Source organism: Sprattus sprattus, assembly GCF_963457725.1.
Source record: "Sprattus sprattus genome assembly, chromosome: 1".
Lineage (NCBI taxonomy): Eukaryota > Metazoa > Chordata > Actinopteri > Clupeiformes > Clupeidae > Sprattus > Sprattus sprattus.
In genome coordinates this window covers 37,036,399-37,108,487 of record NC_137920.1, presented here as the reverse complement: position 1 = coordinate 37,108,487, position 72,089 = coordinate 37,036,399, and the positions used below count along the sequence as shown (strand labels likewise).

Here is a 72,089-nt window from a genome sequence, read left to right as displayed (position 1 = left end):
TCAATGGTAGGGGTTATGCTGAAAAACAGGCAAACCCTATCAGGTACATAAACAAGGACAATACTGGTATTTTTCCACTGGATTCTCTGCACCATGAGCACATGTCTGTTCTGGGATGGGAGGGGGTAGTGGGGGTTGTAGAGGCTGCACAGCAGAGGCCATATGTTTAGCATTAGCTGTACTCTGCATGCGAATGGAATACAGTTAAAGGAACGGAACCCTCCCTTCAGCTCGTGAATCAAACGAGAAGTCTCTTCCATACATCTGTTGCACCTTGGCTCCGTCTAGCCCATCCCAGCCCAGTCCATTACCTCAACGTTCTGGTGCTATCGGAGTTATGGTAGCCTATAGCGCACCAGAAGTGGGGCAGTGAGTATGCTGCTCGTGGAGCTTCCAGAGTCAAGACCCTGCATTGTTGTAACAGGACGTAATGGTGATAGACTTCTGTTGTGCCGCGGATCACAATGACCCTCCTGAAGACTTATTGAGGAAGTGGTTTAAAACCAGAGGAGTGGCAGGGATTTTTGTACATTCATTGGTGATAAGTGATTCATTAGTGATTAGTGATTCACTAGTGATTCATTAGTGATTTATTAGTGATTAGTGATACATGAGTGATTGGCTGTCCTTCATTAGTAATTAGTGATTTGTGAGTGATTAGCTGTCCTTCATAAGTAATTAGTGATTCATGAGTGATTGGCTGTCCTTCATTAGTGATTCATGAGTGATTAGTAATTCATTAGTGATAAGTGGTTCATTAGAGATGGGATGTCCTTCATTAGTGATTAGTGACTCATTAGTGATTCATGATTCATTAGCTGTCCTTCATTAGTGATTACTGATTCATTAGAGATTAGTGATTCATGATTCATTAGGGATTAGTGACTCATTAGCTGTCCTTTTCAAACTAACCATGTCAAGCATGCACTAAAACAACAGACAAGCACATCACAGTATGCATCTCCTGGCCTCACTATTTTATTGACTGCTACAGTATTTAAATTCACCCTATGAGATCGAGGTTTAGTAAGGAAAATGAACCTATATATCTGTAGGTGGTAGGAACCTAAATTAAGTCTACAGCATTAAAAAAAGGCTTACAGGCTTAACATGACCAACAGTGCGGTACCACATGCTGCCAATTCAGGACAATAATTTGGCCAAAGAAAACTGACTACAAATTGTAACGGCATAACACATTAATATCTAAAAAGGCCATATGTGTGTTTTTCTCCCTGTAGTTGTAGATATAAGACGAGAAGCAGTTGTTGGTGGATAATTATTTAAAAAGAAAAAGTTATGCTACCATAATAATAGGCGTGACAGGTCTGACTTTTATGTGGTCGTCCTACAGAGAAAATGAGCCTAATCTCTCTCTTTGTGGTCTCTCCAACTGTTCAACCCCCACCACCCACGCAAAGCATTTATTCCAGCTCCATTGTTTCTCCAAAGTTTACACACAATAAACAATTATATGTCTTGCCCAGAGCAGTCTTCGGTGGCCCCGCGCTGTTTTTCCTTGGCTGTAGTTTAAATAAAATGTTAATTTTGACTTGAGGAGGATTTCAAAGCAATGGCCTCAACTTTTCATCTCTTCGAAGCAGCGCGCAACGAGCTCGCCGACACAAAGTCGTGCTGCGATGCAAAAGGGGAGAAAAAAAGAAAAAAGGGAGTTAGAAAAATACTTTTTCCTCTCACTGCACTCTTTCTACTTTCTGTGTTGTTTTTTCCCTCAGTGGAGAATTGTGCAGAATTTTATAGTTCCTCATGTTTTTCTTGTCTAATGGTCCAAACATGCCACAGTCAGCCTTCTCTGCATCTTGAATGACAGCAGACATGCGTCTGGGGTGGCATAACACCTGCCATAGCCATCCATAGAGGTTTGCATCAGTTTTGACACGGCCAGATTTCAGGACTCTAGATTTCATAGTTTAACAAGCTGTTCTTCCCTTGATATTTGGTCATTTGCCATGTGTTCCCAGAGGTTTTTCCCCATCCCAGGCCACTGTACATTCTGTTTTGCCTCTAGCTTCTACACCTGCCCAGAAGTATTGTAATTGCACATCCAACTGGTATGAAATGGACATCCTCCAAGGAACAGCATGTGTCTATTACAAATGGTTAGATGATTTCATTCATTTTATATCAGTGTATGATGTATTAAAAAGCATATTTATAGAGCACTTGCAATCGTTCCCCTTTGAAAAAAGATGGTTGCTTCAGTGTCTGATTAGAAATTAGCATGTATTAGAATTGCATATGAGATTTTTTTGGTAGAGCTCCATAGCAATATATGGAACATATAGCTTTCGTTGAGAGTGGCAAAACAAACAGGATAAAGACAGAATAAGAAGAAATATTTTGGGGGCAGCTTACCTAGTATGTACCAGAAACACCATCCATGAAGGCCTGAGCTATGGCTAATCGTATATATGCACCATTGATGCCTATGCTACGCCTTTAGGTTAGCAGGAGTCACTGGTTTCTTGAGGATTTTCCACAAGAAATTGTAAATGTGTATATGCACTAAATGGATTGGACACAAGGCTTCTCAGGAGTTCCCAGCCCAGTCTTTTTCTTTTTTAAAGGATACCAGCTGCAGAAACTCACATGAAACTCAGTTAGGCTGTGTCAGATTCCAGTAGTCTGGCAGGAAAACTGCATTCCAGCACAGAACACAAGGTGATACATGTAAACAACACTTGGTGTTATTATCCTCTGGCAGCGTGTCTGATTTCTCTCGGTGTGTCATTTAAATGCGTTCGCCTTTTGACAGTCCAGGAGGTGATTACGACTGATGGTGCTTTCCTGCATACAAAAGTGTACAGCTCGAAACCTGTACGATTGGTCTAGGCAATGCATATAACGAGCAGTGTGTAACTCAATCAAGTCTTGACTCAAAGCTGTACATAATGAAATAACATCTTACATTTTTGACCTAATTATGTGCCTGTGACAGTTGATTATATTTTTACGATGTCTAGAAGAGTACAAGTAATACAGGAAGGTTTACCTGGAAGGGCCTCTTACACAATAGTAACCTCCTGAGAACCCACCCATAGACTTGTGTCCTCTGTAGTTGACATCTTTTTAAGGAAATAAAGAGAAATTCGATGACACATTTTTTCTTGGTTCCCAGGAAGATAGGAACCCCCAGTTAAAGTAGATTCCGACCATTCTTCAGTACAATAATAAGCCAAAAGCAGTGCTTTAGCTACCTCATCCATGTCATCTCTGTTCCAGTACCTGTCCTCTTCAGGGTGAATGCCTTTGTGTCTACCAGATCTGATCGGCAGCAGGTCTTCCATGGAGGTGTGACTGAAGGCAGTATTCCAGAAGGATGGCATCCAGACTGGCAGCTGGAGGGTGGGTATAGTACTAAGTGATAGAATATGTATGTATGGGGAACTCACAGGTCAAAATTCACAGGTGCAGGTAGGATTTGAGACGGTTCAAATAATGTGTTTACATCTGAAATATAGCAATAACTAATTTGAAATGATGCGCAGCCTATTATGATTCATAGTCTAAGGGATGTTGCAACACCAGTACACAACACCAAGTCCTATCACCACTGTGCTTTATTCCTCCTCCAAGAATCTTGTTTGTGGTCTAGCATGTTCCATGCCAGCTGGAGTTTACCAAACAAGAATCTGTGGTTTCTATTTCCCTGCGGTCCTCTGACTAGACCACCACACCACACCACCTCCTTAGTGCTCTGTGACCTGGGAGTCACTCCAGTTCAAGAACCCATTCTTGGATGCAAAGTCAGAAACTAAAAATCACACATCTCCCATCCCAGGCTAGAACTCCCATGTTCCTGTCATGATTTTTAAACGGATACTCATTTCCTGGACAGGTTATCAGTGTTACTTACATGTTTGTTGCAGTCGTGTTGCGTCCTACAAGAATCTACGTCATGTTACATCATATTAGAGTCTCGGTCATGTTGTCCCTTGCAACAGATAATGTAATGAGAGGTAATTGTTCTGGACCTCTGGCATAAACAAAGGAAATTTGTATTTTCTTATGTCTTCTGTGGATGACATAACACTTTCCAGCCATTTCTGTCATCTTCCAGTCCTTGTTCCCATGGTGTGTATGACCAGCACTGGCACTAGTGTGCAACCATGAGTGCTATTCAAACTTTTTGAGGGTCACAGTCAAACCATGTTCCTCTCTCTCTCACTCTCTCTCTCTCCCTCTCCCTCTCTCTCTCTCTCCCCCTCTCTCCCTCTCCCTCTCTCTCTCTCCCTCTCCCTCTCCCTCTCCCTCTCTCTCCCTCTCTCTCTCTCTCTCTCCCTCTCTCTTCCTGCACTACATTTCTCTGTCTTTTGTTTTGTTGCCACGGCAGTCTCCACACTAAAAAGGTGGTTTTGGCAGGAGGCATATAACCTTCACGCTCTTTCATGTACCCAGTCATGCTTTGTTTAAATTTCAAAGATCAAAGGCCCCCGAATGCAAATTCCGGCAGACATTACTCCATTTGATGTTTTGTGACACAAATCGTCGTGGTGATTACAGTAGCAGAGGGCATAGCGGTGCAGGGCCGAGGCCAAATAGCTTCCTTGTTGCGTCTGTCAATTAGCAGAGGTGACTCTTGTTTGCAAACAAACAAGCGCCTGAAGGGCCGGCACAATGAGAGTGCTGTTTGTGTTGATAAAGTGATTTGGCTGCGCCGGGGCCACTTTCATCTCGCCGACTCCGGGATGTTTCAGGGCTTAGCCCTCGCCTCAGCCAGCACACTAACACCTCTGTCAAAAAAAAGAGGGGGGGGGGGGGACAAGTGCGGTGTGTCCCATTTGACAGGTTGGGGGTGGCCTGCACTGCCTCATCGATTGGCTGTACTTGATACTTCACAGGGACACGAGAAAGCGCTGGCCGTGTGGTTATGAAGAAATATGAGGGCTGTATGTTTTGATGTTTTATTTTAACACTTCCTTTGAAGAGCTTGGTTCCTATTCTTAAACTATGTGTAGGTATTACTCATGCAACCTGGGCATATTTCATTTTTCTTCCCCCCAAAGCTCGGTGTCCTTGAAGTCTTACATTTTTCAGCATGACTTAGTGTGTATTTGTATGTGGTTTTGAGTAGGTTTGATCACCTGTATGTGTGTGTGTGTGTGCGTGTGTGTGTGTGTGTGTGTCTGTGTGTGTGTGTGTGTGTGTGTGTGTGTGTCTGTGTGTCTGTGTGAATGCATGTGTGTATGCGTGTGTATTCTTTCTCGTCCAGGGGCGTGTACACCCTTATCAGTGCACTTGTTACAGGAGTCATAATGCCGGGGTTTATTTTTATTTGTCAGTTATTGAAAGCCTCAGCTGGTTGAAAGGATAACTTTGCCTGTGGGAAGGACTTGCTCAGAGGACCCAGTTCAGATCTCTCCGCTGCTTTGCATTCTGGAAGCACAAGTGAGGCCCTGATGCTGTGCCTTTGATTGTCTCTTTAATGTTTGTGCTCCCAGAATATATTAACTCAGAGGTTGAGGTGAGTGGCTGCCTGGCTGTGTTGAGGAGGCAGTGGTTTAGCAGGAAGAGGGAAGATGAAGACGTTACAATATAAAATGCGCCAGGGCCCTGGTTTCGGATCGATTCCTCTTCCTCCACTCGAGGCTCTCCCGCCTCTCGCCCAGGAAAGGCTTGAAGTGCTGTCATTCACGTTGCACTCATTCACACGAAAAAACACCTCCCTCTCTAAAAGCAGGCCGTGTTGTTTATTTTTACTGCATTTGAAATTAAACAAAAAATTGGGACCAAAGCGAACTTCTAACACATATTCAGAATCATACCGGCATTTGCCTGCACAAGATAACAGACTGAAGCACAGAATTAAATGTTTTAGGCTGACTTCCAGATGGTTCAGGAAGACCTGAAGTGAGATGTCTTTCTTTTTGCATGATCTTGGCTGGCCAGCATGCTACTATTAGACAGGTTGTTGTATGTGCCAGAGACAGTTTTTTTTTTTAATTTCTGGAAGGGGGTAGAGGGTTATTTTTTCTCCCAGAGCAGAGCAAGTGCTGGAGAAAGCACCAAAGCCTAGCCAAGAATTCACAGAGAGAGAAGAAAAAAAGACGACATGCAGAAAAAGAGAGTCAGAAGTAGAAAGACAAAGAGAAAGGGAACGCAGAGGGAGGAAGAGAGAGAGAGAGAGAGGGAGAGGGAGGAAGAGAAAGTGAGAGAGCAAAGCAGTGAATTTTGTTCCTCGTCTTAGGCCCGGCATATAAGAGTATTAGACCTACTTTAATTACACAGCTCTGTGGAAGGGCTCTCTTTCTCTCGCTCAGCGGTGAGCGCTTTTGCGTTTGTTGTCAGTTCAAGGATTTCTAAAGGATGTGCTGGCATGTGTAGGCCTTGGCAGAGGAAGTGGGGGGCGGGGGGGGGGGGGGTGTATTGAACTGTTATTGTTTGAAAAGCGTGTAAAAGCGGCCCTCGCAACAGCTCTGCCACCGCCGAGAATGAGAGAGAAAAAGAAAGAGAGAGAGAGAGAGAGAGAGAGAGAGATTGGAAGAGGGAAATAAAAAACGTGCAGCGCTTGACGGACGGCTTAACGGGCGAAACCAAAATTCTCCTTTTTGCTCGGGGAGACGTCAGAAGCCTTGCCAGAAAGAGAGAGGGAGCGAGAGAGACAGAAGGGGGGAGAGTTGCACCACAATATCTCTCTCGCCCGCTTGCTTCTCACCCTCTCCTTTTTCTCCTGTGCTTTAAGTCTGTTACTGAATGCAAACATCAAAGGACAAAACACTCAGAATATACATTGTTGTTTGGAGCAACCACACACAACAAAAACAAAAAATGAGAGCAAGACAGAAATGGAGGATTTCAATTTTTTTTCCTTCTTCTCATAGAAACGGAAAACCTCTGAGGGATTGGGATAGGAATTTTCAGATTAACTCCCTTTATCTCTTTATTTCAAAATGTCCTCTTCTGCATCACGCCTGACCAGTTCTTCCTTCCCCCGGTGTGGATAGAGCGTGGTAATCCCGCTCTGACATACTGACGGGCTTTGTGAGACAACAGGGCCTGTTTGCAGGAGGGTTTGCGTGGGTTTTTTGAAGTTGCGCCGGTCCTGTCTGCAGCATTGTCTGTCGAGGGCCCCCCTCTAATCTGATGTAAACTTCCAGTCTTTTCAGCGCACACCTCAAAATGGCACTGTGTACCGTACGTACGCAATGCAAACACAATTCTCTTAACCTGTGCTTTTGGTTTTAACAGGCCTTATCTTTAGAATGAGGACCACCCAGACATCAACATTCACCTGGTGAAAGAGAGAAAGAGAAAGAGAGAGAGAGAGAGAGAGCGCAAGTGAGGGAGAGCAAGGCAGCGAGAGTTTATGTGTATGTGAGTGCATATCTCTGTGTGTTGTCTACTTTCTACAGAGATTTAAGGAAAATATCTTTCAAATATCTGAGGCTTAAAACAATTTCTCCTCGCTCATAGCGGCACAGCTGCAAAGCTCTCAGGTTATTGGTTGAATTAGATGGTGCGGCTGCTTCTGAGTTAAGCACAAGTGTGCCAAAGCCACTGTGTCAACAAAAACCTTGTTCATCGCATCTGATTAAATTACTGTTCATAGCACCGGGTTAGACAAACAGCTCACAAGTGGAAAGAGTATATTCTTAGTACATTGTATTCTACACTTGTTAGATAAACTACACTACTAATACTAACTTGGAGGGTATTGTAGGCTGACAATAATGGACTCCGTTATTGTATTGTGTGTCAGACGGCTCTAATGATTAAAGATGTTCTCTCATCTTATCATGCTGTCTAGCCAATTTAGAAGATTTTGGCCCGACTACAGTGACTCTCAAAGACAAGTCTCTGAAAGGCTATTTCTTTCCATAGGCAGACACAGTGGGTGATCTGACTATACATCACACTGTCAGACAAATTAAATTCCAACATAAAAGAAACTGCATATGGCCTGTGTAAGCATCTGTTGCTGAGAGGGGGAGAGGGGGGGTTGGCCTTGCTCGAGGCCCAGCTTCTGGGGCACGCAGTAGGCAGCATAGCGCTGGCTCTGAGTCATACAGAGCCCCTCATATGGCACACACATACACACGTCGAGACACACACAAACACACACACAAACACACACACAAATACAGACACACACTCATACAGACTCAAACATGCTCACACACAACATGGCGCCTTATCAGGCCCAGCCCTCCGCACTTCAAAGGCACGCAGCGTCGGCAGACCCTTCTGATATCTGTGCCAGCCCAACCACTGCCCACCAACCCCCCCTTCCCCCACCCCCCAACCCACCCCAGTGGACCCCGTCTGGAAACACTGCCTTCTCGTGTGATGGGCATCTCTCCATCTCCCCCATCCCGTAACCCACCCCCGGGTCCGACTCACTGATGACGTTGCCATCGCTCGAACTTTGACCTGAGCCATTGTGGTCTTGGGGGCAGTGACATCAGCAGTGTGAGTGAATGTGTTGATACCTCCTCCACTCATGAACTCGTCAATGGGCAGAATTGTGTGCAGGATCTGAGACCATAATTACACACATTAGCAAAGCAAAGCACTTTGTCAGATGGTGAACTCTGTCAGATGGCGTTGCTACGCCTGTAGATGTTTCTCAGAGGGGACCAGAAACAAAGCTGAATCAGAGAATAGTCCTACTTTTTTATAATGTGTCTTAAAGGGATAGTTCGGGATTTTTGACATGAATCTGTATGGCATCCCAAGTGTCCAGTGTCATGCAATCACGCTGACAGAAACGTCCGTCACAGGAAAACGATGAAAACTGAGAGTCGATTCACCATCATCTTTGTTGCCACAACCTGGATAGTCGCAAGCCTTCACCATTTTTTTACACTCAGCTTTATGTCAATTTTATCAAATGTTGTCTCAGTTTTCATCGTTTTCCTGTGACGGACGTTTCTCTCAGGCAACTTTGGCGAATCAACTTTCGCGAATCAAACAGGTAGGCCCTAGCTGTGAGGTTGCGGTATCGCGCATACTGAAAATAGGGCCAAGTGATAACGAGGTGTGACTTTTTCCACTACCATGTTTTTGGGATGCAAGTATATCACTCTTTTGAACACATAATGTTTTGGGAAGAGAAACGTTTTATTTTGCTGGGTCTAGCAAACCAGCCGGACTACTTTCGGTTTGACCAAAACTGGACGAGAACTCTGCTCACAGGACGCTGCCGGGGGTAAGTCAGAGTGATTGCATGACACTGGACACTGGGGATGCCATACAGATTCATGTCAAAAATCCCGAACTATCCCTTTAAGCATGCGAAAGACAGATTTTATTGCGATGGCATCTGTCAAAGTGTCAGTTATGGTCTCTTGTCTGTCTCTGTGGGAACAGGAAACAGCCTTGTGTCCCTGACGCTCTCCAGCTATTGTATTTTTAGGCACACAAAGCCAGTTCCAAAGGAAAACTTTCCCCTTGTTGATACAAACCTCCCGTTTAAAATGGCCGAGACCCTCTAGGTTTCAAAGATAACACCCGACTCTTTTTCCAATCTGGTCAGTCACAAGGCAGCCTTCAGTAATCCTGTGCTTCTCGACACGACAGGCTAATGGGTCACATATTAAAGCCATTGTGAAGCCATGAGTGAAGTCACATGACATGCCATGCTGACTCCATCTATGTGCACTTTTCGGCCTCCGCATCGCATGTCACAAGTCATGTCACACGTGCAGAGTACAAAGGCGCTTGATGTTATACTTGATGCCTAAAGATATGTCTTATCTTTGGGTGTGTTGTTTTTTTCTGTCTTTACCAACCAGTTTGAGCCACCCAAACTTCTTTGAATGTGTGAACTGGTTCATCGGGTCACCCAATCAACTGCATCAGGACTTAACAGTTTGAGCTAGTCACCCTACATTCATTCATTCATTCATTCATTACCTTTATCCACAAAAAAGATTCTTACCATATAAAATGGGAGAAGAGGCCCATTTCTTATTCACTCTGATGTACTTGAGCATCAACAAATCAAACCTTTTCTGAGGCACAATTTGTGTTAAGTCAGTTTTGACCAACGATTATTACCTCAGTATACTACTCATAAATGACCTGCATAGAGGATCGATTCATAAATGAGAGATAAGTGATTAGCATTTCTGGCGCCACAAAAAAATCTTTGTAAAGACAGCCATCCTACTGTATTTGTCCAAGGTTGACGTTTAAAAGATTTAAGCTTTAAAGAAATCAGACTGCATAGAGATATCAAGATATGCCATTATCAGAGATATCCTCATACCATGAGTATCATCATACCATCAGTAAGTTAATTATAAAAGAACTGCTAAGTGTAAAAACAAAAGTGTTTCATGCGTTGATTTTCTTCCTCTTTGAACTGTCACATAAGGTCGCTGAAGGTGGCATCAGAACTAAAACATAAATTTCATGAAATTGGAATTGAAAATATATCTAGTCAAAGCTGTCAGCTCAGTTTATATACTTAAACCGTGACTACCTTCAAAGCAGGCCTAATGGACAGATTGCCTGCAATATAAAGGTTAAAAAGAACGCCTTTGCTTTGAAGAACAATAAGCCTGTTGCACATGACTCGTTTGACAGGTCTGAACTTCTCGTAAATGTAGTTTGTGCCTAGTAGAAAATTCTTACCACGTTGTTGAACGCTATCAGAACTCTTCAGTTGCGCACATGAACCAGTTAAGTGAATTAGTTGGTCCTAGTCGCTCTTTCATGGGATATACTGATTTATCCTCTGACAGAACAGGGATGGAGGGTGTGTGTGTGGGGGGGGTTGCGCCTAATGGGGCTCGGCCTTACCACAGGAAACTCTTTATTACCTTACGAAGGCCCCGAGGACAATCTCTCTCTCAACCCCTTCTCCCTCTCTCTCTCAGACCCATCTCTCTCTCTCTCTCTCAGACCCATCTTCCTCTCTCTCTCAACCCCTTCTCCCTCTCTCTCTCTCAACCCCTTCTCCCTCTCTCTCTCAGACCCATTTCTCTCTCTCTCTCAGACCCATCTTCCTCTCTCTCTCAACCCCTTCTCCCTCTCTCTCTCTCAACCCCTTCTCCCTCTCTCTCTCAGACCCATCTTCCTCTCTCTCTCAACTCCTTCTCCCTATCTCTCTCTCTCAACCCCTTTTCCCTCTATCTCTTAGCCCCTTCTCCCTCTCTCTCTGTCAACCCCTTCTCCTTCTCTCTCTCTCTCTGATCCCCTTCTCCCTCTCTCTCTGAGTCCTAGTGCATAGGACGGATTGAGGGTTGGAGACATCCCTGTCAATAATGTTCCTCATTCCTCTGACTGCTGGTTCCATAGTCAGCACTCCTAGCGGTGCACATCTCCAGTGTGACGGAGGGAAGTCCTGTTCTGCTCACACCTAAGGGGCTTGATTTGCCACTTCCACAGTGACTGTGATGGCTCCTGTTTGTCACAATGCATTTCCACGGAGACACAAAACAACCCCGTGAAAACAAACCCACAAGCAAAACTTTGACCGCGCCATCGGTTTTGTTTTTGGAGGTTTTGTGAGATGGTTGTGTCTCCTTCATGTCCCAGCTGCAGACCAAGCCATCTCCGAGGCTGTGGACAAAGACAGGAAATTGCTCTTTATTCGGTGATGCTGATTGATGGTTATTGTTGAGTCTCTTGACCAGGCTCCGGCTCACAACAAAGGCAGGGGAACCCGGCTGCCAGCCTGTAGAATGAGCGAGGCTCCCGGCTGATGAGTGACTGGGTAGTGATTGGGAGGAATCTGGATGGGCAGATTGAGCCCCTCTCTCTCTCTCTCTCTCTCTCTCTCTGACACACACACACACACACACACACACACACACACACACACACAGACACACACAAAAACAGATACACACGTATATACACTCACAGACACACACACACAAATACACACACATATATACACATTTATACACTCATGCAAAAATACACTCACACACACACACACACTCAGAAATATACACACAAATACACACAGATATACACACACAGACACTCACACAGACACACACACACACACACATTCACATACACACACACACACACACTCACAAAAATACCCACAGATGCACACGTACAGTATATAGACTCACAGACACACACACACACATTCACATACACACATAAACACTCACAAACATACACATAAATACACACATATATACACTCACAGACACACGCACACACATTCACATACACTCACACAGACACACACACAGACACACACACAAAAACTCATCCTCAACTCGGCAAAGGTTACCCTGACTACGATACCCTCCTTCAGACTTTAAAACCATACCCCTGAAAAAGCTGTTTAGACATCAGCACACCTGATCCAGTTGTCATTTTTAAAAAAGAAGAAAAAAAACAAGGAAAGACGGTGTTCTATTCTACAAGTTGGCACCATCCAAAAAGCGTCACCCGAGCCTTGCCTTTGTAATCCAACCCTTCCTCACCCCAGACACCCCCCCTCACTTCAGGCATGGTGTCTCTGCTTCCTCCTGCAAAGACCTGGAGGGTGTGTCAGCTGTATAACCTAACCTCTCTAGAGCAAAAAGACCTACGTTGAGACATGCTTGGAATTGTAATACTACCACCACCGAGGGGAGGGATATAAGATCTTCTCCCTAAAAGTGACATTAATAGATGGAGGATATAGGTAGCTCAAAGGCTCATTTCAAGAGGGAGGTTTTTTATTTTTCTTAATGAAGTTGAAGTGGGTTTATTTTTTGTAGGGATCAGGCTATGATGCATTTGCTTCCTAAGCCAAAGCAACTTCTTGTAACTAGAGATGCACTTCCGCATGCAAATGTGAATGGGATTGTTTATGGTTTATGGTGCCAGCAGCAGCAGCAGACGGCGATTGCATACCATAATAACCTATGCAAACACATGAATGCTAACGACCTACCAAACTCTCCTACCACTTGTTGGTAAATGAATATCATTTAATGGGGCAAACAGAATCATCTAAAAGAAGAACTCGGCCACTGCATTCCTCTGAAGAGTGTCTCTGTTGTCTTTGTCTTTTCTTCACAGCAAGAGATGGCAATAAAGACTCTTTTCATGAGTGGTACCTTGCTGGTGGAATGACCTACCTAGTGCTATGCCATCAAATGACAGCCATGGGTAGCCTACATTCAAAGAGTTTCACAAAGAGCTTAAAGTCACACTTCTTTAGAACTCATCTGTCATTCTAATGTTACAATTAGTTACAATTGACAATTTTTATATTAGAATAGTTATTATTTTTGTTAATTTTACTATGATATTCAATCATGTTATAAGCATTTTGTTGTATTATGCATAATGCTCTGGCTGATGTTTCTTATTATTGTTGTTTTGTTTTGTAGGTCACTATGGACAAAAGTGTCTACTGATGACCATAGTGAGAGAGCAGTTAAAAAATACTTGCATTTTATAAAGGCTTGAGATTTTGGTGTATTGTTGTGAATTTTGGTATGTGTTCTGTAGAAGGATGAATATGACAGCAATATTATAACATGGAAACAGTGTGCCAGTTGAATTGAGTTGACTATCATTACTCTGATGACCAGCATTACAAATTCAAAACTGATTTAGGCTTAAAACTATCTCTTTTTGCACTCCTGCATTCATAATCTTACCTTTACACTCTTTCACTGTAGTGGAATACATGCCTTCACATATCAAAAATGTAGGTTGTCTACCACGCTTCCATCCCTCAGGCTGAATTCTGTAGTCTTATGATAAATCATGTAAATTTGCATGTGTGGTTACTTTAGATGTGTGTGGTAAAGGTCACAAGTTTTTAAATATTAAAAGTATCCATGTTTGTGCATGGAAGGCAGTGGTATGAGCAGAATACAGTTCTGGTATGTAAGTGCTGGATGGCAGTGTTCAATGTCAAAATCATACATTTCGGGTGCGGTTTGTGAGGCATTACCATCCCACTTGTGAAGAATATTGATAAATTCATATATAATCTGTAATACATGCCATTCATATGAGTTGTGCTGATAGCTGAATAGTGGAGAGCTCCAAATCAGACAAAATGTCATTTTCAGACATGTGTGTGCTAAAAGCCATGCGTTTCCAAACATTGGAATAACAGTTTTTGTGTGTGGAATGTGTTGACAAGGACACAGTTGTGGTACGCTCTGCGTTTGCATCATTTAACATAGTAAAGTTTGCGTCACATGTAGAGTGTGGACAGGATAATTGTGAATAAGTGGTTATTGTTGGCAGCACAGTATGTTCAACAACATTAACAGTTCCTTGATGAAGAGAAAATAGAAATAGAAAAAACTTTTCACTTCAAAGCGCAAGGTTATTCATAACATGGTTGGGACAGCACTGACAGAACAATATGTGATCACAATTATGTACATAAACCTTACGAAGAACAATATGTGATCGCTTGTGTAATCACATAATTAAGGCATTTCTCTTTAAAACACAGGAGCCTTTGAAGACAGCAGACAAAATAGACTTTTTATTCTCAGACATTTCCTTTATGGTCACAGTTATAGTATTTAGCAGATGCTTTCTAGTCCTTTTGGTCTGTACGGTTGAATTATGCTTTTCCAAGTGGCTCAAAAAAAGAGGAGCATTTTTCTAAACTGTTTTTGACACACACAAAAAAAAGACATTAGGCGTGTATCTGATGGATGAACTCGGTGGCACAAAATAGACTGCACTTCCTAGAATGCTGGCCAATGAGGAGTTCACATCTGGTATAGATTTTGACCTATTATTGTGCTGGCACAAGAGCTATTCATGGTGCCCCAAACTGCCTGTTGAAAGCAAAGTCTCTAACTGTGCTTTGCAAGTCTCTCCCACGCTCGGCATGGGGAGAAGCAAGCGAACAGGTATCTGTTTAGTTCATTTAGTTCCTGATTATCTGCACTCATAAAAAAAATCTGAGTCACTTAAGAGGGAACATAAAAGCCTCAGGAAGTGGGATCAACTGTGCGACCCAATTTATCAGGGTTGGAATCGTGGAAGAGTTCTCCAGCTGTTTGCAAAGTCTTTGGGTAGGTTTGATACTGTCTCCAGAGTAATTCTATCTGTCCTCCGAACCATAAACACCTACCTGAACAGACCAAGAGGTCTAATATGAAGTCATATATAACCGCTACTTGACGAGTGGGAAGCAGAAGACCTCTAGAAGAAGATTCTGGAAGAAGATGCTTAGAAAAGTAATGAAAATTTGGGCTTCCCTTTTGAATGGCCCAAATAAATAGCATGTTGGGTGCAGATACAGACCCTCGCTATGATTACAGTAATTCAGTCATTTCCTCTCATTAGCGTGCCTCCATCACATCACTGACTGTCTACGAGTCATTTACCTAAAACATGTGGACAGCTGTTCCAGTTTCCCCTCTACTCTCTATGTCTAATCGCTCTCTTTTCCTTTGCTCCAAAACACCACACTTTAAGAGTTCAAACTGGTTTTTTTTTCACTTCAAGTAAAAACGCCGTGCTATGAGAGATCTCGCTGTCGTGAAAAAAAACTTGGTGCGCAGTGCCATTTTTGATGTAGCAGGGAGTAGAGGGTTTGATGGTTGGTTCTTTTTTTTTTCGCTATCAGAATTCCTAGAGTGAGCACATTCTCCCTGCCGCCTTATTAGCATACATCAAACCTCTGATGACACGCCACACTTAATTTGAATCTTTCAGGGGTTTGGGAGTGGTGTCTTTTCAACTGGCAGCTGTCTTATACATCAGCATGCGACACAACTCCAGAGAGGGAGTTGAAAACCGTACTACAATCCAAAGGCTATATATAGGTGACACATTGTCACTTTTTTTTTCATACGCCGCAGCACTTTCTAAGTAGTCAATACAGAGTGCTTTATCAGGAACAAAAAACTTACCCCAAAAAAGCAAGGAGATGAAGAGATTCACCTTTTAAGAGAGAGGAGGGAGCAGAAAAGAGAGAATGTTCTGCGAATGAGAGAGAGAGAGATGCGTGGAGCGCAGGCGTTCGTTTTTGATCCCACCTGTCCGTCAGGAAGAACAAGCCGTGCCTCCTGATGTGCCTGATCGTTAAGTGTCCTCAAAGTGTCTCAAAGTCTCTTTGTGCACACCAAGCGCCTCGATTAAAGAGCCGCGTATCATTTATTCATCCCAACACTCAGGGAAGAGAGGGAAAGAGAGAAAGAAAGAGAGAGACGAGGATCCATGGATTGGCAGAAACTTCTGTCAAATACAGTTGCACCTTGATGGAGTCAGCTTTCTTTTGCAGTGCAGTGTGTATATCTCTGTGTGTCTCTGTATGTGAATGCGTGTTTGTGTGTGTGTGTGTGTGTGTGTGTGTGTGTGTGTGTGTGTGTGTGTGTGTGTGTGTGTGTGTGTGTGTGTGTGTGCGCGTGTGTGTGGGAACAGGAGGAAAAAGTACTGGTGCGATGTGGCCCATTTGGAAATGGGAGCACTGTGATGAAGTTGAATCCTGAATACTTTGGTTTATGTTTTTATTTTATTACTATTTTTTGTTGTTATTGTTGTTTTTCAAAGGGAGGTTGGTAAGACGGAGGTATAATGGCAAACAAAAAAACTGTCTGACGGGGAGGAAAACAGTTCCTGAACTTCTTCCTTGAGCTCTGAGTTGTCAGGCTGTGACACTGCCAGGGCATGTGACAGAGAGAGCAAAGAAGTATGGGCCCAATGGCTGCCATCTTGTCTTGCATAGACACACATCCTTACATTGTATGTAACTAGTGAGCCCAAATTGGGTGCTCTAACACCCCCCTCATCCACTTGACTGCCTGCCTCTTCACCCCAACTTTTTAAATGTTTTTTTTTCCCCTCCCCACCTTCTTCTTGGCATGGCCAAGATCGTGATGTGTGGAATCTTTGTAGTGGATGAATTCTTTTCAAGCGAGAAGTTTTACAGTCTTCACTTTTTTAACAGGCGAGATGAATATCAGTAGGACAAAGGAGCATTGCTGAGAAGGAAAAGGCTTTTGACTACACTTCTAAGTCTCAGGAGCTCTGACTTCTCTTTTTGCTCTTCCCTATAACTGGCTCCCTCGTATCGCGACAGAAAAAGACAATGTATCAAATACAACCTGAAAAACCCAAAGTCTTTTTAAGTTACATCGCCGTTTGAAAATGTTGTTCTTCACAGGCTTCTTCTCTCCCTCTCAACTTTCTTTCAGTGAAGAAGAAGAAGAGTTTTTCTCTCTTCTTTCTTTTTTCTTTTTTTTTTAAAACAGTCAGACGGACATTCACTGGTGGTGAAGGGAAAAGAAACGGGCAGATTTCAAGACTCTAAGCTCTTGACAAATGGTTCCACTCATTTATATAAGGCCTCTTTGAAGTGTTTCATGATCACCTCACAGACCTATGGAAAGATGAAAGAACATCAATCATTTTTTATCTCAGTTTTACCCCTGTCTCCAGCCTCTAAATGCATGCAGAGCCATAACAGGATCAGTGAAACCACACAGAATTATACAACCATCTGTAACAGTAGCTGCAATAATCTGCTTGCTTGCTCTCTTTCTCTCTCTCTCCCTCCCTCCCTCCCTCTCTCTCTCTCTCTCTCCCGCCCTCTCTCGCTCTCTGTTTCATGTACGGTTTACCCGGTGTGAGAAAGCCCTTCATAGAGAGTCACGTGTCCTAAACTCACACGGTTAATAGAGAAGTTCAGTTGAAAGATAACTGCCATTGCAAACAGACAGTATCCATGACATGGAATTGCACCATATCAACATGAACTGAATCACAACTAATTATTGTACAGTCATTATCATTCATGCAATTATCACTGTAATGTTAATTGTTGTTTAATATGAGCAGAAGTCATATGAACAATCCAACTGACTTTTAAAGAGGTTGCATGAAGTATCATCCTCCCTATGTCCCAGGCCTTGTGCATAAACACACACACACCCGCACACATACACACACACATACACACATACACACATGCATACACACATACACACACACACACATACACACACACACCCGCACACACACACACAAACACACACACACATACACACACGCATACAAACATACACACCCCCACACACATGCACACACACACAAACACACACACACACTTACACGTACACCTGTTTCAGCTGTGATAGTGCCCAGTGGTGTGGACGTGCCCAGTAATGTGGACGTGACTTCCTACGCGCAGCACTTTGCTCCCCGCCTTTGACCCAATGATGTCATTGAGCACTGATACACCTGAGATTACACAGCCATTACATCACCTCCGCTAATCTCCCTCCGAGCTCCCAGCACTCCCCGCCCCGCTCTCCGGGTGTCCGTGTCCGTGAGGGGAGGGAAAAAAAGAGTGCAGGACGGCGCTGAAAAGGCCTTACGGATCACCTTTCCTGGGCGCCCGATGCAGAACAATGGCCGACAGGAAGGCCACGGGAATCAAAGGAAACCGAAGGTCATAAGGAAGAGGGAAAGAAGAAAAACTCAACCAGGGAAAAAAAAAAAACAAGGCCTCACAGAGAACCTTCCAGCTTTGTGGACTTGCAGAGTTTGAAAAAAAATAAAAAAACAACAACAACAGCAAGGGGTTCACAGAGAACCTGCAGGCTTTATGGTCTCACTGAGTGTGGTGGGGTTCGGTGAAGGGGTGGGGATCGGGGAGGTTGGGGTGGGGGTGTGGTGTGGCCAGGTTGGCTCACGTTCTCACCTGTGAAGTGGAAAAAAGCCAAGAGCCAAAAAAACACCACAGTCAAATGACCTTCCCTCAACACGGCCATTGAGAGAGGCATGTGACACCCCAGCCCCGGGTGCTGCTGGCCAGATTGATTTGCATGAAGAAAGCAGGTGGAGGTGAGGGGCATTTCCACTCCCCCCCCTGGGCCTCACAGAGCCTTTGAAAGAGCACACGATAGAGTGGGCCTGTGGAATGTCTTTGAGAGATATGTGGACCTGGTCTCCTTCACACACCTTCACACACACACACTGCACACCTTACTCGTATGTGTGTGTGTTTTCACGTGATCGCACACACATTGGTTACTGTACACCACTTGAAGTGGTATTTCTGTTGGTAGGGGTGAGGGAGGGTGGGGGATTTAAATTAACCCTAAGGCTTAAAAGAAAAGCATGACCCTGCATATAATTAGCGAACTCCTTTAGAACTGGTCGTTCAATCAGGCAAAAAACGACCCTAGCCTTGAACTTAACCATGACAGTCAGACAATTTTTTTCAAATAACGCATGCTGCCTCTGGGAACAGATTTGTAGTGAAAGGGTAGTTGTTTGCACAGAAACCACAACATTTTTTGTACAGTTTTATTACATAGGTCTCGTGAAACACATTCGCAACATCATATCAAAGTGAATTTAGTATTTGTTTTAATTTATAATGTAGTTCCTGTTTTCAGACATCTTTCAGACATGTTTTCACTCATCTTGATACATTTGTATGATGCAGGTGGAGCACCAAGGTTAAAGTAAAACCTCTGGTGTCTGGGATGATGAAGCAACACAGCAATATAGGTAGGCGCCGGTGTTACTACGGTTACTGCAGTTGCATTGTCTCTGTAGAGAATCAAATGCAAATTTGGGTGCAGCTAGAAAACAAAAACCTGGAAGGCGTTTTTCTACTTGAAATAGAGCATGGCTGGTTTTGGGGTGACATTTAGTTGACAGGCTGGGTGCCTCTTGAGCGGATCCAAGCTGGAGTGTTGGGCAGATTTCAGTGGGCAGAGGAGAGACTAATTGGGGCCTCAAACCGTAGCCAAGCTAACAGGTGTCTGGCTGTTTGTTTGTTTGGAGCGATCCTCATTGTTCGAGGGGGCGACTGGCGCCCTGTCCAGACTCAAGAAAAGAGAATGAGGCTTTTTTAACGACCCTGCCATGCTCACAAAGGGTGCTCATGCCTGGTTGATCATCTTGGGCATTGTCTTAGGGTTGGAGGTGGCGTTGGAGAGGGGGGGGGGGGGGGTGAGATGATCATCTGGGCTGCGGGGATGAAGCTAAACACTGATGGCCAAGTCCATCAGTCACTGACCCAACCCACCCACCCGCCCGACTACGATGCCCGCTCCGCTCCCCAGCTGCCAGGCCTAGTCAGACTGCCCATTGGGTGATGGAGGGCCCAGCTGGTGGTGAGTCCTTTTGATCTCTCCCACACCCCACTCCCTCCCTCCTCCTCCTCCTCCTCCTGCCCCCACTGCTTTAGGAGAAAAAACAAACAACCCCCCTTCCACCCCTGCCCCCCCCCCCCCCCACCCTCCCCCTTAGCAGCTGAGTGATCCCAACATCCTTGTCTTCCCTTTGAGGGCGGCCCCCTTATCACTGCAATCAGTCATGTAATGGCCACCTGACAGGGAACCAGGATGGAGGGTGTGAACGGAGCAGGGGGCCCTTGAGATGGGGAATGCGGGCGCTGCTGCCACAGGGGCACTTTTACTTTCAGGCTGGAACTCAACGCTCTCCGACATCCACCGTTCAACTACAGCTCAAAGATAAATAGACACAACAACATCAGGGATAACTGTGGCTAGCAGTTGGCTGTGACACATACTGTATGTTTCCCATGTGGAGGTGGAACAGTTTCAATTGAGCTGCCACCATTAGTTTTTTTTTGTGTCCAGTTAAACGTAGAAGTTCAGGAGGTGGATCTTAAGTTTAACACAATATTGTTGTAGAGCCGCTATACAAATACTTGAAACATGAGAAAGTAACTCAGAGCATCTACTACATTATGTGGCCGTGGACATTCTTAACACTGTGTGTTTAGTGGCAAACATTTGAGCTTGAGTTTCACAAATTGACATTCTCTCCTGAGGTCCGTACCTCCGGCCGACTGACCTCAGATGTAGCTGTACACTTTAAACATCACAGAGGTCCATGCTACTCATGTCCACCCCTACTGTTCACAAGTGGAGTGACAACAAGACCCAGGAATCAACTCTGATGTGCTAGTGAAGCTGTGCGTTACTCTTAATATACAATCAGAATCAACTATGATGTGCTTGTTAAGCTGTGCGTAAATCTTAATATACAATCAGAGAGGTGATGCTACAGCAGCTCTAGTCCACCTAGCCTTACTCTGAACTCACATGGCCAGATACTCTTGAGAATAAGAAACCTTCCAGAACAAACCAGTTCAGCTAACTACCCTTATATGTATTCCACAGCAGTAGAAAACAGCTCATATTGATTTGCAGAGGCTCACTATTTCTGATTGGCAGGAGGTGTTCTGGAGATCAGGAGGTGAGCATGAGTGCGGAAGTGGTATCCCTAACAACTCCTCGGGTGTTCCTTGTGGTGATAAATATGTTTGCCATAGGGGCTACGATGCAAGATAATTACACTCTGCATTTGCAAAGAACTGTTCCTTCCATAAATTCTCAGTTTATGGATATGATTTATGGTTCGAGTCAAGCCAGGGCCACCTTGGCTCAGGAAACTGAGCACTAAATTATCCTGTGTGGCAATCATGTTTGGGTTTTTAGTGTTATAATTCCCTTTTTTTTTGGAGCTCTCTGTATAGTGGTGACAATAGGGGACCTTACTGACAGGCAGGCTGTCGATTGAGAGGAAAGGAATGTTCAGCCAGATAAACACTTCCCTGGAATCTTCCCTTCCCTTCCCGGGAGTGTTTTTTGGGGAGGTTCATTGTGTCGCCTCAGGTTTCTACCCCTCTGTCTCAGAGGTCTGTGGTTAGGCAATATTTTTTCTTTAGCTCTCTTTCTTTAGCTTTCCATCCCTAAATATGGAGTTCTCATAGAAGCTCTGTGATGAGGCTAGGGAATTTAACAACTTCACACTTAGAAAGCTTTCCACCTTGATATCTTTGACCATCACCATCATTTCTGTCATAGGCCCTCACAGCATGTACTCATAGACATATACTTTACACATACATATACATGGACTCATATACAACACAGTGATGGCAAAAACTAAACATAAAACATTCTCAATGCATCTTATAGTTGTAACTAAAATGAACACTGACGCCGACACATTTACAAGAATTGCACCTTTCATCCCTCATGTAAGTTAAAGATCACCTCATCAAACACATATAGAACTGTTGAGGTCAACTTCATTTCCGCTACTTGGGGCCTTCTTCTCAGCACCACACGACCACAACTCTATTGCACACCATTTCCCATCAGACTGAGATACACATTACTCTGAGTAAGGCTTTAAAAAAATTCTTCATTTCATGTGTCATACTTTATCTCCAAGGGCACATCTCCCTTTAGAGTAGAACTGTAAGATACAAAATATGTGTGATTGCTAAACTTACGGTAAATTTGATGCGTTGGTAAAGCTGTGTTAAGCTGCCTCTGACTGTAACTTTGATGCGTTGGTAAAGCTGTTTTGAGGTTTACTGTGACTTTGCGTTGGTAAAGCTGTGTTGATATGCCTCTGACTGTAACTTTGATGCGTTGGTAAAGCTGTGTTCAGGAGCCTCTCACTGTAACTTTGATGCGTTGGTAAAGCTGTGTTGAGCTGCCTCTGACTGTAACTTTGATGCGTTGGTAAAGCTGTGTTCAGGAGCCTCTCACTGTAACTTTGATGCGTTGGTAAAGCTGTGTTCAGGAGCCTCTCACTGTAACTTTGATGCGTTGGTAAAGCTGTGTTCAGGAGCCTCTCACTGTAACTTTGATGCGTTGGTAAAGCTGTGTTGAGCTGCCTCTGACTGTAACTTTGATGCGTTGGTAAAGCTGTGTTGAAGTGCCTCTGCCTGTAACTGTGATGTGTTGGTAAAGCTGTGTTGCGGTGCCTCTGACTGTAACTTTGAATCGTTGGTAAAGCTGTGTTGAGCTGCCTCTCACTGTAACTTTGATGCGTTTGTAAAGCTGTGTTGATGTGCCTCAGAATGTAATTTTGATGCGTTGGTAAGGCTGTGTTGTTGTGCCTCTCACTGTAACTGTGATGCGTTGGTAAAGCTGTGTTTAGGTGCCTGTGTTGAGGTGCCTCTGACTGTTAGTTTGATGCGTTGCGTAGGGTTGGCCTGTGAAGCCCATAAATCAGGAGGGGTTGCATGAGATGCCAGTGGCAGTGAGAGAGTGAGAGAGAGAGAGAGAGAGAGTGAGAGAGAGAGAGGAGGTCAGAGGAGGAAATGAGCTGCTGTGTCTCCTCTCCTTTCATGTGGGCCGAGGGGCTAATTGCTGTCGACGGAGCGGCTCGTTTACATTTTAAAACAAACGCCCAACAAGTGAAGGGAGGAGCCCGTCGGTGTTTGTGTGTGTGTGTGTGTGTGCTCACCCTCGTGTTTTATGGTGGTAGATTTGACTTCGATGAGCCCGCCCACATGCTCTTCACCTTTATCTCCTGACCTTTCTTTCAACCCTCTCATTTTCCTCCTTCCCCTTTTTCTTCCTTCCTCTTTTTTTCATTCCTCTTCTCTTGGTGCTCACTCTCTCCCCTACCTCGGTCTCTCTCACTCTCTCCCCTAACTCTCTCACTCTCTCCCCTACCTCGGTCTCTCTCACTCTCTCCCCTACCTCGGTCTCTCTCGCTCTCTCTCACCCCTACCTCCCTCACTCTCTCCCCTACCTCCCTCTCTCTCTCTCTCGCTCTCTCTCTCTCTCGCTCTCTCTCTCTCTCTCTCTCTCTGTCTCTCCCCTACCTCCCTCACTCCCTACCCTACCTCCCTCCCTCTCTCTCTCTCTCTCTCTCTCTCTCTCTCTCTCTCCTTCTCTCTTCCTGAAACATACACCACTGCACTGCAGGTGCTGGGGGATAAACATGTAAGCAATGTTTCGCATCTATCACTCCTGGTGTCATTCTCACAGTTTCCTAGCCCGGTCATCTCTAAACAGAGCTCAGTTTAGAGAAAAAAGGTGTTGAATGCCTTTGATACACTAGTAGTGACTGCATATAGTCTTCCCCGTGTTCTTGGAAAAGCCTCAGGACAAATGCAGTGATCTGTTTGAGAGGGTTATATGTATGATTTACCATCTGTTTATTATGGGTTTGCTTCTGTACGTGCTCAGGTTGTCAGGGTGTTCTCTGTTGGATACCAGCAAAACTTTTTTTTCTCTGTGTGTCTGTTTACATATTGCATTACAATTTCTATTGATACCTAACTTTCTTCAAAGGCCAAGAAAAGTATAGGAGTGTTTCTTTCTCTACCTTTTAGAAATCATACACACAGAGACACACACACACACATAAAAAACACATCTCTTTGTTTATTTCTCTGGGAATATTTTTCAATCTCCCATGTTGGGCTCAGAGATAGACGTGTGCAGCAAAGAAGTTTTTCTCTTTTTTCCTCATGGCTTTGTTGTTGTTGCTCTCTACCTAGCCGTGTGGAGTGCTTGTGAAGTTGAGCTCCAGCATCGCCGCCGCCACCGCCGCGGAGGCACTGACACGCGTGAGCATCCCACAACTCCGCTCCTCTTATCTCAGAGCGCTTCGGCCTCAAACGCCTCTCGACAGCACGTATCAAGCTAGTCTGTTGGAGGTCAGAGGCTTGGACCTCTCTCTCTCTTTTTCTGTGAATCTCTCTCCACCTTTTTTCTCTCAGTGTCTGAAACCACACAGTTTATTGAAAAAAAGGCTTTGGTTCAGATACTGAAAAGTAGAGAGATTATGCAGTATGATGATGGAACACTTGTAAGAGAGAGAGAGAGAGATTCAGAATTGTAGAGTAAGTAATAAGTGTTTGTCTGCCTATGTAGGTATGTTCTTTTATACAATTAGAGTCACCTAGTACGTTTCGCAGTCCCCTGCAGAAATTGTCTAGAGAGGAAAGGATGGTATGAGAGGATACTATTTGGTTTGTCTTCGAGGTACACTTTCAGTTTTTATGAATGTCTGATCAATATTGAGATACGAGAAAGTTAACAACCCTAGATCTCACCAAAAGCAAAGGCACTGTGTGTGTGTTTGAGTGTGTGTGTGTGTGTGTGTGTGAAAGAGAGAGAGTGAGAAAGAGAGAGCGCAAACAGACATGCTATAAAGTGCTGTGACCACCACAGATGCCTCATACACAACACACGCTGCTTTGTAGCCAGGGCGCGCCTCGGTTGCTGCTGCATCTAAAACAGAGTTCAGAGGAGCTGCTATCCAAGTGACAGAGTCTGTTCTCTTGTGCTTGCCAGCTCTCTGAACTCTGCAGTAGAAGAACTTCCTTTTGTGTCTCGTCCACTCAAGCCATAAACTTTAGATAGTAAACCACTGTGTATCTAACACCCCTGAGGTTGCACTTGCTTTAAAAGGGTTTCTTTTACAGCGTTTTTAAGTATATTTACACAAAACATTTTTAGTTTGAGGAGGGTTTTATTTTCTTTCTTTTAATTTCACCAGTCCAGCTTGAACACAGGGTCACAGGAGGTGGCTGCCATATTGCTCGGTTTCACCAGTTTTATTCACACAAAGGTCTTTGGTGGCCAAATGGCTGAGGCGGCGCATCGCCCATTGTCTCTACACCTTATCAAACTTTTTGTGTAAGCTACCGCAAAACAGGATTAGACCACAAAAAGAGGAGCACAACAGTCGTTATTAATCCTTAGTGCTTGTGTGCACATACCCCACCCCCACACACAACCAACATCAGAGACTTTAAAAAGAAAGAAAGTAAAGCACTAAAGAAAAAAAAGTGTTTTTTTTCAGTGATAGTGATATTTTTACCCCGTCACTGCCTCCCTCTTATTTAGATCTCAAGTCAAAATGGAAGTTTATTTTCTCAAATTGGTCCTTTTAACTCTATCCTCTTAACGCTCCGTAACAGTAGGATGAATGGCTGCCTTCTCTAACTTTAAGGGTGTTAGGCACCATGTCCAACTTCAAAGGCCCTCTTAACTCCGCACTTTAATTGTATCTTAGCCTGCTGCTGCTTGCTCGCCATCTGATTCTGCTGACAACTGCACTCCTCTTCTTTCCCTCTAACTCTTCCTCCCTCGTCTGTCATTAAGGCTTTCGCTCTCTTCTTTCACCTCTCTTTCTGTCCCCCCCCATCCACACACACACACACACACACATACACACACACACACACACACAAAGACATAGGCACACACATACACACACACTGCCACATTTTCTTTTTCCACAAGTGGTTTGATAGTCTTTCTTTACCACTGAATAAGTGCTCTCTCTTACTGATTGGCTTAGTCATGAAGCTCTCAGGCTGGACACGATATTACTGCCTCTCTTTCTACTCCTCATTCTCAATCCGCATCTCTCTCTCTCTCTCTTCTTCTTCTTGGATCAGTCATTCCTTGGCCCTGTATGTGCTTTCATTTACCATTGTCCGCCAGATATTTCTCTCAGGCTTAAGATAATGGGATAGTCACTTCAAAGTGATCTTTGTGGAGTTTAAACCCCAGCTGAAAGTGGAAGTGGACAATGCACTAATTGAGAGCAGCAACTGATCAGAGGATTTGTTCAAAGGGAGACGCAGATGCTCCCTTTTGATGCACTTAACTTTATTAGTGTTTATGGTAATGCCATGGCTAAAATGATCCCTCTTTGAATTGATTTTCTCTGGTACTTGTCATTGGTTCACTCTGTTATTTACCACTTAAGGCATTTTTATGCTACTCCGTACGACACGTTTTTGGGCACATAGGAACGCCTTCAGGTAAGGGAAACGCCTTCTCCGGTAGCTGAAACGCCCTCTCCGTGCTCTCCAGAGACGTCGGACAGCTCTCCGTGTCCCCGCAAAAATTTCTGTCGGTCCGCTCATGGCGACGGATACTCCTTGGCCGTGATTGGCACACTACAACCTCATTTCCATACGACATCAACTCCGGAAACTAACATTTCTGGACCTAGCGTTTCCTGTTTCATTACCTTTATATCCATATGCATAACAGCCACTGTCGAAGGCGCAGATCCTTTCCTTGAAAACTATTCCCTGTAGGCTATATCACAATACATGAGCCGGCCCAAGTAGCCTACTGCCAGAGAACCAGCATGAGCGACGGCAATTAAAGATGTGTTTCAACAACGGTAGAAAACTGTGTTTGCTCCGTATTTTACTGAACTCATAATTATATGACAGTGGTATTAGTTACAGTTGAGACACCCGAAATAACGTGCATGCGCAGAAATCCTGAGACGTGATTTTTAGTCTGCACATGAATACACGAATTTCTTTGATCCCAGGAAATTTGAGCACACAACCCATCTCCCTTACGGAGATATTGGCGAAAGTTGTTTTACCTACTTCATTTCAAACGTTGCAAACGTGTCTAGTTTTTGTGCAGTAGTGAATAGAGTCTCAGTTTACTACACCGCATATCATGTTTGTAGAAAATGATTAAGGTGCAACAAATGTCAATGATTAAGGTGCAACAAATGGCAATGATTCACATTGCAAGTAAAATGGTGCGGCTGGAGCAGATACAGGGAGGGACAACGGTGACGCAGTTTGGATGTAGCGACAAACGTTTATGTGCTGTAACAAACAGTGTTAACCAGTATGTGAGTAACGTGGGTTTTATTAAAACATAGTGTGTAATGTGTAGCTATTTCATTCTGTTTATTAACCTTTCCGGCTGTCTGTAGGCTATGTATTAACTAGCCAGCAGTAGACGAAAGGGAATTAACCCCGAAGTTAAAAACATGTAATCTACTTCGGGAGCATTTTACTCCCCCGCATTCTCCCATGATAAAGATAAGTTTGCCCTATCAGGTGTATATATAGCATTAGACACAGTCACAATATTGTGTATCTGCTGACACCTGTTGCATTTGAGTAGTGGCAGCTGGTGGGAGAGTAGAAATTGACTGTTGTGGAGGAGAGGTAAAGCCAACTAACGATTTCCATCGCACAAAGACGTCATGGGGTAGCTTGTCTTTCGGGACTTAAACCGTTACTCCCCCTACTGTTGTGGAAGAGAATTGTTTTCAGCACCCACAGCCGTTGGAGTACTATAAAGGGACACAAATGCTAACTAGTACGTACTATCCGGCCGCCCGCCCACTGTCCAACCATCCGACACGACCGTTTTGTGTACTATATAAGGCCCTTTAGTTTGACATTCTGAAGAAATAAAGGTTTGAATCATTTGCATTTAACTTTGCCAGACTGTGGTCAGAATCTTCCAGAGCTACCCATGCATCACTTTTTTTACATGAAAAGTTTAAGTTTGGCTAAATAAAAATGTATGCATCATAAAGCAAAAGTTTAGAATAGCACTCAGCAGCAGTCAGATGTAAATGTGGCAGGTAAATACAACCAGACCAAAATTCTCGCATGTTGTCCCTTACAGGACCTTTTGTTGACTCCAAATGTTGAGCATGTGAACTTAAATCTGGGCAGGTGAGGCATTTAAAGTGAAAAGTCAGTTTTAATTTAACATGTCACGTTGGGATCGCCGCCACAAGGTATTATCCCCCTTTGATGTTCCCTTCAAATCACCTGCATTTATGCAAACAAGGGGTGACTAACTGTCACCAAGTCAACAAGACAAAATGTAATTATTTTTCAGGAGAGTGTGGCAAGGTGACACATGCGTTTAATTTGCTCCAGTGCACGAGTCTTCAATTAGCCTCCAGCTCACCCCAGTTTATGGAGGTTTTAGAAGAAGTACTCTTCTTCTCTCTCGTCCTCGTATTGTGCTGCTCAAACATTTGGATCCCTCTGTGAATTGGCTGGGCCTGCTACAAAAGGGGGTCAGAGAGGGGTCAACATCAAAAAGGGTCGTTCTGCCACTTTACAGCCCCCCGTTCAGCACAGTCGAGATAATTGTGTTGGCATGAAATGGCCAACAGGTGTGGCTTGCTTGGAGTCCCAAGCAGTGGGGTTGCTCACTGTGCTTTGCTTGCGCCTTTTTTGCTTTGAAAGAGCATTAGAAAGAGCATTGGTGGACAAGATGTGAAAGAAACTGGGGGCTTAGAATGTGGCTTCACACAGCATGTGGGGTTGTGACATCACAAGACCAGACATTCCTGCTGCCCTGTCCTTTCAAAGCGGTCGTTGAGCACACATTTTATGGTCAACCAATAACTTCCCTATTAACAGTAGTAGTGTCCGGTGCGACAATGATCCTGCCTGCTTTTTAGTCTGCCATTACATCCAGGTTTTAAGAGAGGAAATAATATGTTTCTGTCAGAGCTTGATGAGCAATCTCCTCCTTGTTACTAGCAAGTAATATGACCATAAGCCAGTGTGAACTTAAATTCCACTGAATCTTATCTGTAGTAAATCAGTGCCGCATCTGAAAGTATTTCCAAATTGCTTCTTTTTGATGCAAGCCATTGTCTTCAAAACAGGACAGTCATTCTACCTTGGGTAAATAAATATAGATAAATACATTTTACTTCTACAGTACAATTGTCACTAAAATTGCTTTTTTAGACCTTATGGTCTTATCCTAAAACTATTTTCCTTTACCTGAATCTTGAAAGAGTTAAAAATAACATATAAGACTTCATGAATGTCAGCTGTATGTGTTTGTTACTCAAATATTGTATAGTATAATGTTCTACTAGTGAACAAATCAGTCTTTCATCATAGTCAAATAGCTAGTCAAATTGAATGCTGGGTGATTTGACTGAAACATTTTTGACAGATTTCCCTCACCACGCTATCATTAATCATTACTGGTACATCCCTCCATATGAGGACTGTAGTCAAACTGCAATAGCACGATAGGTGGTGCAAAACTCAAGAAAAACAATGTTAAGAATTCCAGCTATTAAATGTGTACTTTTACTGTCTAGCAGACCCCTTGGTCTGTGTGGTGCCTTAGATGTTCATAGTGTGCTGGGGACATTGTGTTCTGCTTTATGTTATGGTCATAACCATTGGTACAGAGATGCCTTTGCCCGATTATTCACCTCACACACCCTACGTGTATATGTCACGTAGAAACATAAATATTCTCACATTCGCAATAGCACACAAGTCAAGATATGCTTTACGATGCCTTCAAGCTTTATATAATCCATTGTGTGTGTGTGCGTCTGTGTATCTGTGTGTTGTCCTACCAGTTCATGCACTGCAGAGCTTGTGTCTTTCTAGGCTCAACTGAACATCAGATATAAAAAATGGTGCCATTTGACTGAAAGTGAGGGGTGCATTGTTGCTGATAAGTTGATATGAATATTTATATCCATGGAGATATTTCTTATTTGAAACTTGATTTTTATATGGAAGGTTTTACATGCAGATGTTGTGCTTTCAGTATCATAATTTCATGCCATGAAGATGAACTCATTTCTGTAATGTATAGTGTTCCACCCACTGTCACATTCTCAGATACTGACTATGGAGAATATCATGGGCATGTGTTAAATTTAGTTTGTGTTTATTTGTCATTGGACGGCATCAATCTTATGACTTTATGAGTTTATTACTTGTTTATGCCATTGTTGTGACTTTGCGATAAAAAAACTCCAAGTGGCTTGATTTCAATGCAGTTTTGCTTTGGGGGTAAAAAAAAAAAAAACTTTCAAAAAGACCTGAAACGTCTGGCTCTTCTTTTGACTACTGAGATATCTCAGACTATCTCCTGAGACTGAGCCCATCTCATGAGAGTCTGTCTCACTTTGAGGGAAGAACTTTCAAAGAACATGCGCCAGACTTCTCAGGTTTGAATAATTCTTTAAAACAATCACAAATGCCCCCCTCCTAAATATGTGGCCAGGGACATTTGTTACGCCGAACAATAATAACAACAGCACTGTTGATCATGTTCTGACAAACTTTGTCTTCCTAACTCTCATCATGCTTTCGCATTTAAGTCATTGGTTCACTCTTTTTCTCACTTATGCGGTTATTTAATTATACCAAGTTCTTTAAAGTTGATGTTCAACATCAAAGGAACAATATACTCTTTGAAGTACCATGGGGTAGGATCAGTCTCTCTCTCTTTCTCTCTCTCTCTCTGTGTGTGTGTGTGTGTGTGTGTGTGTGTGTGTGTGTGTGTGTGTACGCGCGTGCGTGCGTATACCTCTGGGTTCTTTATACATCATGATCCTTGAAAAGTCATTCATACAATAAAAACGGGAACTCTCCATGTCTGTTTTTGTGGGCGCTATACTCTACTCTAGGTATTTCTTAATTTATTTGAAGTTTAACATTTCATACCATATCATGCATACTACGAAAGAGCAATGGTATTCCAGTTGTTCTGTCAGAATTGCATATAGCATGGCAGTCATACTATAAAACGGATGGTTTGCTGTATAAATAATGCTGCAATCAGGTCCAATTCGAGGGAGGTGCATCGTGTATTGGTTACATCGGTCTTTATTTTATGTCGCAACGACTTCAGAGATGAACGGGTTAAACTACGAAATATGCAAGAAGGGAGGTCTGTGTCTGTAAAGTTTATGTAGCAACAGAAGGATTGCAGGGATAATGCTATTGGGGCGGCGGATCATTTACTTCTGACGTTCCAAAGCCTCGGGGAGTTGGCTCAAGATTGCCAGTCTTTTGATAAGGTCCTTGCAACGTCGTAAAACTTTGTTGTTCTTTAAAATGCTTTCATCAATTTGGTGTGTATCACAGACTTGTAAATAATTTTGCTCTTCAACTATTTGCGCTGCAAGACTTGCAAGTTGATATAATTTTGTTTGTTATTCACTGCTATCTTTATTAATCGCAAAAACGACCAGTTGTTTTCTATCTCTCTTTCGGGACCAGGCCGGCGGTACTTCACTTTGAAGTCCACAGTTAAACCCTCAACCCAGCTCGTTTTGAAATAGCCTGGAGGAGTTATGCCGCCTGCGATGACTATTTGAAACAGTACCTGGTGGAACGGGGAAACGCGTCTTCTTTTCAGGGTTTCATTTATCCCAAGATTTAAGAGATAGCCTACATGTTCGAGCGGAGTGCAAAACACCGGCGCGTGAAACAAATTCTGGACTACTCTTATGGGTTTCTTATGGTGCAGTAGTGGACTACATTTGCCTTCTGAAGGGAAAAACTACTAGATCGATGGTAAGTTAGAGAATGCGGTGCGATTTGAGCAAGGCCCCCCTCCCTTGGTCTCTTTGATGTGCGCTGAATCGCTTTGAAGTTTATAAATACATTCTCCCTTTTTGCTGTTGTCAGTGCTTAAGCCAGATGATTGTCATTGAAATAGAAATCGATTATCAAGTGTGCGTTTGCTCTTATTAAGACAGTGAGTTGATATAATAGATCGTCTCGGTTTAGTGTGATACTTAGATCGCAAGTGGAGAGGGAGGTGGGATGTGTGCGGCGCGGTTAGCACTACCTCCTCCTTGAAATTTTGACACCCCCTCTGATCTAAATAGGAGGACCTCTTGCGTGCTCTGGGGTCAGTTGTTGAATGGGACAGGGTTTCATACAATCCCTCCCGCACTGAGGACATACATGGGCTAGAAGACAGCCTAGCCTAGTCTCAAATACAGCTTGCTGTTCATGTTTTTGTCGGATTACTGTTGCTCTCAACGGAAAGCGATTCTTGGATTGTAAATCTCGCATCGGAAGACGGACAACATTTATGGAATAGTGCGGTCTTCCCATTTTTACTGTGTTCTTTTGACCAAGGTTTCGTTTTACAATGGTATGTGGGTTTATGGATGGTGTCATTTACACAGTGTGTGATTTTGATACGAAATGCTTTCGCCGCAAAGCAAATGAGATATTGTTTACAGTAGCCTGTCTGAAAATACTCGGTGCTGCAGAAATGTTGTATTATCTTACATCGTGAGCAGATGTGACTCTTGCCGGTAGTGAACAGAGTCCCGTAGCCTACTTGTATCCGCAGGTAAGGCTACATGAGTTCATTCGGGAGCGCATGTCACATTGCTTTAATAGCGACCTATAATTACGATAAATGCAACCTACCCAAGTGAAAAGCCTGTGTGCTTCGAAATGTATAGCATTGCTGAGATTTTATTTAGTTAAGCAAATGTTGTGCTCGAACTGGAATCCATGGTACATTTCGTGACTAAATGCTGGGCTGTAGTTAGGCTACATGGAGGCATAAGTTGGGTGCCAACTGTGCAAATGATCAAAGCCTTATTATTGATCGTGATCACTGTACGCCAAACACTCGCTTTCCCTCAGGCTTTTATCTTTCTTATGTGGCACGGTCCATTGTAGCGCATCGGAAGTATTTTCATTGTCGTGGATAGCTTTGATGGTCCTGCCTTTTTACGGTTTTCTGAAGACAAGTGCACATGGTGCGATATGAATGAATAATGTAACCAAATTCCATTTCTAAAGCTATATTTAATAGTGTAGGTTATTGTATAACTCTGCCTTTGTGAAGTTGAATGCGTATATTTGAGCTTTTCCTTGTTTTCAAATTAAATAGAAAGTAGTTTGTAATAACTCAATGCCATAACTAGATAATTAAATGGATGTGACAGGTCGTGTGAATTGGCCATATTACATTTCAGAAAATGTGAGTTAACAAGAAATATGACACAATGTCCTTTGAAAATGTCTGTGTGCTGTTTACTTCATGGTTCGCTTTGAAGTTTTGAGGGTCTGGTTTTGATTAGATCAATACTTTGTGTTTCAGAGAGAGAGAAGAGGAGCTAAGAAGCTCCCCTGCTGGTTTTAGTGAGTGAGGAGATTGGAGCCGAGCTGCAAGCAGGCTAGCGCAGCACAAGGATACGAACAGTGGAGCCATGAGTAGGGCGCTAACGGAGCCTATCGGCAGTAGCTTCAGAGAAGATGCCCCTCGTCCTCCGGTGCCGGGGGAAGAGGGAGAATCGTCATGCCACACTCCCAGCAAATATGCCAAAATGAGAGCTCAAAACAAGGCTAAACTGATCGCCGCCTCTCCTTCGAATTCCATGCCGAAGAGGAACGAGGATGGACTCGGGGAACCCGAGGGGAGCGCGTCCCCGGACTCTCCGCTTGCCCGGTGGACGAAGTCGTTGCATTTTCTCTTGGGTGACCAAGACGGTGCTCACCTTTTCAGGACATTTTTGGAGCGAGAGCAATGCGTGGACACGTTAGACTTTTGGTTCGCCTGCAACGGTTTCAGGCAAATGGACCTCAAAGATTCCAAAACTGTACGAGTTGCCAAAGCAATTTACAAACGGTACATCGAAAACAACAGCATCGTTGCTAAGCAAATGAAACCTGCAACCAAGACATATATAAGGGATAGTATTAAGAAGCAACAGATAGACTCCGCAATGTTCGACCAGGCACAGACTGAGATTCAGTCCACGATGGAGGAGAATGCTTACCAGATGTTTTTAACTTCTGACATATACCTCGAGTACGTTCGCACCGGGTGCGAGAACGCTGCCTACGTGAATCACAGCAATCTTGGAAGTCTGAAGTTGATGTGTGGGTATCTTCCTCCGTTGATTGAGGACAAGGAATGGAATTGCAATGACTTAAAAGTGAAAGCCTTGGCCACCGTGGTCGGACTATCGGAAAAAACATTACGAGCTACTGTATCCATTCGGACAACGGATGTGCTTGAACATGCGTGCAGGTAAGAGTTTTTAAGATTAACATTTCAAAGTGTGTAATCCATGATCAGTATACCCATATGTGCATCATCAGAAGATAAACATGTTGTTATCTGAAATGTTCCCATGTTGATATCTAGTGCCCAGAGTTTATTTATATAAGATGGGTTAGTTTTTCATTGCCCTTTTCGGTACTTTGTGGGTTTGTGTGGCTCACCTACTTACTGATAGCTATTAGTCTGTTGAGGAAAACATCAATGACACACTGGTTCTTCCTTTCAAGTTAATGAAGTCTAGTAGACAGCCCTCTGCTGGCACACATAAGTTTCCTGTGCTTTGAAATGGTGCCTGAGCTGAAGGCTTGAAGTCACACAGCAAGCCCGACTGATGCTTAGTGACAGTACCTCAAAGTTACGCAATATTTCTTTCTTAGTCCATTATCAAAGTCATGGTCGTTGAAAGTGCATCTAGACACACATTCTCGCTCTCTCTCTCCCTCTCTCTCTCTCTCACACACACACACACACACATATGCACTCTCTCTTACACAAATATTTTACCCACGCTAAAGTTACACTGCCAAGAGCTGATATTGTCCTCTTGGTCAGAGATGAAAGATAAGATGTTTCTGGGAAGCATTTGGGTTCATTTCTTAAGATCTCTTACCAAATACTGTCCAACAGCTGCAAGCTCTTTGACATTGGGAACATTTTAAAGTGTGGATTTTATGCATGATTGAGCATCAAAGACTAGTTTTATAGTATTGACCAAACTCTTCTTAGTATGTCCATACAATAAAACAAGACAACATCTGGAAACGATTATGGTGGGGTGCTAAACATTTCCCCCTCTCTGTTTTGTTCATTGCAATAAGCAAAACTTATGGAATGTGTTCCCTCAATGGGATTTTATACTTTCTGTCAGAAAATGTACAATATCCTGAACTGTTTATCATACAGTGCGTGTGACACTTTTGTCCGCTGAGATTCAGAGCTGTCCCCTGACCAGACCATTTCCAGTCAGAATTAACCATTTCCTGTTAGGAGGGAAGCAGTTCCCAGTCTCATAGCACTGAGACAAACGTTGAAGCGAGCAGTACTTGCTTTGATACTTCCGCTTTGCATGAATTAATTAGTTACCAGGGGTGCAGCATTTTTTAGCGTGGTCGTCATCGGAAGGACAAAGGTGTTGTTGACTTGAGTCTTTAGGGGATATTGTTGTGTGTGTGTGTGTGTGTGTGAGCGTGCGTGTGGAGGGGGTATCTCTGCAGCTTCCTGGTGTGATCCCTACATTCTTAGATTTCTCTAAAGGGAAAAAAATAAGGGGTCCCCCCCACCTCCCTCTCCCCCTGCCTTGCACAAACCCTTTATGTCCCTGAATTTCTATCTGAAACATGTGGAACTAATTTCACCAGCACTCTGGACCCCCCCCCCACCCCCCCTCTCTCTCCCCTTCCCTCTCTTTCCTAACCACCCCAGTCCCGTCTCAAAAACACAACCAGAGTTGCTCCTTCAACCACTGCGCGCCCCCCCCCCCCCTCCTCCTTTTTTTCTTTTGCTTATGATTTTTTTTTTAGAGCTCCCCCCTCTCCGTCCCTTCCTTTCCCCTTCCCTCAGCCTCCATTGCCTCGCTTTTATCTCCCCCTTTCTGAAAAAAACCCTCTGACAGAGACTAAGCATGCTTCAGAGTGAGAGGGAAAGAACAGAAGAGAAGAAGGAAGAAAGAGAGAGAGGGAGAGATAGAGAGAAAGGGGAAGGGGGAAGACAGGAAAGAGGGGGAGCAGGAGGAGGAGGAGGAGGAGATCATGAAAGGGAGAAAAAAGCGAGGGGGAGAATGTGAGCCCAGCTGTGCTAAATACCTGACTCTTTGCGAGCGCTTCCAAAGGTCAGGTTTGAGCTGGGGCCTAAGGCTTTAGTCATGCTGTGCCTCTCCCTGCTGCACTCCGGGCCAGTAGGCATTCTCATAAAGCACAGGCCCCGGCGCCCCTCCCCTCTCTCTTTCTTTCCCACTCCTTTCCTCCATCTCTCTCTCTCTTTCTCTCTCTTTCTCTCTCTCCCGTCTCCCTCACTCTCTCTCCCCCTCTCGCTCGCTCTCTCTTTCTTTCTCTCCACTGCCCAAGCTTTAAGCTCAAGTTTTCTCCCACCACCCCCTACTCCTGTCCACCCCCTTTGCCAGTGAAGCAGGAATGCAACACAGCAGGAGAGAGTAGAAAAGAGAAAGAGAGAGACTTTAGGGGGAGGAGGAGGAGTGGTGTGTGTGTGTGTGTGTGTGTGTGTGTGTGTGTTTTGGGGGGGAGTGGAATGAGGGAGAGAAAAAAGGGGGTAAGAAAAGTGCGGGAACCTTGCCCAAACAAAGCGCGTCGAGAGATAGCAAGTAGAAGGAAGTGCTGGTTGTCCCTTCACACAAGCAGTCTGCTCACTTCACCCCGCTGCCACCCCCCCCTCCCTCTAGTCTGCTCTCAGGGGTGGAACATGAAAGAGAGTGCAGAAATAAACACAGGCCGCAGATAGTGTGGTCACATTCCAGAGGTTCCCCTAGGCTTGCTGAAAGTGACTGTAATCTCTGCAACCTGTGGAGATTTGAAACCTCAAAGCAAACCCCCACAACTCAGACCAGACATGTCCTGTAGCAGGCCTGGGGAAAAGGTGTGTCTGTGTGTGTGTGTGTGTGTTTTGGGGGGTGCTCGAGCTTAGTTCCTGGCCTGGGGAGCCTTGGACACTGTACTGGGCTAGGCTTAAACAGGGCTTAACCAGGAACTCAAGCCCTAGCAACAAGTCCAGCTCAACGGTCAGGGCCAGAGGTCCAAGACCTGGTTCTGACGTGTCATGATGGATGGTTATTTGAACGGGTAATCCATTTGCCCTGTTGGACAGTATATTTGTTGTTTTGTATCTTGAGTCTGTGTCTCATGTTGACATTCTCTTATGTTCTTGCAGGTCGCAGAGACGAGGAGAACCAGCGAATCCGTACTTCGTCAATTCGGGGCACGTGTTCGCCCCTGCCACCAGTGCCAACGACAGCGAGATTTCCAGCGATGCCATGACAGACGACTCCATGTCCATGACGGATAGCAGTGTGTAAGTGTCACATTATTAGGGTTCGAGTGTGTGTGTGTGTGTGTGTCCTGAAGAGCAAACTAAGCTCATGTGGGCTCCTGGTTTTCATTGAGGCATTGATGTCATACCTGCCTCATCTTGTTTTTAGGGGACAGTGGTTCACGTCTGGTAAGGGCACAGGGAGATTGGCCTCTCAGCAATTGGGTTTGAAATGGCGGTTTCGAGTTTAACAAGGTTGGATGTTTTTGACGTAAGCTCTAGTTTGGAATTGTGCTTGAGATGGATTGCTCTGATGGTGCGACCTTACGCTAAATGTAGCTAGTATGCCAGAGCGTCTCTTTTTTGGGGTGGACTTTTTGTGTGACGTTTTTGAAGTTTTTTTCCCCTCTTGTGTTGCAAACAAACTTCTTTTATACGGGGTGTGACCCCTCTCGCTTTTGAGCACTACGCATCCATCTGCCGCCAGTGCGCCTTTGTTTTTCATTATTATCTAATCATTTTCCCTTTGAAGAGCAGGGGTGGAAAAAATTAGCCATTCGGCCTTAAGACAACCTCATTGAAAAATGCTGGCAGTGCATGAAAGGGAGGCTTACTCGCATGGTGGTTTGATTTCCTCCTCGCGGACCCGGCGCGGTGGGATCGGGTGTCAGCGAGACTCTTTTCACTGAGGCGGGGGTAGTGTGCCGTGAGTGCGTGTGTGTGTAAATGTCTGTGTATGTGCGCTCAGGGGTGGGTGAGTTGGGCCCAGAGAGTGGGTTGGGGTCAGTCCTCATATCTGGATTTACGGCCATGTCACCTGGGATTCCTGCCACAAGGATTAGGACACCCATCCCACCCCCCTCCCTCCACCCACCCCATCCCCACAGAGACACCCCTCTCCATGCAACATTCCCTCCCTCTCGCCCCAGCCCTTTCCATTCCCCTCCTCTAGCGTGGTAGTGGGGAGCCGGAGAGCGGGGAGTGAGAAATAAAGTGCACAGAGGATGAAAGGCTTAACTGAATCGCTTTCAGCCCATTGTTAGGCTCGGGGAGCTTAGGGGGATGAGAGGGTGGCTGGCTGCTTTGAAAATTAGTTGCACAACTGAATGGGAGATCCCCATAAAGCAAGCGGCCGGGAAAAAGAGCCTCCGCCTGTTTTTTTTGGGGGGGGGGGGGGGGGGGTTTCGCACCGGCCTCCTGGCCCAGTCAGTGCCGCCAAGTCCAGCCAAGTTGAGCCCTTCCAGTCAGTGGGAGTTGCAGGGGCTGGGGGTTCTGGGTTGTGGAGGAGGAGGGGGTGTAGGAAACATCCTCGGAGGGCAGGCAGGGCCTGTGGTGCCCCGAGATGGTTGTTGTGTTGGCCCCTGGGTTTTGCTTTACAAGTTCAGTCTGTAGAGGTAGAGGCTGGTATATGGGGTATGGGTCCAAGATGAGCTCTGTTTTTGGTGAACTGATATGGTCAGGTTGTTGTTGAACAATGCTGTCATGCCAAGGGAGTCTGATTACTAGTTTTGCTGCCCCAGCATAATGATTTTACATCAGTAAAGTTGCGTTGGCCTATAAGGTGGTTGTTTTGAAAGTCTTTCTGCTTCCGCTGTTTCTGTTGTATAATTCATTTTTTGCTCTACAGCAAAAAAAAAAAAAGAAGAAGAAGAGATTATTCCACTTTTCTTTTTAGAATTTAATCATAGCCCTTTCATGCAAATAAGTTAAACACTGTGATAAAAATCACCCACAACAAAGAATCCTGCTTAGGTTTGCATAAACAGCTTGGCTGAAGCAGTTCCCCCCTCCTCTGCCCAACTCCCATTTCTCTCAGCACTCCATGGAAATGGATGGGGGGGGGGGATCAGCTACTTCTCCATTTGGGGAACAATTTTATTAATATGTCTTTTTTATTATGGTTTAAAGACACAGCTCACAGTTGAATCTCATTTCTAGATAAAGAAAAAGGAGGGGGGGTGGGGGGACAGAGATTTTCTTTTTTTTCTTCTCTCGCTCTCTCTCTGCCTCTCTCTTTTTTGCTTATATCTTATTTATGGATTTACTTGGACGCAAGGGAATGCTACTGCGCCAACTTCAAACATTACCTTATCTTACAAACCAGCCTTTTGATGTTGCCGAGATCAGAGGCGCGCCGTGGAGCCGTTGCCAAATGAAGATGGCAGCGGGCGCATGCGTATGCACATGCGTATGCGCATGAGTGTGAGATTTCAAAGAGCCGGGCGAAGGAAGAAGACGGGGAGTGTTTGGGCTGGGTCAGCCACTTCTGAGTCAGAGGAAAGAGGGCCAAGATAATTGGCCCGGCTTTAAATGGTCACCGACTGGAACGCAGGCGCTTCGAGGATAAAAATAAAATGTATCTTACAAGGAAATGTCAAAAAAGAAACATAAAATAGACCTCCCAAATGTGCTGTCATGTCAAACATGAGCGAGTGACTAGGCGGCTAGACGTTTTCCAGGTCACTGGGGTGTTTCAGGAGCGTTGCTTGTGCCCAACCGTTAGAAGTATGCCAGTCAGTAAAAAAAAAAAAAAAAATACCGTTGATTATTTATCCAGAACTACTTAAGACACTGACCCCCCCACCCTATGTTCCTTTTTCTGTAGTGCTCTCATTTGTCAAGATTCAGGAATAGGGGCTTTCTTTGATGACTGTTATGGTAAATCGGACTCAGTGTCTTCACTGTAAAGGATCCACATTAGTCATCAATGAATCTGTGTCTTGAGCCCCAGTTCAAAAGGCCTCTGTATCTGGCGGTCTGCCTCAGAGTTTTGCTATGTGTTGTTTTTTTCGACGGCCCCTCTGCTCTTTGATGTGGCTGTAATGTTCCCCACGGGGGTTAGGGGGGGTGGGGGGTTGGGGGGTGAATGTTGCTGTTTGGGATGGTCACTTCAAGTGATGACCTCCCCTGGCCTTGGTTTCACGGTGATCTGAAAAGCTGCCTTGTGTTGCAAATGCACCAGTGTGTGGCATTTGACTGGTTTTGTGGAGGGGAAGGGGTAGGTAAGGTGGGGGTCTGTATACACACCACCTTTAAGGAAGAAAAAAGACGATAACAAAACACAGAGAGAGATAATGAAATGAACTCAGAGGTGATTTCTGTAGACTTCCCTATGAATGTGGAAAAAAACATTAGCATTAGCTGTTGAAAAATACATTTGGTACCATCATTTACCCTCCACCGACAAAATGGCATAGTTTTATAATTCAAACAGTGACCTTCAGACAGTCCTTTCGGACAGGGTCTATGTACTTTTTTTCCCAGTAGCTCATTATTTCTGTACCTAGGTATGTTTGGAGACGTGCTTGTGTTGTTTAGTCTGTGGGAGCTTGTTGTTCTCTGACACACTGGGCTTTATTTTGTCTGGCTCTGGCTGTGGCTTGTTATTAAATTGTCTCCTCTACTTGTGCTTCTTCAACAGAGATGGCATCCCTCCGTACAAACTGGGCAAGAAGCAGCTTCAGAGGGAGATGCATCGCAGTGTCAAGATCAACGGCCAGGTCTCACTTCCCCACTTTCCGGTAAGAGAGTCTACCACTCTTCTCTGCATTTTTCATATCACTGTTTTTTTTATACCATAGATACATTCCCCCTCCCACTCCTCACGCTTGCCTAGTTACCCGTCTAACTGTGTCCTTTTCCTCCTCTGGGAATTCAAGTTTTATTTTCAGTGTGCATGTTTTGACAGAATACTACATTCTTTTGGCTCCTCTCATTGTCATATAAAAGTCAGTAAATAAAAGACGGAATTAGCATATCTTTTTTCTCTCTCTCTTATCCTCTTCCAACACGAACTCCCCATCTCCATCTCTTTTGTGGATATCAAAAGATGTCAAAAAATAAACTCACTGAGTTGCCTTAAGTTAAAGAGTGCCCCCCCAGCCCCACTCACACACACACACACGCCTTCAGGTAAAGCCTTCAGCACAAGAAATAACTTTCTGTGCATAAAGAGAACAAGGATCATTTCAATTCAGAGGTCAAGTGGTCAGCGGCCTTAAATGAGAGGCGAGTTGATATTGCCCAAGTCAGCCTGCTCTGTCCCTCAAGACGTCCCTTTGAAGGGACGGATGAATGGCGCTTGTGTGGTTCCTTCTGTGTCAACTTCCAACAGTGCAGCCCCCCCCCCCAGGCCTCCTCCTCTGCCCCCCAACCCCCCACAGTCTCCAGATCTCTGTTGTTCCCCCTCCCCCTCTTTTTTATGAACCCTCTCTGAATTTCACCATTGACTAGAACCCAGTGGCCTCTGGGAGCAAGGGCAATGGGCTCTTTAAGAAAAGGGGGGAGGGGTGTTGAAGTTGTGTTGTGTCACTTGAAGAAAAAGGAACCCTTGAGTTTGGGGAAAGTGAGCTCGGGGAAAAACTTAAGGTTACCACCGGTGGAGCTGGTGCTGGTTTGAATGGCAAAAACAAGCAACCTAGAACTGTCGTCCTCCTCCTCCCAAACACTTTAGTGTGTGTATCTGTTCAAGTGTGTGTGTGGAGTGTGTGGTGTTTGTGTGTATTCTGTCTGATAGGAATGGGGTTGGGTTGGGGATAGGGGGTGGCAGGGTGGTGGGGGTTGTGAGGGAGGGGGTTATCCTCTGTTCTCTGTTCCTCTTGTTCTTCCTCTCCCACTTGCTCTCTTTTAATGTCTCCCCCCTGATTTGGAGATGGCTCCCTTCTCCCAGGATGCATTGGGCTCCAGGCAGCAGGAGCTCGGTGCGGCAAGCGAGACTCTTGCCAGCAGCCTTGCTCTCTTTTTTTTCTCTTCCCTTCATCGTCTCTACAAAGAGATGGGAGGAACACACGCATGGAGGGGGGGAAAGCACAAAAAAAATCAAGAAAGCGAGTCCGCAAAACAACAACAGAAAGATAGCTGCGGCACATATAGTTGAAGGAATAATGTGACTACTGTACTTTAAAGGTGCCTCGTATGCAATAGGGAAATAAATGACCGCTTTCCCTTCAAAATCTCTACAGCATCTGACTCCCATATATTTCCCCCTTCTTCTCCTTGGTGCACATCTCTCAATCTTCTTTCTTTCTTTCTTTCTTTCTGTTCTTCTTCTTTTAATTTTGTCCTCCCTCTCCCCCCCTCCTCCATCATCTTTTTTTCTGTCTATCTGGCTTTTAAAAGCCCCTGTCCCTCCCACCCCTGGTGTGCGTTTGATGTTTGACAAGGGCCCTTTGAAGCTGGCTGACTTCAGAGCGGGGCGCTGATGGCACGGTCGCACTGCCGAGGCAAGCAAGCCAAGCAGGCGGGGGGCGCCTCTGAGCGAGACCAACTGCTCTTGTGCTGACGGCTGCCGATGCCAGGGGCCACAGGCACGGAAGGAGGAGGAGAGGAAGCGGGTGGGATGGGTGGATAGGTGTTTGGTTGGGGGGTTGATGAGATCATGGTAGCCCGAGCAGAGGATGAGCTGCAGCTGAGCTTTAAGTTGCTAATGTTGTAGCAGCTAGCGGTGGAGCCCCCCTTTTACCTTATCTCAAAAGCGAGATTGTTACCCCCATCTCTAACCTTGCCCCCCCTTCCCGATTGTTCCCCGGCTCTTGTAGAGGACGAGTAGGCTGCCAAGGGAGATGACCCCCGTGGAGCCGACGGCTTTCGCAGCTCAGCTTATCACCCGTCTGGAGAAGCTGAAGAAGGAGCAGGAGACCCTGAGCTCCCTGGAGGAGCGTCTACAGCAGATCCAAGAGGTGAGCCCCAACATACACACACACACGCACACAATGTGATCTATGATCTTTGATCTTTGAACTCTCCCTGGCCCCTTTGGTGTCTTTGTCACTTTGGTCCCCTTTTTATGATATCAGTGCTTTTGTTGCCAAAACGCCCTTGATAAAGTTAGTCACTGCAGCACAAAAAGAGTGCTCACAGAAGTTAAGATCAACTTTTCCTGCCTTTGATGAAGTGGAAAGGGACTTGTTAATGTCGATGCTCTGTTATCTGACTGTTTAACTGCAATCCAGTGCTGGCAGCCACAAAAAACTTCTTGTCTGTCTCTGGGAGCCCCAAACTTACGTTTCCCGACATACTTAGAATTCTTCAAATAGCTAGAGCTTAGCAAAACTCCAGTGGCCACTTGCTTGCTGTGTGGGTGATGGAGAGATGTGCTTGTATGTGTGTGATGGAGAGATGTGTGTGTGTGTGTGTGTGTGTGTGTGTGTGTGTGTGTTGGGGGATCAGAGATGTGCAGTGTGCGGTGACAGTTTTAACTCTGTCCTTTTGATAGTAGTCTGAAACTTAACATGTGTGTGTGTGTCTGTGTGTGTTTGTAGGAGGAAGAGAGGGACGAGAGTGAGGTGCCTGGCAGCACCCCCCAGCACCCTCCCCACGCCCTCACCCTGCTCCCCTCGGGCTCCTGTGAGGAGGACCCGCAGGCCATCCTGGACGAGCACCTCTCCCGCGTCCTCAAGACACCCGGCTGCCAGTCGCCGGGCGTGCCCGTCCGCTACTCCCCACGCTCCCGCTCACCCGACCACTGTGCCACCTCCGCCGTCGCCACCGCCAGCCTCTTCCTGGCCAACGGCAGCCCTTCGTTCGCCGTGGGCAAAGGGCCTCTGGCCAGGCAGGCTACCAAGCACATCCACCACCACTACATCCACCACCACCATGCCACCTCACCCAAAACCAAGGAGCAGATCGAGGCAGAGGCGGCGCAGCGCGTGGCCCAGTGCATGTGCCCACCCGGCAGCGCTTCCGACTACTCCTACCAGCGGTGCCACAGCCCGTCCGAGCTTAACTCTGGGTGAGTGCCCCCTCCAATTCTCACTCTCATAGGAGCAGCGGTAAGGACACGACTGTCTTTAAAAAAGAGCAAGAGAGAGAGTGTGTGTGTGTGTGTGTGTGTTTGTGTGTGTGTGTGTGTGTGTGTGTGTGTGTGTGCTTTTCCTTCTTTGGCAGCAATGCCTTCTCTCGGCCTGATATTCTCATCATGCACCCTGAACGTGTTATTTCTTCACTGCGTCATGCATTTTTGATAAAAGCGGAATATTCTCTTTGTCCTCACCACATCTGTAGTGGCTGGGGCTGAGTAAGGGTTGGCGCCGGTGAGGGAACGGTCAGAGTAATCATGGGGTCTTTTTCTCTTTTTTTCTGTGTTCACCGCAGGCGTTCTAGCACTTTGTCCAAGAGACCCAGCAAGGCCAGCGACGGCATGAGCGCCAGCCTGTCTGGGGGCGAGGGCAGCATCTCCCCTCAGCTGCCCTGCGACGGAAGCGACCGCTCGCAGAACGTCTGGCAGTGGATACTGGACAGCGAGAGGCAGAACAAGCACAAACTGCACAGGTGAGTCCGGATGCCAACAGAACATGCCGGAAACAATCCACCTCCCAGTGGAACACATATCCCTCCAGAGAACTAAGTCTTAAGGTTCTAAGGAACTAAGGAAGGTTCTAAATATAACTTAGAAGACTTTTTTTTAAACAAACGTAATGCTGTTATGTTTTCCATCGGATGCTGGATGTGTGAGTAATGTTTCTGTGTCCTCTCCACAGCACTCAAGCCCTGAAGAAGCTCCACATCCCCGAGGCCTCGTCCAAAACCCTCCCCAGTCGGACACCGTCTTGGGGAGGTGGTGGCATTGGCAATGGTGGTAACCCTTCCCGCAACCACCACCCAGGGCACCCCTACATCCAGGACCCTGCCATGCCCCCTCCACCGCTTCCCAACACCCTGGCACAGCTGGAGGAAGCCTGTAGGCGCCTGGAGGAAGTCTCTAAACCCCCAAAACAAAGGTAGGTTTATTATATTCATTCAACAGAGGCCCATCACAGAGTATAGGCAGATATCAGTGTATGTTTTACTGTAGATATGTACTTCAGCAAACTGTATTTGTTCTAGCATCTAATGTTGTATTGAATCTCTTTTCTCTGCAGGCATTCAGCACCCAGCCTTCAAAGGGACAGGAGCCATCCACAACCCTTCATGAATGGAACCTCAGTTCCAGCCAGTCCCAGCCTTCTGACCGATGAGTACGTATCTTTAACAATCTTCCAATTGATTTTATTCATCCTCTTTTTCTTACCTTTCGCTTCTTTTATTGTAGTATTCAGACATAAGTTTTGCAAACACACATAGATGGTCTGAGACAGCTTTTGTTTAAGCTTTTGACAGCTTTTGTCTTTCTTGATGCTCCAATCCATATGATGGGAGCAGGTGGTCCAGGGGAAGTGTCGTCTTTTGTTAAAGTTAGTTGTGGGCAGCACCCTAATGACCTCATCTTTCCGCACGCAGGTGGAAAGAGCCAAAGAAGCCATGCAACGGCCTCGGTGGAGTCCAGACGGTGCTACTGCCGTCGTCATCGTTGTCTTCGTCGTCATCGATGTCTTCGTCCTCGGAGCTGGTGGTCACGTACTTCTTCTGCGGCGAGGAGATTCCGTACCGGCGCATGATGAAGACCCACTGCATGACGCTGGGCCACTTCAAAGAGCAGCTGCGGAAGAAGGGCAACTACAGGTGAGGGTCTCCTCCAAAACAAGTCCCTGCGACTGTCAGTAGCATTAGCTCAAAGACATTAGCATTTCAGAATAATTTATGTCTGTTTTTTTAAGGGGGGGGGGGGGGGGGGGGGGGGGGTTGAAAAATAAAGTGAGATTGTCCATTAAAGTTTAGGGTCTTTTCCAAAGAGCTAGCCAGGACATACATGGGCACTTTTTTCCCAAGAGTTGATGTACCTGGTGTGTTTTGGAGACACACGTAAGGCCATATGTTTGGATGAGTGTGTGGTCATGTGTGTGTTTGGTTAGGAAAGGCTGTGCTCATAAGAGGAAGAGCGAGGGGCTCGGACGAGGGGGGGGGGGGGTTACGGGGTGGGGGTAGTGGGTCTATTTCGAGGCCAAGTGTCTCGGTCACATCTGCTGGTGATTTCCATGCGAAGGCTCACTCAATAAGCGTGGCTTTGAAGCCCGAGTCCTTTTCTCTTACGCACAAAGACACGCACCACTCAGAGGGTGGGGGGGAGCACAAACATTCCTCTCAGGATTACCCTCGGGGCCGCATCAAGGGCATCACTTCTGTCCCTCCCTACTTCACTCCACAGAAGAAAACATTCAAGCTCTCGCCATTATTATTATTACCATTATTATTATTACCATTATTATTATTGTTGATGTTGTTGTTGTTATGATCAGTGACATCGTGAACAAATAGACAGTGATTTGCTTCCGAGTGGAGCGATCCCATAGATCACTTAGACCCTTACCACCTTTAAAAAAAAAGAGTTGAGACCGGAAATGTTTCATGTGCCTTGAGCTGTGATCGCTGTGTGTGTCGGGGCTGGGGGTGTAGTGTCACATTCTCAGTGGGCAGTGAACCAGGATGAGGCCCGTTTCCAGCCCCCTGTTGAACTCTGCTTCAGGCCAGACATACCTGCCGGCCTCTATCTCATTCCCCCCCCCCCCCCCCCCCGCGGCGGCAGGCAGGTTTCTCAACCCACGTCACGGGGGCCGTTTCCGTGAAATGGCCTGGTTGCGAGATATATCGACTTGAGTTTTCACTGTAAACTTCTCAATGAAAAAGGGGCACTGGGGATGGGGAGCCAACTGGCTTCACTGGCTCTGAATGTGTGGAATTGCTTAATTTCAACATGGCAGCCGTTCAACTGAGAACAGTACAGACCAGGGCTGCCAGGCAGTGTTGGTGCCAGATGTTGCAAAGAGAAAAATCTTTGCCACATAAAACATGTTCCACTGGAAAGACACATCTTTCTCTCTCTCACACTCACTTTTTTTCTCTCACACATTCTCTTTCTCTGTCTCTCTCTCGCCCACTCTGTCTATTTATCTATCTATCTATCCGTTTTCCTTTTGTCTCACGTAACCAATTGCCTGTAAGGAAGAGGCCTTTTCCTGACAAATAGATAACTTTCATTCAGGAGTTAGTCTCGGCCCCTCAGCAGATCTGTGAGCAGCCCATCGCTTCACTCACATGTTGAAATGGAACAGGAAATGTCACGCCTCTCCCCCTCCTCTCCTCCCCTCCCAATAAAACCCATGATCTCAGCTTTGCATCTTGGACCCCCACCCGCAGTCCCCCCACCTCCACCCGCAGTCCCCCCACCTCCACCCGCAGTCCTCCACCTCCACCAAGCTCACCATTTGTGTTTAATTAATATTAACAAAGAAAGAAAGAGAGAGCGTGCAATTAAAAAAAAAGAGAGAGAGAGGAAAAAAACAACACATTTTTTACACACATTGTTTGTATGACTTTGTCAGCTTTGCTCATAAAAAAGCGCTTCAGGAATGCCAGAGCCCAGCCACACATGGAGGGAGAAAGGAGGCATTTTTCCATTACAAAGCCAATCATTAAACCTCCCCTGCTGGTCTTCCCTCTGTTGAAAGAGACGAGTTGGAATCATTAGGAAGCAGGCGGACCCCAGAAAAATGAACCCATGGCTTTTTTCTCTCTCTCTCTTTCTACCTCTCTACCTCTCCTCCTCCTCCTTCTCTTTCCCTCCTTCCCCTGCAATCCTTTTTTTTTTGTAGCGTTATAGCTACGTGACCCATATGACCCCCCAGGAGCCCCCCTCCCCTAGTAAGAGTCGCCCCCAAACCCGCCTCACCCCCTACTGGGCACAGCCCCTACGGCCCAGCCTCCTCTCATTTCTGCACACAACAAAGATGGGGTGGGAATGCCCTTGTGCGTTGCTGTTGCTTTCCAAAGGGCTCTTGCTAAAGAGGTATTAGACAGAGACAGAGTGTGTGGGAGGCTGTGTGTGTGTGTGTGTGTGTGTGTGTGTGAGGTTGTGTGTGTGTGTGTGTGTGTGTGTGTGTGTGAGTTTGCAGGCAGACTCTGAGGCACCTGAAATTTCAGTCCATCTGACAGACAGCCCCTGGTTTTGACAGCAGGCACAATTAGGGGTCCTGAGCGGCGTGAGGCTGAGTGTTAAGCGGTGCCTTGAGACAGTACTTAATTAGCCCTTCAACTTTAATGAAAGCTTCTCCGGGAGCCTCTGCAACACGTTCCACCCCGACTCTTCAGCCCTCCCCAAGCACTGTGTGTGTGTGTGTGTGTGTGTGTGTGTGTGTGTGTGTGTGTGTGTGTGTATGTGTGTTTGTGTGTGTGCGGCGCCCGTGTGTTAAGCTCTCTGTGCCTTTGTGACGGCAGTTGTATTTCTGGTTTTTCGCTCAGACTGGGTCACCTCTTGTGTCAATGTGAAAATTAGACACTAGGAGAGTCTAGCGCCTGTAAAATTCCAACCAGAGCCACCTTGACATTAACAGATTCTGAAGACAGACCATTGTTTATGTACAGACAGCTTAAGCCTATGTGTAATTGGTTATAGCTTTGTGCAGCACCTTGCGACAGCACCGTATATACTGACCCCCCCCCCCCCCCCCCCCCCCTTGTTTACACAGGTACTACTTCAAGAAGGCCAGTGACGAGTTTGAGTGCGGCGCCGTGTTCGAAGAGGTGTGGGACGACTGCACAGTCCTGCCCATGTACGAGGGCAAAGTCCTGGGTAAAGTGGAGCGAATGGACTGAAGTAAAGGGGTGGACATTGTACACCCTTTCCCCCAAAGCACCTGCCAACCTCAGATGGCAACAAACAAACAACAACTACAAAAAAAAAAAAAAAAAAACTACACCGCAGGACTCTTCTGGACTCAGTCATTTTTAAGCTAACCAGAGTTAATATATCCAAAATGACTGCAGGCAGGACACATAAAGCTATTGAAGGAACACTACAAGGACAACAGCTAAACAATGAAGTACTCTGAAGAGCGGAGGAGCAAAAAAAAGAAAAACCCTTTGGAACGGACACCCTTTCCCAACCCTCAGCCTTAGACCCAGTAGGGAATGGGATTCTGGGTATTGTAGTTCCCAGACAGGCCCCTTCACTCTGACTGTAACCACTGAAGACGTAGACTGTTTGGAGAGATAAATAGGTGGTGTGCACGAGCAGGAGCTCCACAACCATGTCTAATGGACAAACTGGCATGGAGCTGTGGAACCTGCTGGACTACAAACCTATGATGAAATGTCCATACGTGTGCATATACATATAAGGCTTTATGTATATTTACATGTATTCACCACAGATGTTGTCGCTTTGATTTTTTGTTTTGTTTTTGTTTTGTTTTTATTTGTATTTTTTAAAAGAAAGTTTATTAAGTATTTATTAAACTGTACACCCTTGTTCCCTCCCCCCACCCCTACAAATGTACACCCCATGTCCTAAATGATGGACTAGCTGCTTTCAAAGTCATGGGAGAGAGGTATTTTGTTGGAACTTTTCCCAGAGCGGCCTCAGATATCAGCTGACTCTGGACCAGATCAGGGCCTGGTCTGAGCCGGGTCCGGTTCCGCTCTCAGCCTGTTGTTGCCAGGGGAACAGCCACACCATCTCGCTTCGTCTCATATCGGCCCATTCCTTGCCATGTCAGGAGCCCACAGAGAAGCTTCCAGAGGCAGTAAAATGGACTTGTCCACTCTGAAAGGTTTTTTTTTTTGCTACTGACTTTGACGGTTCACAAACTCCCCAGCCCCCCTTCCCCCCCAAAAAACCAGAGCTCTTCCCTTTGTGCCTTTGTTTAAGGGTCAGGTATTGCAGAAGACAGGACAAAGGAGCAGTGGAGAGTAAAGTGCTAAAGAAGTGTTCACCTAAAGCTTTCGCCATCAGTCTGCCAGTCGCGAGGGAGCGTTTACAATGCTGTGAATCCAAGTGCACCAAAAAAAAAAAAAAAAAACGAAACATGCAAAACCCAAGAGCTCTTTATCCACCCCCTGAAACAATTGGCCTTGTTTCCCCAAAAAAAAAAAAAAAAAATTATAAAAAATAAAAATCCAACCCTTCAACCCTTGTAGGACCTGTCACTTTACCGTCGACTGGTCTTGGACTCCTCCGAATGTCGGTCCTCTGGCGATCTCCTGTCCCCTGAGTGAAGCTCCTGTACACGCTGGAATGGTGCATTGCAAGCTGCAGAGACACTTTTATTATGTCCCTCTACAGCACCTGTGCCTACATGGACTCCATACCATGTATTACCCTGCTTCAGGGTCTATTCTTCCCTCGGTTTTCAGAAGGGCTTTATGTTGATGAAAAGATATTTTTTATGCTTTTAATAATATCCTGTAATCATTGTTTTTCTTTTTTTTGTTTTCTTTTTTTTTGTTCTTTATTTGTTTTGTTCTATCTAAACTGTAAAATATACATTATATAAAGAGTTTCATTTAAAGATTTACATGGACCTATAATTATTGTAATTATTAAGAGATGTAGCCTTTATTAAAGTTTTATATTTTTCAAATGAAAGTACTGTGTGCTTGTGGAATTTCTGTTTGTGCACTTGATATCAACTGAATAGAAACCACCCATACAGATGAGGCGTTAGAGATATTCTCATGACACTCACAGTTTTCATGATTTAATGAAGATAATTAATAACAAACTCACTTGTGATTTAGTATCATCGAAAGACAAATATGTGTCAACTGAAAGGGACCTTTGCTAAAAGAACCTGCATTACGACTTATACTAAAGAAAACTAAGAAATTAACCATATATACCAGCTAAAGGACAAGTATCCAAAAGGATATGTAGATGTTGACAACATATAGATGTTTACACACAGTCTACAAAACCTGTTCTTTGAATGGAGACCCAGTCTAAAGAGTCTGTATTATGAATACAATAAGTTACATACATACCATAAACCATGAGTGTAAAGGAGCACACATAAAGTGTGTGGCATATGCAGATACGGAGCATATGTGCACATGTGTTTTGTTTTCCTTGGCCACACCCAATCTTGACTAGGCTTGCTGTGTGAAGGCCTGCATGATTCTCCAGCACATTAACTCAAGAATTTCAGCACTCATTAGTCGGTGCCATAACCATCTGCAGGAATATGTTGTAATTCTTTTGGTTTGTTGCCCGCTTGGGTCCCAGGCCAAAAAACTCCACCAAGTTCTCCTCCCCCCCCCCGCACTACTCTCCCTCTCTCTTGCTCCCCCTCGCACACACACACACACAGAGTCTCACTGTTTGATCTCCACTCACTCTCTACGCCCATAGATAATCTCCCGCTGGCAGACTTATCCCTGTCTTAATTCTTTATTATTTTTAAATCTGCCTCTCGAGTTCAACCTAAGAGGAACCGCCTGCCTGCACTGAATTTGTGGAGTATTCATGACCCCCCCCTCTTAAAAACAACACAAAGCACACACGCACTCACTTCATGTGCATTCACACCACTGACGGCGTGTCCAGCAGAAACATAATTCAGCTGAACAAGGGAAAATGAGCTGCTCCTATCCATAAATATCTCACAGTGGCTATCAGTTAGGAACAAATTAAAATGGCTGCGTATTTCAACGCGTATCTCTGGAGGTAATCTTGCAATAGCATTGCTGCATGGAAGGTCATCGTCCTTTCGTTCTGTCTTAATCTGCTTTCTTTTTGAAAATCGGCAGAACAGTAAAAAATAAAATCCCATCAAAGCGAGTGGGCTGAATAAAAGAGCTCATCAACAGAGAACTTCAGACGCTCGCTAATGGGGCAGAAAGTCTTCAAAGAGCCACCAGCTGTAGCTCATTGAAAGTCTGCTTCACGCTGAAAGTCTGCACACCTCAAGCACCTAACGCTATGTGTAATAATGAAGTTATCTTCAGCTAAATGCTATCTGGAAAAAGAAAGTGTGACGAAGATCTTTGCTGGTGCGCAAATGACAGTTGGTTGTAACTGAGCATGACTGAGCATTATTTTCTGATACTTTAGTCAAAGGACAGTTTCTAAAAAATGTGGTCTGCAGTATCATGTGTGGGATCAAAGCTGAGAGGAACCACAGCCCACATGCTTATGACCAGTGGAGGCCTATAACGTAGTTTGAGGGTTCAACTGTCTCTTCCATCTGACTTGGAGGCAATGGAGGATTAATGTTACATCATAGAGAAGTGGTATAAACATTATATGACATATATACAAGTGTTGGAAAGACGATATCAATCTTTCCTATAAGGGCTGCCAGCACATGTAACACTTGTGGACTTCGACACGTCAGAGTCAGCTGCGGCTTCACTCTTGAGTTTCCTGAAGGATTTTCATCATCCTCACTCCCTTGTTTGTTCTATTTTGGGGAAAAAGGGGTCGGGGAGGGGTGCTGGTGGGCACTTAATTAGCTTGTCTCTTTGTCTGTTGAAAACTAGGAGGGGTGGGGTGGGGGTGTGGTTGGGGGGGTGTGGGTAATGTAGGGTTTCAGTGCAACCGTATAGCAGGCAGGTGTAACCCTCTACCCCCAGTGCCCTCACCCTCTCCACACTCCCCATCTGCACCATCCCACCCCCCCTCCACACTATTTTTACGTGGCCCTCTGGCTTTGAAGGGAAACCCCACCCGGGCACATAGCTGGCATACCTCCCTCAGACGTGTTGATGGATGGACATTGACTGTCGCACAGTCACGCCGTTCTGCCCCCTCCCTCCCTCTCTCCTTCTCTTCCCCCCCTCTTGTCACACAACAAAGGGGCCTGGGACCAGAGCGTTCTGGGGCGGAAGCCTCTCCCGGCTAATCAAAACAGGTGCTTTTGCCATGCAGAATCAGCAAGAGAAAAAAAAGAGTCTGTTATGGATGCCCATTCAACATGAGAAAAAACCTTCAGTCACCTCTGTGCTTCACTGGAACTGATCAGTGGGGAAACAACATCCACCAGCGATATTTTTTAAATCCTCATTAAAGAACAAAGAAGTACAAAGTAGAAGTTTGTTCAGTTAGATTCATTTTTCCACAGCTTTTACCTCTACACACTTCTATCCTGCCTTACTTGCTGAACAGAGTTCTAACTGTTTCATTCATTTGTCCGTGTATAGTGGTAATTGGCATTTAGCATGGTTTTGGCCATTGTGAACGACTGTTAGAAGCAATTCCTCTACCCGTTTCCCCGGGCTGCATTAGCTCAGACGCCAGGCCTGGTCCATTGTGCCAGAAGCCTTTGTAGATTTGCAGCGAGGTTTTTAAATCGCCTTTTCATCCACGGGTTCCCAGTTAGCATATTTAATTGCCAGGTAAAATCATTTGTTTACAATCCGTTTAATTATTTGATTGTACAGTAACCGTGAGGAGAGAAAGATGGCGAATGAGAAAGCAGGGAGAGAAAGAGAGCGAGAGAGAAGGATAAAGAGAGAGAGAGGGAGCAGTCGAGAGAGAAAGAGAGGTTGCCAGAATGCACATCAAAGCTGTGCCTTGATGTTGATGTTGAATGGGCATTAATGGTTTCTGAAGGCAAGAGATTGCATGAAAAAAAAGAAAAGAGAGAGAAAATGAAAAAAAAAAATTAAACCCTTCTCTCACAATCCCGCCAGCAATCTCAGTAAATGCATAAACATGGGAGCCCTCTGCCAGAGAGAAAGAGCGAGAGAGAGAGAAAGTGAAAGAGAGAAAAGGAGAGAGAAAGAGAGAGTGAAATAGAGAAAAGGAGAGAGAAAGAGGTGGGTGTAGGGAGTGCTAATGACTTCAAAAGGATCTGTGAGTTTTCATGTAAGTTTAGATTTTAACATTGGCTTGGCTGCCGGTGCTGTGGCTCATGCCGTTTGAACCACTGCTAATGAACAACGATTGTTCACACAGACAGAAACAGCATTTAAATGAGTGATTTTCCCCCCCATTTAATTCAGTGCATTTTCAAGTAAGTAGGGCCACTTAAAATGCAATTAAGAGACAAATACCCAACATATAAGCCACTAGGCTAAAACATCCCCTAAATGCATCCTAGCAAAGGGGATTGCTTGTAAGGAAGGAATGTATTTCCCTGAAAATATAATCATAATTTCTATTTCAATAGAATTGTCCTGTTCTGGATTCATCCCGAAGGCTAAAACAAACGCTTACACTGGTACTCAAGCTCATTCATCAGGAAATGCTTTCCCTCTAAATACACTGACTGAAGACTTACTGAGAGCGTTAAAGTGTGTTTCTCTCTCTCTCTCTCTCTCTCTCTCTCTCTCTCTCTCCCGCTCTCTCTCTCTCTCTCTCTCTCTCTCTCTCCCGCTCTCTGTGTAAGAGAGAGAAAGAGTTGGAATGAAGAACTTGAAAGAGAGCTCAGAATTAAGAGGTATCTGGATGATATCGTCACCAGTAGTTGTAATCCCACAGCTCCACAATATTCCCTGCCAACAGACAGTTTGAAGGCATGGTGTGTCCTCAATTCAGTTCACTCCAGCTCAGTTCAGTTCCATCTGATTTGACTGAATTCAGTTTAATTCAAAACGATTTGATTTCGTTCTTTTCTCTCATTCTGTTTCCCCCTATTTGTGTGCGGATCGATCCTTGCTTTCGAACCTAGTTAACTGGTGTACATAACAGACCTACGCTGAAGCCTCCCCCACTAGTGAGAAACGTCCTTGTCAAGAATCACCACCACACACTGAAACCAGGTTTTGGTGCTTTTATTTATTGAACATTGTGTCCTCTGCAGCTGCCTGTGTGAAAACTACAAATCTTAAACTGTTGAGAGGTACAGACAAAGAGTAGCACGATGTGTTGATGTCTGTGTTGATGTATGTGTCTCTTGTGGTGTATGTGTCTGTGCTGATGTATGTGTCTCTAGTGGTGTGTGTGCTGATGTATGTGTCTGTGTTGATGTATGTGTCTGTGTTGATGTATGTGTCTGTGTTGATGTATGTGTCTGTGTTGATGTATGTGTCTGTGTTGATGTATGTGTCTGTGTTGATGTATGTGTCTGTGTTGATGTATGTGTCTGTGTTGATGTATGTGTCTGTGTTGATGTGTGTGTCTCTACTGATGTATGTGTCTGTGTTGATGTATGTGTCTGTGTTGATGTATGTGTCTGTGTTGATGTATGTGTCTGTGTTGATGTATGTGTCTGTGTTGATGTATGTGTCTGTGTTGATGTGTGTGTCTCTACTGATGTATGTGTCTGTGTTGATGTATGTGTCTGTGTTGATGTATGTGTCTGTGCTGATGTATGTGTCTGTGTTGATGTGTGTGTCTGTGTTGATGTGTGTGTCTCTACTAATGTATGTGTCTGTGTTGATGTGTGTGTCTGTGTTGATGTGTGTGTCTCTTCTGATGTATGTGTCTGTGTTGATGTGTGTGTCTGTGTTGATGTGTGTGTCTCTTCTGATGTATGTGTCTGTGTTGATGTGTGTGTCTGTGTTGATGTGTGTGTCTCTTCTGATGTATGTGTCTGTGTTGATGTGTGTGTCTCTACTGATGTATGTGTCTGTGCTGATGTATGTGTCTCTAGTGGTGTGTGTGCTGATGTATGTGTCTGTGTTGATGTATGTGTCTGTGTTGATGTATGTGTCTGTGTTGATGTATGTGTCTGTGTTGATGTATGTGTCTGTGTTGATGTGTGTGTCTGTGTTGATGTGTGTGTCTCTTCTGATGTATGTGTCTGTGTTGATGTGTGTGTCTGTGTTGATGTGTGTGTCTCTTCTGATGTATGTGTCTGTGTTGATGTGTGTGTCTGTGTTGATGTGTGTGTCTCTTCTGATGTATGTGTCTGTGTTGATGTGTGTGTCTCTACTGATGTATGTGTCTGTGCTGATGTATGTGTCTCTAGTGGTGTGTGTGCTGATGTATGTGTCTGTGTTGATGTATGTGTCTGTGTTGATGTATGTGTCTGTGTTGATGTATGTGTCTGTGCTGATGTATGTGTCTGTGTTGATGTGTGTGTCTGTGTTGATGTATGTGTCTCTAGTGGTGTGTGTGCTGATGTATGTGTCTGTGTTGATGTATGTGTCTCTACTGATGTATGTGTCTGTGTTGATGTGTGTGTCTGTGTTGATGTGTGTGTCTCTTCTGATGTATGTGTCTGTGTTGATGTGTGTGTCTCTACTGATGTATGTGTCTGTGTTGATGTGTGTGTCTGTGTTGATGTGTGTGTCTCTACTAATGTATGTGTCTGTGTTGATTTGTGTGTCTGTGTTGATATATGTGTCTGTGCTAATGTCTGTGTTGATGTATGTGTCTGTGCTGATGTCTGTGTTGATGTATGTGTCTGTGTTGATGTGTGTGTCTCTACTGATGTATGTGTCTGTGTTGATGTGTGTGTCTCTACTGATGTATGTGTCTGTGTTGATGTGTGTGTCTGTGTTGATGTGTGTGTCTCTACTGATGTATGTGTCTGTGTTGATGTGTGTGTCTGTGTTGATGTGTGTGTCTCTACTAATGTATGTGTCTGTGTTGATTTGTGTGTCTGTGTTGATATATGTGTCTGTGCTGATGTCTGTGTTGATGTATGTGTCTGTGCTGATGTTTGTGTGTATGTGTTTGTCTGTGTTGAAATGTGTGTTGATGTCTGTGTCTGTGTTGATGTCTGTGTTGATGTATGTGTCTGTGCTGATGTCTGTGTTGATGTATGTGTCTGTGTTGATGTATGTGTCTGTACTGATGTATGTGTCTGTACTGATGTATGTGTCTGTGTTGATGTATGTGTCTGTGTTGATGTATCTGTCTGTGCTTATGTATGTGTCTGTGTTGATGCCTGTGTTGATGTATCTGTCTGTGCTTATGTATGTGTTGATGTATCTGTCTGTGTTGATGTCTGTGTTGATGTATGTGTCTGTGTTGATGTCTGTGTTGATGTCTGTACTGATGTATGTGTCTGTGTTGATGTATGTGTTTGTGTTGATGTCTGTACTGATGTATGTGTCTGTGTTGATGTATGTGTCTGTGTTGATGTATGTGTCTGTGTTGATGTATGTGTCTGTACTCATGTATGTGTCTGTACTAATGTATGTGTTGATGTTCATTCAATTTGATTCTGGGGTGGAGGTTCTTTGCCTCCACCTCTTACTGTCACATTGGAAGTTCCTGAACTACATCCCTCCTCTTTCCTCTTGTTATTTGTGAGGAAATTAGAGGAAAGTTCTCTGGTCCCCCATGACCACATAAGAGACTCCGCGTCTTGTACCCCCAAGAGGTTCACACCTCTGCCAAAATAGCTGTGGGGATGGAAGCAATTTTCTGTCGGAGCGAATATTAAAGTCAGGTCTGTGTGTACAGGGCATCAGTCCGATTTGCACTCGGTCGGCAGTAAACCACTTTTACTCACTCTTATGAGTTTTCCACTAAGTCTATTTTTAAAGTGTACTCAGCACCTGATTCATCTTAATATCTCAGAGACTTTGGAAACCTCGAGTCATGAACAACTTTCATCCAACTCCTGCCGCTCCTCCTGCTGTGGGTCCATTCTTTGTCTCTGTGAGAAAAGCAAGCTATAGTATACGAGAAAAGTCCCTTTAATTAACGCGTTTAGTCTGCTTACAAACCAAATAGAAAAAAAACAATGGCAGACCAAAACTGACAAGATGTGGCGCAGCACGTTGGCTGCACCATCAATGCGCCCTCAAGATTCTCGTTTCAGAATAGCGCCGCTTTTGAAAAATCGCATCCATATATAATATCGAATCTGTTCCATTTTATTTTGTTGTCCCTCGAGAAAAAAAGAGCAAAAAAAAAAAAACATTTTTGTTTACCCGCTTTATTTTCAGTGTCTCCTTGTCTGGAACGGGTGGACGTTGTCTATTTTCACAAGGCAGGCCCTATTCTCCAACATGCACTCCCGGGGCAGAACGGCTGCCTCTGCCTAAACCACGGTAAACACCAGGAACAATTTCACTGGCAGGGCCTGTATTTACAGAAGGGGAACCACAGACGGTTTTAGCTGCGCTCTTTAGTCCGGGTAAACAGGGGCCAGGCGGCCTCCTGCTATGATCGCCCGTGGAGGGGATGTGACCCTGCGGTCGGTGTGGGCTCCTGGTAGTCTCCCATTGTTTCTCAAAGCGGCACACATTTAGGAGAAAATGTTCGGACGTACCAAGCACTCCCGATAACATGATCTTCCGTGGCACAGGAAAAAAAATCCCACATACCAGTGTGACCAGAGAGAATGCTGTGTCACTATATCTTTCGCCTGAAATGACTGCTATTTGACCTTGCATATGTATTTCTGTGTGCGTGCATGTGTACGTGGATCTACGTGTACTGGATTCAGACTGTGCCATGGTATAGAAGTAAGCCTATATAAACTCTAAACTTTATGTATCTGGCACAAAACATGAATGTCATATGACATAATATATATGTCATACGTAATGACATACAATATATATTTCATACCTCCTTGTCAAGATATTTGAAGTCTATGGCACAAATTATTTATCGCACTGGTGGTTGAAAAGATCCCACTGTGCAGTAGATACTTGTTTAATCTTGATATGGGCCCTCATAATACGTCTGTTTATAGACTGCTTCCATTTATCTGTCCCAAAGCTGGTCACAAGTCATGCACTCATCCCTCGTGGCCTCGCTCCCTTTGAAGTGTGCACAACAAAGTGCTCTTGCCTTTGTGAAGCGCTGGCTTCCTCCTGGCTCTGGCGTCTGTGTTCTCCGGCAGCCTGTGCATACCTCCGGGCCCGCAGAATGGATTCTCTAGACGACTGTGGGGTCTGTGGTCAGGCCACTCCTGGTTTGGAGCTTCTCCACAGCCCGTCGTGGAATAACATCATGCACGTCACATGACTCGAGTCACATGGCCTGTTCTCCCCACTCCCGCCCCAGTGGGCCCAAAAGCAGCGAGAGGGCCACCTCCAGAGAAGTGCATGAAAGGCCTTCCTCCCCAGAAAAGGGTTTTAAAAACCTATAAAACACATTATTGTATCAGATAAAAGCAACATGGGATAGCGCAAACATCCAAGAGATGTGTAAAACCTGTAAAAGCTATCTCTAACTTATTTAACCATCTTAATTGTTGGCAGTTGTTAGGTTTAGTTAATATGACTCTCCACAAGATGAGAGACAGTTGCACTGGTTGTTCTCCCCTACTTGATTTTTAGATTTTTTTGTAAGCTGAAATATTAAGCCCTGATTTCTAGGGCTGTAACGATATTGGATCGAACCGAGAAATCGCGACACTCTGGGCCACGAACCTGCATCGCGATGCGAGGAGGCAGAACCGCGATATGCCCTCAGCGGTCACGTGATACAAAAAGTTTGGTTCGCTAGTAAAGGCGGCTGCTTGCTTCAGCGTTGGGGTTAATTGTTGCGCAAAATTGACTCAGTGCAGTTCATGCTCCCAAAGGTTGCGCGTGTTGTCATGAGTCTGCCATTTGCTTGGCAGATAGAAAGCTGTTTCCCTAACAGAAAGTCTGAAGCTTGAAGTTCTTTTCAAACCTTTGCTTGGGTAGCACTGCTAAACTGAGCAGACATGCAGACTACATTTAAGTAATCTCATCACGTAACATACTTTTTCTAAAAACAATCACATAGTATTGCATGTTTTACTGTGGTAGAAAATACGTTAGCTTAATGCTAACGTATATGGGAAATCCTATAGTGACCGCGCTAGGTATTAGCATCAATTAATTCACGTTAATGTTTTTGTATGAGCCTGACATTTGCTCTGCAGATAGATAACAGGTTCCGAAGTTTGTTGAATGTTTTTCAACAGCATTGCTTTGAGTAATAAAAACCTCAATATTTGGTTATAAATTGTTTCTTCATTTTTTTTTTATAGCTCATACTTATTCTAATGTGAATTAGAAAATATTTTAAAAATCGCGAGGTAAAAAAAAAAAAAATCATAATAATAATAATATCGTGGGGTGTATCGAACCGTGGGTCAAGAATCGTGATACGAATCGAATCGTGAGGTAGGTGTATCGTTACAGCCCTACTGATTTCCCATGCTGACCAGCTCCAATGATTCTCTAATTTGTATTATCTGTTAAGGTTATTTGGTAGCATGTACTAGGTTATTTGATAGTGATTTGTATCTTGTTTTGGTACAGATCCTCTCTTACTTGACTTCACAAACCTTTCACCTTGACAACGCCTCAAGCACAAGTGACACTTGTTTGGCTAACCAAGGGTAATCAGTGAGCCAAAAGCCTCTGACCCCGGTACAGTGGAAATGCAAGCGGCCATGGCATACACAAGCTCGCCTGCATTTGGCCCAAAAGTGAAAACGTGGCTAGTCACTGAAGTCCCTCCCCCTTTCCCTTCTCGAAACACATCAATCCAATGGTTTCAATTCCAACTGGAGACGTTACGGTCTATTATACTAAGTCACCAGGGGATAGATTAATGATTCGACTTAAGTATTTAACGTCCATTCCATTTAACGACGACGCTATAACACTAAACAAATGCTAAATAAATGGTTTAACGTGTGAGTGGGAATGGGGTAAAAGACTCTCCTTTACACAAAACAGACACTACACAAAATGTCTGCTTTCTTGATTTTCTAGCTTCCAGCTCCTAATGGCTACGGCCTGTGAGTGCCCGTTTCCCAACAGTGGAAATAGAGAGAGACAGAACCCACCAACGGTGTGGCCGACCATGGTAAACAAGTCGACACCGAAGGTGCTGATTACTATGCGGTGTGCGCACCATTGTGGATGGCTCATTGAGAAAAACACTTAAACAGAGAGCCGAAGAACCCTGTTGATTACATCCTAGCAGCCTCCCTCAAAGCACCTGGCTTTTAATATGTCTGTGCACAATGTGTGTGTGTGTGTGTGTGTGTGTGTGTGTTTGTGTGTGTGTGTGTGTGTGTGTATGTGTGTGTGTGTTTGTGTGTATCAGAGAGTCTTAAAATCTCATGAGTTCCCATCACTGGCCCAGCCTACTCTGACTACGAGGCTTAGATGGCCATTGTTTACTCTCAGCCCCCACACCTGTTAGAGATTGAGCCCGCACACACAACTCAGCTGCAAGCCATTTAGGGGCTAACACCCAAGTAGACGAGTTGGCCCACACGGCAGTGATTCAGTTAATGAATAATATATCTCTCTCCTAAAGCCGTTTTTAATGATGGGAAAAAAGGGCCTTAACGCGGATATATACACAAACGCAAGGGGATCGAGCTCGGGACAAGTCTTACCAGGCAGACTCGCCTGCCCGTGAACCGGCGGGGGGAAACCAAGGACACCGGAGGGTGCTGTAGGCGGTTACACACACACACACACACACGACACACACACACGACACACACACGACACACACACACACACACACACATACACACACACACACGACACACACACACACACACACACACAGTCATTCAGAGTTACTGCAGCCGGCCTCTTAGGGAGAGTAGAGAGAGAGCGTAGCCATTTTCTGTACAGTCAAGAGCTTGAGGTCACACTGTCAGCCATGTTTGTCTTCCCACTCGTCCCACTCAGTGGAGACGCACGGCGCGCCGATCTGACCCTTGGAGCAGCATAGAGTGGGCATTGTGTGGACCTGGCGCCAATGGGGTTGTTGTGCGGCAGCAGGCCTGGCTGTTCCTCTGTATGGCACCAGACTCACTTGGTCTCTTTTGGTCTTTCTTTTTTTTTTTTTTTTGTTCCTCCGTGCACGGGCAATTTTAGGAGCAGGACAATGATTTCCCAGATTATGTTGCGAGTTTATTTTTGTTGTCTATTTTTTTTAAATTTAGTCTTCTCCTCTATTCTCTTTTGTGTCCTTTTGTGGGTGATATTTTCATGGTGCGGGGGCTCAAGGCTGGACGTGGTCTGGGGTGGGTGGGTGGGGGGGGTGTATCATCCATTCTCAGCTTTATGACGAACCACATGTGCTTCTGGATGTCTCGGACGGCCATGTTTCTCAAGCAGAGGCACTGTGACTGGTGGGAGTTAGTGAGGGGGTGTGGTTGGGGAAGGGGGCAAGCATATGGTTCTTGTTTGTCCACTCGACTTGTTGTCCTCAATGCACAGGGGGGGATATGTTCTCATAATTATCTGCAAAGTAGTGCACTGCTGCTTGGCTGATTGTGCACACAAGAAAAATCAAAGCTGTTCAGACATATCTTTGTTTTTGTTTGGTTGGTTGGGCTTTTTTGGGGGGTAATGGAGGGAAAATCTTACTTTTCATCTCACAGGGCCTTGAAGATAGCCCAAGATAAAGTGTGATATGTCGAAGGAGGAGGGGAGGAAAGCTTCATGAATCACTAGGGTGGAAATGCTTATAGGTCTCTCCCTTTCTCTCTCTTTTTCTTTACCTCACTTTCTATCTTCACACTCCACGCCTCTTACATTCTCCCTCTCTTTCCCTTATTCCCTCTCTCTTTTCAATGACTCTCTCCCTTCCTCCTTCCACCTCTCTCTATTTCTTTCCCTCACTTTCTATATCTCTCTCTCACACTCCATGCCTCTTACATTCGCCCTCTCTTTCCCTTCTTCCCTATCTCTTTTCCCCTCTCCTTTCAATGACTCTCTCCCTTCCTCCTTCCACCACTCTCTCTTGCTCTCTCTATCCCTCCTTCCTCCTCTCTTCCTCCCTACCCCTCTCTCTCTCTGTCTAGCTGACTCATACTCATAGAGTGTGTGCCCTGAGGCTGGGCAGCATTACAGTGGGCCTTGAGTTAGTGATTAGGCAGCAGTGTAACACACATGTAAACCAACACCAAGGAGAGAGAGAGGGGAGAAGGGGGCACCGGGCTCTGCACCTCTGCAGATATAGGGCAAGGCAGATGCCCTGTAGGGAGGAACATTCCATTCCACTGCGCGCACCTACCTTCGGGAGGACCGTGCCAACTGAGAGGAGGAGGGGGGGTCGCTGGAGAGGGTAGCATGGGGGTGAGGGGGGAAAGGGCTGTAGCTGAGTCTAGCCAACTGATGGCTTAACTGGCTTGGGCATTTTGATAGATATCTGTCACTCATGTATATTATGTTTCAGATGAATTATTAATGTCCTGCCCAGCCGCATTCAGGATGTTTTGAAGTGCAAATGCAAATATGGGCGTATAAGATTTTAGCTGGATGCCGAATGGGCTGAAGGCACAGAGAGACGGACTTGTCCAAAGGCAAGGCAAGGGGAAGTGGAGGGTAGGGACAGACGAATACATACGCAAAAGGAGATGGACACGTTATCATCAATGATGGTGATGAGATGAGACGAGACAACGTGACATGTTGCGGGTCCCACAGGCCCTTGAAATGGGACACTGCAAAAGCAAACAGATCATTTATTTATATGTTTCTTCTGGGTTGTTTGGTTAGCTTCCTGTCCCCAATGTCACACTCTCATTTCACATGCCAGGGGATTAGAACCAGCACATGCTTGATGCAACAAGGGACTTCAGTTGTGACATTCAAATAATGCCTTCCCTCCCATCAGCTATCAATACCGTATTGGAGAAGAACTGACAAAAATACCGGATGATTCCATAGAGGTGTGGAGGTGACTACGAGGTCGGTTGATCGGAGGTTGAGGTAGAGGTCTTACATTTTGTAACAACAGCACAAGTTTCTTCCCGGCCATGTGGTGAACACACATAGCATCCACAGGCTTTTGATCAACTAAGCCACAAGGTCTTCCCAAGGAAGAAAAAAAAAAAACATCCAAATTAGAATGCCTTTGAACCGAAGAGGAGAGAAACAGGCCGTGTGGGAGGGCCAGGGAGAATTTGTGAGACGCTCTAATGCTTTCTATGGATTCCTTGATCTGCATGCCATGTTCAAAACGCCTCAAAGTGTTTTGAACAGGAATCCGCACACAAACCTTTTCAGATTCCTCTGCGGATTATGTCAAAATCAAACCGCAGAATTACCGTTTTGTTTTGTTGTCTCATGATGTTGATCCTTTCAGTTTGAGTGGCAAACGTATTGGCGATGATCAAAATCTTGTACAACCTGGTGGTTCTTATCCAACGTCGTCTGAACAATCATCTTGATAGTTTCTCTGTAGTCGACATCACAGTTCATTTTTGATGTCCTGATGGAGTATGCGCACCTTACGCAGATGGTTGGAAGTTCCACACCCAACATTTTTGTTGACATTCCATGAGGAGGCTGCAGGCAGGGTATAGGTGGAGGGTCAGGTGGGATGGGGCTCTGGCAGGATGGAGAGAAGTTTTTTTTCTGAGGGGGGTGTGTACGAAAAGAAGTGAAAGGACTCTTTGCCGAGAGCAGCACTTTTCTGACCCCTCCACAACACTCCTCCAACGACCCCCATAGTGATTCCTCTGGTAGGATATATGAGGAAGAAGGAAGGACGAGAGAGAGTGTGGGGTGAGCAGCCTCTCTCCACCAGAACTCCCTCTCTCTCCCCACACCCCCTGCGAAGTCTCTGCCCAAGAGCTATCCATTTGAACTTCAATGGGAGGCAGTCTGCTTGTGAGGACTTGAAACGGGTGTCTTTGGGAGGCTTTTAGAAGTGCTCAGGCATGCCTTCTTTACCTGGCGGGATGTGAGGCTTACTTTTGTTTGATGATTCAATACGTGGATACAAAACTGGTAGGTGGGGTGAAGAAAGAAAGGAAGAAAGAAGGAAAGAAAGAAAGAGAGAGATGGAGGGAGGCGTGGGGGTGGCGGAAGATTTAAGAGCGTGAGGGAGAGAGCATGGGTGAGTAGGATGGAGATTGGCTTTCGATCTACCACGACTGATGGCAAGATGTTCCATTTTTTGACAGGAAGATTGAGCAAAAAACTTCAAATTAACTACAGTCCCAGAGATGTTCTTCACAAAAAACACCACAGTGAATATGAGCCATCTGGTGACACTGTGTTTCTGGATCCGTCATAAATCTGATTTGGCCCTCAGAAAATCTAATGGAAATGTAATGTCTTTAATCCAAAAGGCCTAGCATGCTAATGACATGCCAGGGGGTATTTAGAAACATGCATATCTTGCTACTGAGTCGGTGCCATACATCAAATTTGTGAAATTGTTGGACCAAATTGGTTTAAATCGTAAGACGAAATCTATCAATCATTCCTCTGTCAGCAAGCTAGGTTGGGAGCTCCTATATGCATGCAGCAGTCATTTAAATTTAATAGCTGGATATGATTACAGCCTGGCTTTAGCACACAAGATAGATGACCTTATTTCCATTAGATAAACAAGCTCAGAAGACGGGAGCTAGCTGATCATGCCATCCGCCTTTGGTTTTCTGCTGAAGTTTGTTTGATGTGCATCAAAGGTCTCCCAATTTAGATCTGTTTGAACCAGATCTCTTGAAAAAGCTCTGCTACTGGAGCTCATTCATTGTGTTCGATGAACAAACAAACTTTGAAAAATATCACAGTGTGTCACGCTCGCCGAACCCAAATCTCATAGAGATTTTGAATCTCATAGAGCGACATCAATCCAGGGTTTTTAAAAGCTGCACCTTTTTCGGAAATCTTAAAAAAAAGACCTTATCACTTCGGGGGGAAAATAAAGAAAAAAGAGGGGGGTGGGGGGGGGGGGAGTAGAAAGGGTAACAGACAAAAGAAGGCAAACGACCAGGCTTCGTTCTCCCTTGAAGATGTTAAAATTAGCGTCTCGGAAGAGAAAAAAAATCAAAGCGCTAGCATTAAAAGCGAAAGGGGCCTGAAATGTCGACACTGCTGGGTGAAAAAAGAGACCAGATGAGAGATACCAGGCCATCTCTCTCTTTGGTGTCACTTCAAAGGCCTGACTCTAAGACAGTGAGGCTAATACAGTAGCGAAGCAGAGGATGCGTGTGCCTTTGTGACCCCATCCGTGCCATCTTGAAGCTGGATGGGCTCAGAATTTTGGGGACCAGCATTTCTCTCTCTGCACCCTCACCCCACACATCCCCCTATCCCTGAAGCAGAAGCAGGTCCAGAGGGGGGGGGGGGGGGGGTGGTAATAAGGGGGTTGGGGTGGCGTTGGAGAGGGCAAAGGGTCGAGGGGCGAGTTTGACGCGTGACCCGGGGGTTGCCTTTGGTCTCCCTCTCTCCCCCTGTGATGGCCGCCTTTCTTCTCTTGTTATGCCCCAAAAAGATGTCCTCCTTTGAACTCGACAATAGCTATAGAAACGGCAGGAGTGTCTAGCGCTTTGTCTGAAGCTGTCAGCACCTTGCTGGGCAGCTGCACCGGTTTTAAGTCATTAAAAGGCAGCACACACACAGGACACACTGACACATGTGCTGACATGGGCTATATAGATACTCCCTCATGGAGAGGGTCCGTCATCCTCAGAGGCGGACGATTTAATTGGTTCAGTTACCCACTGGTGACAGACCATATGGAATCATGAAGAGTCCAGGGGGAAGATTGGACAGAGCTTGGTACATCCAAAAGTTTGCTATCTGACCAAGAACGATAGCCTGACTTTTCCCTCATCTTTTACTTAGCGTTGGCTTCATATTCCCATAGAACCATTGCTAACCTGCATTAATATTTTATAGATATTTTATTTAAAAGCTCCTATTTAAAAGCATTTACTTGAAACCTCAACAACCGAGATCTAGCTTTTATGCTACCAGTGTCTCTGCAAACCTATGCCTGTGTTTTGTTGTGATTTTCGTGAGTTGTGCGATTGCAGCTCAAATTAATGTAGGTCTCCCTTGGAGGGTTTTTTTGTGTGTGCTTCTGGCTCATAATTAATGTCATACGTCACTGACATGTCACTTGGCCGGGGCTCACCCTTGTCTCGTTTGTGGGACTCAAGTGCTGGGAGTCTCTGTGAGCACTCCGCGAGCGCTTAAAGTCTCTGCGAGCACTTAGCACGTCTGCCTTGGCCCTGGCTCCACTCCTCTAAGTATTTTGTTAAGAGTTTAATTTTCCAGTCCCCGGCAACTTCAAAGAGACGCAAATCAAGAGTCCGCCTTCCTCAGAGCGCCTCATTCCAAGATTTCATTCTTTTCATTTTCCGACGGCCCTTAAATAAATATGTGCAATCGCCCCTTCTTTTCAGGACCGATTCATTTCTCGTTTATTTATTTTAAATGGGTATTATTAGTCGCCCTAGCCAGAGAAAGGCCTCTTATGTTAATCCGGGGCTATCAAAGGCACCTCCGTTTAATGCTCGCTTATTTGCCTCACAGTCTTAGCAAATGAGCTCTTCTCCCCCGGACCCCTCTTGCTCTTGTGATTTTTTTATTTATTTTTTGCACTGGAATGAAGAAAGCCACTTTTTCGCTTTGATCCTTGACTCTTTTTCCTCTTCTGTTTTTTTGTTTTATCTGCTGGGGTTGTGTATTTTAACATCAATCGAAACGCACTCGCGAGAGCACACTCCTTCATTTTATTACTCCCAGATAAAAAATGAACTGGGGCGGGGGGGGGATTGTCTGAGACCTCTGCTTGAAATGAGGCCGTGTCTTGTGCTGAAGATACCAGGACCATGTCTTTATCTGATTAAGCCCCAAATGGCAGAGGCTGCCACCCCCCCTCTGAACTTCTATTGCAGTAATTCTTCTGCGGATGGAGTCGTTGGGTTCGGTGGTCAGGCCGACGCTCTCCATTAACAGAAGAAAAAATGTAATTAAGTGAGACAAATGTGTCGATGGTATCTGATAAAATATTGCCTTATGCCTCGATGAAGATGTTTTTCTTTTCTGTGGGGGAGCCAGAAGTACATTTTTATACAAACACAGTTTACCACAGACATAGAATAAATGTCTTTATTTTAACTTATTTTGAGAATTTCCTTGAGCTCACAAAGGCTAGTTTGGATAGCAAACCAGTTTTGACAAAATAAACATGAGTACCCCAAATTTGCAAGAAAAAAGTATTATGATTTTGTGTCATGAAAACCTAGCTCAATCAGAGAAACATGCCGCTGCTGAGCCTAAGTTGAGTCATTTAAACATTTTGTCAACCATCACCTTTTGTAAATGCTACTTGTTGTGATTTCACTAGCACCCAATCTTTTGGGTGTCATGTGCAGTTGCTTGTGATATGTTCTTAATCTGACGCTGCAGGCCTAGATCTAACATGCCCAGGCGTCGCAGTTAACTATAGTTTGGAAACACTGACTTGATATTTGACAGAGATGTGACAACTGGTTTATAGGGTTGGCGAAGATGTTGCAACACACTCTTTAATCAGAGATTATGCATCAATTTGGATTACTGACTGGAGGCCTTCCTCAAGGGAACATGATGTGGCTTTGATACACTCAGCCAATCCAATCACTCTCGATGTAGATTCATTCAAAGGCAGTCAGGAGTACGTGGTTAGTAACTGTGCATAGTTGGAGTAGTGAAAACACAACACAGACAGTAACTTGCAAAGTGCAGTAGCACATTAATTTAATGCTTTGTGCAATTTGTGGGATCACTTTTACATATCACCACCGCCCTCTTGGCATACATACACTCACACATACAAATAAAATGAAAACACTTATACATCAATATATTGAATATAAATGATGGAACTGGGGTTGTTATTTATTGATTTCTTTTATCAATGGCTCCAAATGATTCCATTCAAATCAGCCCCTCGACTTGTGGCACGTCTTTTTCTAAATGTCTCCCTGTTGTAAGTAATCAACAAGAGAAACAAGTCTCCCGTTCCTGTAATCTTCACCTCTTAAAACGTGCTAGCTGGTAGCATCAGTAGAGAGACGACACCCCTTCCTCTCCTCTCCTCTCCTCTCAGCACCTGACGCTCTCATCTTTCTGTGCCTCTACAGGAAATAGATTTAGCTCTCATTTCCCCCCCCAAAAGTTTCAAGTTGGGATTCAATACCATCTCTGTGCTCCTCTCTCCTCGCTAATAATCTGTGTGACTTTTGTCTTTGCTTCAAAGCGCAGGGCCCCAAGAACAAAGACTCCTCTGGTTTCATGTGTGAGAGGGAAGCCACTTTGAGGCGCAACTACACTGAGATTGGGAGACAAGGGGGAAAAAACACATGAAAAAAAAAAGAAAAAAGCATTTGTTCTTTTTTTTTTACCCTTCCATCCACGCTTCTCTCACTCGTTCGCTTTCTTATTCTAATCTCCCATTGTCTCAGACAGAGACAAAGGAGCACCAGATCAAAACAAATGACTATCACACTATCAAACGAGTGCCACCCCACTCTGATTCCCTGCAAATACTACAAGAGAAGAAAAGAGGGAGTGAAAGCAGAAAAAAGAGACAGAGAGAAAGAGAGAGACAGTAGGAGTCATAGGGCGAAAGACTTCCAAGTCCAAGTCAGGCGGTCGCTGCACACGGCATTGTTCCCAGGCCCTTTTGAAGGGGGTGGGTCTTAAAGAAAACACAGCATTATCAAAATCACTCGTAAGGGGGGAGAAAAAGGGCCAAAATAAGGAGAAGGAGAAAAAAGGGGTGAGAGATCAAGCTAGCACTCCGGGTCCGCAAGCGGCACGCTTTGTTTGCTAGCTGCGTGAGCCGATAACCTTTAATAAGGCTTCGAGGTGCAGCGGCCGAGGCCTAGCATCCCCTTTGAAGCGGCGTCTGTTGCTCTTTTCCTGTTTGCGCGTTGAATGCAGGTTGCAATGGGAAGATAAAGTACTTCTGAAGGATATTAAGACTTGAAAGTCCCTTGGCTATTCACTGGCATACATTTGATGTTGTTCTTTTGCTCCACTGGCAAATTAGCATATCTTTTTCAAAGGCGCCCTCTGATGAGACGTAATCCTTTGCCATCGTGTGTTTGCTAAAAGTCATAAATGATAGAAGTACATTGTGTATGGGACTGACACATGAAAGTGAGATAACCAGATTAGTCATGATGAATTGGGCTTCTTTTCTCCAGCTCTCTCTCTCTCTCTCTCTCTTTCTATACAGAGGTTTGCTTTTTTCTTCATCACCCCATCTTCCTCCTCCAGCTCCTCCTCATCCAACACCTCCTTTTTTCGCCCGCCTTTTATCTTCACACTTCTCTCTTTCCTGAATTTTTTATGGTCTGAAAATTTCACGTCTTCTCCATAAGCTGTTGGGTGGGGCCACATTGCCTGGATCCATTCTGAATTTCACTCTCCACAATTAACGCAAACTGAAAAGTCTTGCTTTTGTTCCTGTGGATGCAGCTCTATCCTATCCTTTCCTATCCTATCCTATCTTATCCTATCCTTTACTATTCTATCCTATCCTATCCTATCCTGTCATATCCTTTCCTATTCTTCTTTCCTATCCTATCGTCACTTGCGACAGCTGAAGTGGTAATCAAGGGCATTTTGGAAAACTAGGCCAAAGTGTGCCAAAGCTCCTTGGTCAACCTAATTCTGATGCAGACTATGGTGAAACCACATGGTGCTTCGCTCGATCGTAGCATCAAAACAGCATGGGTGAGTGATGTACTATTCATCCGTCCCATATCTGATTGGAGCTTCACCGTGCGGAGGATGATCAAGCTGTGTTGGAAGCAGGGCTTGAGGAAGCTGAGGCTTACGTTAGAGAATAGTTATGCTTACTTTTGTTTCGAACCTAACCCTCAGAGGAATCTTTGAACCTGTGTCCTTTTTTGTTTTTCACTCAGGATAAATAAAAACACACCAAAAAAAAATAAAAATCTTTCATGTCATGATGAAGATGCATTGAATGTCATTGCATCAGAGATCAGTCCAGAGATGGAAAACAATGGCTCTGATGATATGAAATAACACCCGCTCAAAGCTCACTGTGATGTCATGAAGTAACACCCGCTCGAAGCTCACTGTGGTTGTTGGGTTGATGTTGCTGTACTCCTGATCACACTGCTTCAACAGCCATTCAAAAGAAAAAGATGAAACACATGAACAATGTTGTGTGTGATACATGTGTACATAGATAAACACAGACTGCTGACTGATCCCAAGAGCACTTCCTGTCTGAACACCACATGTGTTCAGGCTAAAGTGCTGTTCAGCCTCTGCTCAGATGATTGACAGGAGCACCTGACAAACAGTATGCCCACAGCTAAGAGCCTGAGGTCATACCATATGGGGCCCTGGACACAAACATGTGAGGGCCCTTAAAGGCAGATTCCTGGCCCCCTTTATCTGGAACCCTTTGTTCAGATGAAACACATCCTTTAGGCCTTCAAGGGCCCTCACCAACATCTGCTTTACATAATACATTAATTGGGCCTATGACAGTTTCATTATGTATTATTTGTTCCTTATTTCCTTTTTACCATATGTCCTTAACAGATGAATGTCAAAATGGATTTATTTGCTGCATATGACATATATGCCATGTGTTTTAACCATGCTTTATGCCTTATAGTTCATTATATCGCCCTTGTGCTATGTGAAATTCTCCGTTTTTTTTCCCTTTTTTTTTTTCATGTCCGCTCAAGGACTTGGTGGCGTCCAGGGGCAGCTGTGGGAAGTTCCAGCTGGTGTCCTTTTTGGCTGTCTGACCAGAAGGTGAATCGCAGGTGCTTTGTTACCCAAATGAGCTTCAAGAGGGTTGAGGAGCAGAACAATCAGAGCTAATCACAGCTGATTATAAAGAGTGTCACTAGCTAACACACACACACACACACACACTTCTTAACCCCTCAGAAGTTTCTGGTGCCACAGGGTCCACTGAGGACCTCCAGGGCGCCATCGTCAGAGGACCTTTACGCCGCCATGGAGTGGCCCTCATCGCCAGGGCCATTCAAAGACGACCCTCTCGCCTGACTGAATATCCAACTGGAGGAGGATGCTTTAGGTGAGGGCATCTTTTTGTGTGTGTGTGTCTTTTCTCTTTTATTTTCCTGGGTTGCGCATGTTGGCCTCGAGGGGTGGATGAGAAGATAAAAAGAGGCTGAAAATTGACAGAGAGAAAAAAAAAGTCTGAAGTGCAAATGGAGGGCCGAGTGCAGATCGGTCTTGTTAGCGGCTACTCACAGGTCGCCACGCGTCCTCCAAAGGGCTCTTTTTATGTGCCCTTGTTCTTTTTCCTCTCTCTCTTTCTCTCTCTCTTCCAATCCCTTTCTCTCTCTTTTTTTGTGTGTGGATGGAATAAGGGGGTAGGGGGTAGAAGGGGCGGCCGTAGATGAAAGTAACACAGGCACCCAGCTCCTGCTCAGCACCGGTTGCTGATTAAAAATGCTAATATAGGCCACATAGGGCTTTGATGTCAGCCAAACAATGGTGGGGAAGGGGGAGGGGGGGTGGAGTATGGAGAGGGGGACCGGGTGCGAGACGATGTAATCCTTTATTTTGTTGCGGAGCGGGTGACGCCCG

At 45.0% G+C, this 72,089-nt stretch overlaps 1 protein-coding gene across 1 annotated transcript; it reads left to right on the top strand.

Annotated features, from left to right (window-relative positions):
* Positions 1-33,462: 33,462 nt before the first annotated feature.
* On the top strand, positions 33,463-48,764 carry LOC308375693 (axin-2-like; the record flags this gene model as incomplete). Its single annotated transcript, XM_080851877.1, has 10 exons — positions 33,463-34,286; positions 37,200-37,340; positions 40,720-40,819; positions 42,836-42,976; positions 43,559-43,998; positions 44,391-44,567; positions 44,777-45,016; positions 45,158-45,221; positions 45,589-45,737; positions 48,638-48,764. The coding sequence occupies 10 exons, from the start codon at positions 33,463-33,465 to the stop codon at positions 48,762-48,764; spliced, it is 2,403 nt and encodes an 800-aa protein (XP_080708003.1).
* Positions 48,765-72,089: the final 23,325 nt, after the last annotated feature.